A 72,089-nucleotide genomic window follows, 5' to 3' on the forward strand; every position below is an offset into this window, starting at 1 on the left:
TTTTTGTATGTCAAAATTCCCCCAGAGAGAGAGTCTTATTTCACACTTGGCCAGGAAATGGATACATACCTTCAACAGGGTTGCCAAGTCCATCTTCGCTGCTAGTGGGAGGTTTTGGGGGCAGAGCATGAGGAAGGCGTTGTTTGGGGAGGGGAGGGATTTCAGTGCCATAGAGTCCAATTGCCAAAGTGACCATGTTCTCCAGGTGAACTGATCTCTATCGGCTGGAGATCAGCTGTAATAGCAGGAGATCTCCAGCTAATACCTGGTTTGCAGCGCTAACCTTCAAGGAAGTGAAACAGGTTATTGTTTTCTTTTTCCTCAATGAGTTCCTCAGAATTGGTTTCATTCCCTTACTCATATAAAATTGTAAAGGTGAAGGTTATCTTCTAGATCAGAGCTGTGTGCATTTCATGAAAGCACATTTGGTACTGCATATGAAACTTGGCATCTCAAATTCCAGTTTTCGTATTTTGTACTTATGGCAAATAAAAGCTAGGAGGTATGAAACGTCTAGTGAGACCTCAGAAGCTAGAGGGGGAAGTAGCAGCAGATTTATACTCAGAGGAAGAGAAGACTATCACTACTTCTCCTCAGATGGGAGGAACAGGAGATGGCAGCAGGAAACCCTTATCTGTGAAGCAAGTTCTAAAGAAGTCGACCCGGCTGAAAGGTCATTAATCTTGCTGATCTTTCTGCTAAAAGCGTGTCGTCGATTGGCGGTTATGCCAATTGCCTACTGCAGTTCTATACTCTGTATCCTTAACAGATTCGCTCCAATGCCAATGTCAACAGAGATCAGCCAAGGATAACAATGATCTCAATTTTTAGTAAACCACAAGGGAAAATACTGCTGATAAGCTTTATGTAATCTTTCTCATTTCTCTCCTGTTACCAAATGGCTTTTCTTCTCCACCTTTATTTTATCCCTATTTTTCACTCCTGCATTATGGTCAATGTAACCAGCTAATAATACTATTTTATATTGGGTGGGCCTAATCCTCCAGACTCACCTGATTTATACAGTACTTTTGTTGCAGTCCTGGGATGGTTATGTCAGCATATAAATCTAGATATTAAACACCTGCCACATGTCTAGTCTTGCTACATTAAATACCGAAGGCAGGTTTATAAATCAAATTAGAAAGAACATTCTTTTCTGGGTGTGTGGTTATCCTATAGAGTTACAACCCATTCTGTTTAGATAAAAAGATTAAGGGTTTATCCATTTTATCACATAATTTGTTGTGATTAATTTGTATGATTAATTACAAATCCTAATTTATACATATTCCTAGCTACTATATTGGTGATATTTTCTAAGGAATGTCATTGAAATTGTATATTAAATATTTATCTACAGAAAAATGTCAACCACTCAGAAGTTTATCAATGTGCCCTCACTGCTAAGATATTCAAAAGTTGATATTCAAGTTTATTCATTCAGTTAGCTACCACCATTGTCCAAATGTCTTAACGAGTGAAATTGGATTATAGCATTCCATACAGGAGTGGTCTATCCAGCATTTCTGCCTTATTCTACATTTTAAGTATTATTCATATATGTTCCAGTGTTTACCAGGAGGTCCAATAGATTGTCTGAAAACACTTTATAAAATTCTGCTGGAAATCTATCTGAATCTGAGGATATTTTATGTTTTAAATTCTTTATCACTGATCTTACTTCCTCTCTTATAATATTAGTTCCTAAGAACATAAGAAAAGCCCTGCTGGATCAGACCAAGGCCCATCAAGGGCAGCAGTCTGCTCACACAGTGGCCACTAGGTGCCTCTAGGAAGCCCCCAAACAAGACAACTGCAGGAGCACCATCCTGCCTGTGTTCCACAGCACCCAAGATAATAGGCATGCTCTTCTGATCCTGGAGAGAATAGGTATGCATCATGACCAGTATCCATTTTAACTAGTAGCCATGGATCCATGAATGAATTCTAACCCACTAGGGTTAGAATTACTACTGAAATCTTTGTTTAGTTTCCTTTAAGGACCTAACCACCTACAGCTGTTAGGGGTGTATTGTTGTTAAAAATGAAAGAGCATAGATTGCATTACCAGCCTTCAGAGATAGAACGACGCCCTTTGGGACGGCTGGTCATTCATTGGTAAGTTGTGGTTACACTTGTTCTTTATTTTTCTGTTGCAAACTATGTATAATGATGTAACAGTTGGACTCCTCATGTAAAAAATCTTTTTCAGAGGTCTCTGCACCCGAAGAAAAAATTGCATCTTAAGACAAATTTAAAACTGATGAAGCTAATGCGAAACGAGCACAATATCCGGAAGTGTCGTTTTGTTTTGTTCAGTTTTGTTCTCTGTTTTTCTCTGCTTTTCCATTTGGATATATACGGCGCGGCCACTGGAGTCCTGGTGCATATTTATTTTGGACACGAAGGAGGCAGTAGGAAGTTACTGCCCTTATAAAAACTATATTTTGGAACTTTGGAACTTACCTTGATGGTGAAGCAACCGGTGTCTGTGGACCTTCTGTTTGTTAATTAGGCTGAGTACACAAGCCTTTATGCTTTTCTTTACAGAATTTGTATTTATTGTTTAATATATTGTTATTTGAAATACTATCTATCTGCATTGTTGTTTTAAGTGAGTTCTTGAATGAAAAGTGTTCGTTTATAATTTATATTTTTTGAGCTGTGGTGCTGTGGATTGATCTTAACCACCAGGTACTAGCTGGAGATCTCCTGCTATTACAACTGATCTCCAGCCGATAGAGATCAGTTCACCTAGAGAAAATGGCTGCTTTGGCAATTGGACTCTATGGCATCGAAGTTCCTCCCTTCCCCAAACCCCGCCCTCCTTATGCTCCGCCCCGAAAACCTCCCACCAGTGGTGAAGAGGAACCTGGCTGGCAACCCTATCTTTGCAGGCAATTTGAGAACACAGATGCACAAATGTATTGAATTCAAGATGACTTGGCTACCTTTCAAATGTGCTATGTGCCAAGAACACTGTGGTAAACAAGCCCTGAGACACAGGGTTTTTTTAATAGTAGAAAAGTTTGAGTAACAATTCTTTTGTGGGTGCCGGAGGGAACAACAATTCCCATGAGGCTGTGTGAGAGATGCACATGCAAAAATTTATCTTGAACCACACGACTTATAAATCATTAACAAACATCAAGCGACGCTGCCATGAGGGAAACCTAACTAGGAAATGTCATCTCAAAAAGTGAAACAATACTTTTTCCCCCTTTTTGCTTTTAACAATGTGCCCTGTATCAAGTGGCAGATATAGATACAGTGGCGGGGGGGGGGGGGAGGCAACTGCAGCAAAGCAGTATATAATCACGCACGCACATTCTCTTTTTTCCAGTTAAATACAGTTGAGCTGTTTGGTCACGGGTGGTGTGTTGGAGGTTTAATTCCAATGACAGTAACTTGTGAGCAGGCCACCTGATATCAGGCTATGTGCTGGGTTAATAATAATAATAATTTATTATTTACAGCTTTTGCCAGAACACTGCTTAGTGGGTTGTGGACATCCTCTGAAGTATGAATGAGTCATCAATGAGTCATCAATAGGGCTGCCAACCTCCAGGTGGTGGCTGGAGATCTCCCACTATTACAGCTGATCTCCAAGCAACAGAGATCACCTGGAGAAAATGGCCTCTTTGGAAGGTGGACTCTATGGCATTACACCCTACTGAAGCCCCTCCTCTCCTCAAATCCCTCCTTCCCCAGGCTCCACCCCCCAAATCTCCAAGTATTTCCCAACCAGGAGCTGGCAACCCTAGTCATCACGTGGGATATAATTTCATTCACTGCTATCCCGGACCTGTTACCAATCTTCTGCATTTGCTTCAGCAGTAGGCCTCTACAAAAATAAGCCATGACGCATAATGCTGGCATTGCTCCATGCTTTGGAGTAGTCGGTGCTTAAAATAACAAATTGTATATTTTGTTAGCACTCAGCACTTAACGCTGACGTTGGTTTTGTAAGATGCACTGTCAGATGAGGATGACAGAGAGTTCTTCTCCACTAGTAGGACCTTTTGTTCTTGAACTCCTTTAAAACGCCTGGAGAAATGCCACCCAGTGACTGTCAGAACATGTAAATTTATTTCAGGAGGGTATATCTCCACATCTCAGACAATGTGACCTTGGTCTTTAACACAAAAATGTTAACCTAAAGCAGAATGTTTTCTTCTAAAACTAGAGAACAGTGGCTATGAAATTTGGTCTCTTCATTTTGATTAAAAAAAACAGAGAGGAGTCTTTTGGTATTATAAAGACTGACAGATCACTGTCACGTAAGCTTCCTTGGACCAAAGCCCACTTCACGATTAGGTATCCTTGTGAAGTGGTATATGAAGTATATCCTCGGTTGGTTTAAAAATAGTGCAAAGAGTGGGATGCAATAGGCCAGGAAATGCAAGCGGTACAGGGCCAAACTAGAAAAGACACAAAGCTCCATGATTAGGCTTTTTAAATAGCTAATTAGCTGCCCCCATACAACAGCTTTGAAGGAAAAGGAAGGATGTGTGAGTTGGGGGAATAGAAATAACTATTTTCTTCCCATTCACCATGCACAAACCAAATACCCTACTGAAGCTGTATTTAGATCTGCAAGAAGGCAAATGCAGGCATTCGCACTTCCATGAACCAAATTAGGGTCTCAGGTAGGGTTGCCAGGTCCCTCTTCGCCACCGGTAGGAGATTTTTGGGGTGGAGCCTGAGGAGGGCAGGGTTTGGGGAGGGGAGGGACCTCAATGCTATAGAGTCCAATTGCCCAAGCTGTCATTTTCTCCAGGTGAACTGATCTCTGTTGCCTGGAGATCAGTTGTAATAGCAGGAGATCTCCAGCTAGTACCTGGTGTTTGGCAACCCTAGTCTCAGGGTCATAGCAGCAAACTAGATGAGATGCCAGAAGATCCATGATCAGCTCTTGCCATGCATTCTTTTGAATTAAATCGCACTGAGGCCCCGGCACTGCAAGAGGGAAGGGGTTAACACTTCCTTCCCATGCTTTCCCCAATGCAGCTCATTCCACCAGAGATGACAGTTTGTCCTGGCCACCAGGTAGCAGGCAAGTCCCAATAACCATAGAGTCTGACAGCGGGGGTTCTCAGGTCACAGCCCAAAAGTCACCATCCAGTGTTGGATAACACAATCAAAGGCAGAGTCACTCCAAGGTCTCATTCCAGGGTCAGGTTATGTAAGCAGTCCAAGAGCCAGGTTACAAAGCAGATCAGGTAACTGGTGGGGTAGTCAGCAAGAAGAGTCCGTTTTTTATATGCCGATTTCCTCTACCTTTTAAGGAGAATCAGACCGGCTTACAATCTCCTTCCCTTCCTCTCCCCACAACAGACACCTTGTGAGGTAGGTGAGGCTGAGAGAGCTCTAAGAGAACTTTAACTAGCCCAAGGTCACCCAGCTGGCTTTGTGTGTAGGAGTGGGGAAACCAACCTGGTTCACCAGACTGCACACAAGTTGGTCTCATACTGGCTGCAGCCTTATATAGGGCATTTCCCTTAATGTGCTGCTGGTTCCCACGTGAAGTTCTTCCTTACAAGCGGAGTCAGCTCCTGTACTCATGAGGAGTACTGGGGCCCAGATCCTGCAGTGACTTATTGGTATCTTCCAGTATTTCCTTAGCAGAGGGGAGACTGCAGCCTGCAAGGTACACACTCCTATGCCTGGTACATGCCTTAGCCCTAGCCCTTCGCCTCCTCTGCTCCTGGGGTGCTTCAGGAGACCATGGCAGTAGAGGTGTGATAAAAAAAAATCAGGAAAATTCAGATCTGGATATATTGGAGCTGAACATTTTTGGGATTCCCGAAAATTCCTGAATTCCCATACCCTTATACGATTTTTCGAGGGGCTTTTTATAACCTATGGGGAATCTTTCCAGGGATCTGAGGGGACTGTTTTTTTTTTTAAGGTAGAGGCACCAAATTTTCAGCATAGCTAATAGTGACTATCCTTAGAAGAACCCCCAAGTTTGGTAAAGATTGGGTCAGGGAGTCTAATTTTATAGGCCCCCAAAGGGGGTGCCCCATGCATCCTTCATTTTTTCCAATGGAGGAAAAATGGGGGCCTATACAATTGGACCCCCTGACTCAATATTTACCAGACTTGGGTTTTTTTTTAAGGAGAATCACCAGCAACTATGCTGAAAATTTAGAGTCTCTATCTTAAAAAACAGCCTACACAGAGCCCCAGAAATATTTGCTATAGGCTCAATGGAGCCATAAGGGGTTAAACTTTAAACCCCTGCAACCCAGTGTGAATGTGCCAATCAAAGTGGGTTTTTTCTTTGTAAAGGGATCTCTTCCCTTACTACTGCTGTGGCTGGGGATCCCAAAATGATCCTCCCAAAAACCATTTTTTTCAGCTTTTTCAGCAGCAGGATAGCCAGTTACAGCTTAAACCGCCATATATATTTTTTGGTTCAGCTTTACTGTATGCACCCTTACACAGCAAGTCTGGTTGTGGGCAGGTCCAGGCTGGGGCCTCCAGGTCTGAGGACCCTACTGGCTCAGGGGGCAGCATCAGGGCTGGCACAGGGTCCCTTCAGGATAGTGTCCAGCTCCGGGTTGGGAAATACCTGGAGATTTGGGGGGCAGAGTCTGGGAAGGGCAGGGTATTGGGAGAGTAAAGACTTCAGCAGGGTATAATACCATACAGTTCATCTTCCAAAGCAGCCATTTTCTCCAGGGGAACTGATCTCTGTTACCTGGATATCAGTTGTAATCCCAGGAGATCTATTGTAATCCCAGGAGCTACCAGCTGGAGGTTAGCAACCCTAGTTTGGGAAAAGCCTGAGACCCTCACCTCACAGGAAGGATCTGCCAAGGCAGGTAGGGTTGCCAGGTCCCTCTTCTCCTCTGGCGGGAGGCTTTTGTTTGTAAGTATGTGTGCCGCCTTGCAAGGGGCCTTATACCTCTTAGTTTGAGTGGTAAAGCGGCCCTTTACCACTCAAACTAAGAGGTATAAGGCCCCTCACAAGGAGGAACTTCCTGTTCTAAACAGGAAGTGATGTGTGCGGTATGCACGCGCGCGTGCACGTTTGCCCGCCGACCCTCAGGTGGTCGGTGGGCAGAGGGGTCAATTGCCGGGGGTTTGCCCGCCACCAGCGGGCACCTGGCAACCCTAAAGGCAGGGCTTGGGGGTGGGTTCACCTGCTCATCCTCTGATGAGGACCCATCCTCCCATGCTACACTGGGGCCGTCCATGATGTATTTGCCCTAGGAAGAAGAATTTACAGGTGCTCATAAGCGCTCACTGAAACTGTTCCAGGATGCATATTTTTTTCTTGTTCAGCTCTGAAGGAAGACAATTTTTTGAGGCATGTCTTTATAATAGTACCCGTTTGTTTACCCATGGTGAAAATAAGGGAAAGGTTTTCATTTGAGAAAATGATATGAAAGGAAAGGGTTGTTCCTTTCACCCTGAATGTATTACACCAATCTGTTTTGGGCATGGCTGCAACTACTTTTATCTTTACAAAAACCAGTAAAAACCAATCACAGGTTTCCCTAAATCTCAGGCCCAAAGAGAACCATTTTTGGTGCCTGACCTTCACTTCAGAACTCCCTTGCCTGAGTCTTGCCAAAGCTTAGAGTTAAATCACACATGTATATTCAGTATTTACTATCTCATAATTTGATGTTTACCACATTTTGATTCACAAGTGAACATTTATGTTGCCTCAGTTAAGCCTAGAGATGTTTGAACACTCGTGGGCTCTGCTCAGCTGCTGGCTCTTCTCAATTTCAAGTAGTGAATGAACCCCTTATGCCAGGTTACCTGGTCAGCTCCATCTGATGTGCTCAACAGAGTTTTTTCAGGACACTACTTGCATATAAGGAGCCCCATGGTGCAGAGTGGTAAGCTGCAGTACTGCAGTCCAAGCTCTGTTCACGACCTGAGTTCGATCCTGACGGAAGTTGGTTTCAGGTAGCCGGCTCAAGGTTGACTCAGCCTTCCATCCTTCCGAGGTTGGTAAAATGAGTACCCAGCTTGCTGGGGGTAAAGGGAAGATGACTGGGGAGGGCACTGGCAAACCACCCCGTAAACAAAGTATGCCTAGTAAATGTCGAGATGTGACGTTACCCCATGGGTCAGGAATGACCTGGTACATGCACAGGGGACCTTTACCTTTACTTGCATGTAACACGGTCAACCCATTTGCCCCACACTACATGCAAGGAATAACAAATAGGGTCAGGCCCCTCTTCAGTTCCCACCACCATGTTCACCCACACACACATCCTTGCCTCTCCGCTCCCTGGCAGACCTGATGCTACTCACCCTTCAGCAGCTGTTTGGGATGGTCAGGTATAAGGTGAGCACATCTAAGGCTGGGTCCACATATGGTTATGGCAGGCACGCACAGCCTGTTCACCCACCAAACTAGCCATCCACACCGTTGAACATGACTGGATATTGTGGGTTTTGTGTGATGACCATGAACTTACCCTGACCTGCATCTTCCAGAAGTGTGATACAAGCCTCTTTTATTTTAGCTTTCTTCTTCTTCTTTTTAGTACAGTGATGCTAGCATTGACTGATGCTTCAACATTAGTTAGATTTAATATTATTTCACTTTTAACCGGAGACTATGAGAGGGCAGATGCAAATAGATAAATGAAGATGGAACAGCAAGGAACTGCTGGGAGGTTGGGGGTCCTCTTTTAGGCCCTAGAGCTCCTGTGTAAATGTGTTCCACCAAGCTCAGAGGGCCCACCAAGCTGTGTGTGGAAATGTATTACTCACATACCCAAGTATTTGTAGGAATGATGCCATAAAGACACTCACTTCTTGTAAGTGTATTATTCAAACTCAAAGAGGCTGTTTGGGCTTATACTTATATTTCTTTGAAAATATTTGCATTTTAAAATGAAAAGAACAGCAAATACTTCAGATACTTCATGAACTTAATGATTGGTCCCTTTCATCTTAAAAAAAATTATTCAAAAGAAGTAGGGGAGTGCAGCCAGACTGCTTATTATCCAGTGTTCCTCCAGAAAAGAAGTGCTTTTTGGAGGTTACAAATTAGAAGTAAGGATTTATAATGGAAATAGTCTCTGATATTAAATTCCTACTGGACTACAGTGATACTGCTTTGTAGCTTTCCTTAGGCTCTGGTTGATGCATCAGGTTGCACTTCCATCGTGTTTTGCTTTAGGTAAGATGCTGGAGAGGCTGATTCTTTAAACCCCATAAATTCAGAGTCTCTGACTCACACACTTTTTATTGAGGTGTACTGCACTACCAGGGAGGGAAGGCAGCATGGTATAGCCCAACCTTGTCAGATCTCAGAAACTAAGCAGGTAAGGAGATTTCCAAGGGAGACTCTGCAGTGGAAGGCAATGGCAAACCACCTCTGCTTCTCATTTGCCACGAAAGCCCCTTGCTGGGGTTGCCATAAGTCGGCTGCAACTTGACTGCACTTTACACACACACACACACACACACACACACACACACACACACACTGCAGTACCAAGCACAAAAATGATTCTCCAACATGGAGGTTGGGCCAGATGCAGAAGTGCTGGCCTACACTTGTGACCCTGGTGCTTTTGTACGCTCAATAAATTTGTCTATGTTTTTCAACATGTTCTAGAGAAGGAATTCAGGCAAGTCAGCAAACCTATCTAGTAACTTCATGAGAGTGTTGCCAGGGATGGAACAAGGAATACCTGGATTTGTGTGCTTTTGGCCTGTGCATTGAGTCACCAGCCTAGCAGGACAGAATGTTATGTTGGTAATAAAGCAGGGGTGGGGAACCTTTTTTCTGCCAAGGGCCATTTGGATATTTATAACATCATTCGCAGGCCATACAAAATTATCAACTTAATAATTAGTCTGCTATATTTGGTCAAACATTTAGCCAAGAGGCACGACTGGAGACAGCTCCGAGTGTCTGCCACATACAGCTACTCGCTTTTGAGCTCTGCCATCCCCAGCTTGGCCCAAGAGATTTAGGCAGGGCAGCAAATAAAAGACAGAGTGAGCGACAAGCTGCTTGGGGCTTGTAGGTGAAGGAGCCCGGTCCAGTAACACCCCGATCTGGCACTTTCCCGCCCTACGCGTCTTTTGCAGGACTTAGAGGGGAAAGAACCAGAAGAGAGAGGGGGTACCGACCAAGCCCCAAGCTGGCAGCTGCCCAGATGACCCCCCCCCCGCCCGGCATGGGCAAGCAAACAGGCATCCAACCGGTAGCACACTTGCCTACCTGGTGGCACAGGATGGTCTGTTGCACCAGCTGGGTGTAGCTGTCCAGCTGCACGTCGGAGTTGCTCCTGCTCCATATGGTCCGGGCTAGATTCTACAGCTGGCTCCTGCTACCTCTGCCTGCAGGGATGAAATGAGGACACACTGGCTAAAAACTCGCCCCGTGCATTCTGCCCCTGCCCCCTTTAACCCCTCCATTGTCGCCACTTTGGCCCCCAGCCCTCTTGTAGTACAGAGGGAATACGTTTCTCCACGGCCCGGGTGGGAAAGGGTTAATACAGTTTCTTGGGCAGTCCTAGCAGCTCCAGAGCTCACGACTCTTCTGCAAGGGGAAAGAAGGTTCCTTTCCTCAGCAAAACAAACTCACATCCGCCTTGAATAGAGGCTATTCCTCTCCACGTGAGGGGGCGGATCTCCAGTCTTAGATCCTTCTGAGCTAGAGATCTGCCAGGACCCACGAAGGGCCAGACCAAATTATTTTGTGGGCCTTATATGCCCCCCGGGCCTGACATTCCCCACCCCTGCAGCAGATGATATGGATATGTGGCAAAGTTACTGTAGTGTTGGTTTATGGGGATTATCGTACAATTTCCAGGACTTGGGGAGTTACAAATTCAGCTTGTGTACAAAATGCTGTTTTGTCATGCTGAAATGTTAAAGTATGCAGACTTTGCCTTGTCAGCATCACGAGGACAGTTGTGGGAATCAGCCTCCAATTTTAATTATGTTATAGATCTATTTCTAACCTTTGTCTCTTTAGAAGCTGGGCAAGATCATCACTTTTATTTCCACACAGTCTCATTTCTTGCCGTAACAGTCAGAGCCAAAATGGCAAGTCTGGAAAATGAAGAGTGTGGAGGCTCAAAAATGCTCTGATGTTTTAGGAAAGATCACAGACTAAAGCCAGGGTGGCACTCGTGTGGATCGTCTTCCTGGTCCTGCCCCCATCAGCATCACTTTCTCTGCCCTCGTCCCTCACAGTAGCCATTCTCCTCCCCCACCATTGGAGGGCTTTTTCTGTTTGTTTTTAAGCAGCAGGAGGTGATTCAGAAGACTTCAGTAGCAGTTTCTTTTGACTTCCTTTGTGCCCCTTCGGAAATAGCTGCCTTCATCATAGGAGATCACTTGGCTTGGAATCTCCCAACGTTTTGTAATTTCCCCTATGACAGCCATTTTGTGATTGGTCCCCAGCTGCCATGGCTGCCATTTTGTGGTGGTGCCCACTAACAAATTCCAAACATGCCCATTGTTAAGGTAGGCTTAACAATGTTGGGACCTTCAATTTAGAGGATGATTTTAAGGATGCCAGGTGATGGGTTTGGGTAGCTTTTGTGGTTAACGGGTATACAGAGTTGATACCTACTTCAAGTACACCTGTGATTATGTTGACAAGATTGGCCTACCTAGAACTAAATATGTAATAAGGTAATGGCAGCATTCTTGAAGTATCAGTGAGGGGGTGCCTTTGTGTAGCCCTGTATATTAGGATACCCAAAGACTGAGCCTGAGGATGGCTCATTTTATTGTGCATTTTACCAAATATCTGTACCTCTGGCATGAGAAAAAAAAAGTCCTTACCATTTGGCAGGATGATACAACTGACCAAGCTGAGAAAGTTCGCCCAGGAGTTTTTTTGGCTGTGTGCAAAGGCTCTGAATGTGACACGGTTATTGACTCAGCTTGACACGTCTCTGTCCCTGCAACTGCCACTTTCCACTCACCTTCTTCTCTCATTAAATTCTCTTGTCATCATGTTGGCAGTATCAGCCTTCCTGATCCTGAATCCTGGTTCTGCTGTCTTGCCCAATTAAAGCCTCAATCGGCCGCCTAGTTTCTGCTGTAATTAGTGTTACAGTGAGCAAGACTGGAGGTGTGTTATTATGCACCATCTGATTCATCCCAGTGTAGATCTCTGGCACATGGAACCACTTGAATCCTTAATTCACCTTTTAGCAAGGCAAATAGTTCACATAGTCCTTGGTCCTGAGCGGGCGGGTTATCAGGTTTCCTTCACACACCTTGAAAAGCGGATCCTCTGAAACCACTTTTCAGAGCACACAGAGACTGGGGGTGGTGGTATTTTAAATCAAAAATTGAGCACAAGGGAGGATGATTGGGAAATGCAACCAGCCCTGGAAGAAGGCCAGATTCACTTCCTGTCTATAGCCCAGGTGGAAGATCAGGAGCAGCTGCTGTTCCCATGTCTGGACCACTCTCCTCATGAAGAGAACTACCTGGGGAGGTTGTTCTATAATTGTGGGCCTGCCACCGAAAAGGCCCTTTCTTGTGTGCTAACCAGATGAGCCTCTTTGATTTGTGAGACAGTCAAGAGGGCTTCTCCCTGTGATCTTAATTCCCAGGCAGGAATGTACGGAAGAAGATGATCCCTCAGATATCCCAGTCCCAAGCCATAAAGGACAAAACCAACACCTTGAATTGGGCTCAGGAGCAGATCAGTAGCCAGTGTGATTGCTGTAGTAATGGGGACAAATGCTCCTGGTAACTGGCCCCAACCAGTAGTCTAGCCACAGCATTCTGCGCTAGCTGTAGGTTCCGAACACTCTTCAAGGGTAGCCCCAAGTAGAGCACATTGCAATAGTCCAGTCTAGACATAACTAAGGCATGGATCACTGTAGATCTGACTGAACCAAGAATGGGTGCAGCTGAAGCACCAGATGAGCTGGGCAAATGCACTCTGAGTCACAGCAGCCACCTGGTTTTCGAAGGTGACCGCTGTGTCAAGCCGCACTCCCAAACTGCAAATCTGGCTTTTCAAGGGGAGTATAACCCCATCCAAGACAGGAGAGATCTGAAGTCCAACGTCTGCCTTTCTACTAACCCAGAAAACCTCTGTCTTGTCGGGATTAAGTTTCACCCTTTTCACCCTCATCCAGCCCATTAGTGACTCCAGGCACCTGTTCAGAACATCAACAGCATCCTTGAAATTAGGTGGAAAAGAAAGGCGGAGCTTGGTATCATCTGCATATTGGTGACATCGCAGCCCTAGCACAGACTCTCTCCCTCTCTCTCTCTGGATCTGGTGAACATAATGGAGTTGCTGCTTTAGGAGAGTATCTGCTTCCTTTCACTTGTAAATGTATAAATGAAGCCAATATTACAAGAGCACCCACAAGCTTCCAGTGTTCTTGCATCTAAAGACAAGAACTTCTCATCGCTCAGGGAAGCATTGAGTACATAACAACATCCTAGGATTTCATCAGCTTTTGTGTGGGTGGCCACACATTCCACTGGGAAGTTCACTTGTAGAGAAACTTGTGCAAGAGAATTTCCTGGAGGAACATGCCCTTTAAGCTTTACTGTAATTTGCATCATTTACAAGGTGGGAAGATTGCCCTTCTTACCTAATAGGTTTTTGGACACAAAGGGCATTTTTTTAAAGTGTAATTTTACTTCATATATGAGTAACTCTAATGTCAATGAAGTTCCTTAGTAGGATTCCTAGATTTGAGGCTGACAGCTGTCACAACCACACACCCAGAGGTATTATTGAAAGCTGAAATGTTTAAAATACAAACCTCTAGTGAAACATTATTTATTCATTTCATTCCTTATTTTCCTAGGTAAGGTTTGGCTACCCAAGATAATTAATAGCTTCATTTCTGGTTGATTATTTCATGAGATTTTCCTTTCTTCTCTAGTCTGAATAAAGCTTTTAAAAAGGATGAGGTGAGTTCTGCACCAGAGAAAGAAGGCCAGGTTAACCCTTTCTCAATTTTGAGGCATAGGTACTCTTCAGAATTTACAGTGCATCAACTTGTAGATAATATAATCCAATTTACTCCCACTGATGTAAGTCACAATATAACAACATAGTAATCTCAGTCAGTTGATGGATGACCTGCATACAGAAGCAGGTGTCTGAATTGGCTGTTTCTTCTTCATGAACAAGCTGCTGCCAAAGAGACTGAAACTTGAGAATCCCTTACATTGATATATGTGTAACATATGGTGATGCAGGCCACTCTCGGAGGCTCAAAGAAAAATGAAGTCAATAAAAAAAATCTGGCATTATAAAAACAGTAAATGTATAAATACAGAAAGATACATTTTAGGGCAGAATTTTAAAACAATTGAGTGTCTTTTGGATAAACCCAGAACGAGTATTTTGTGGCATAATTTTATAACAGTCCAGGGTCTGAAATTCTACTGCTTGTTGATGTCATCTATTAAACTAGAGTAAAACCAAAGCTTAGGAGTCTTCAGTGTTCAAATGAAGTCAAAGTCTGCAGGTGCTAAAATCCTCTCTTCTATGCTGGTAATGAAAGTGCAGGCAACCCCCATCTAACCTGGTTACCTTGTCTACCCAGGAGACCTACCTCTGCTGCTCTTTTGAATCAGCCTTCCTGTCTTCCTTTGCATCTGCTATCCCAAGCACAGGCAGTGCTGATTTCATCTTTGGTTACAGCCAGGATCTTTGCATCTCCACAGACATATAGAGGGCCTAACTGCAGTCTCATCCTCGGGTCATGGCCTGTGGTGTCCGGAGCACTTTCTATCAGGTGTGCACTATTAGTTTTCTGCTGGGAACTCAGTTGCCAGGTGTGCAGGAGCCTAATTTATTGGAGACCATGGCACATAGGGAGATGGGGCTTAGGCCTTCCCCCAAATGCTGTTTTTGCAAGCCTTGGGAGACTAATTTGCCCTACTAGGAAAACTTTGTGTAACCCATCAATACATATGGAGCACCCAACAGGGCCAATAGCAGCTCCCTGGGGGCATTTCAGGTTGTGAAAATAGTGCAGGGGAAACCATATGCTCTGTCTTCACATGCACCATGGTTAAGGTTGCCAGCTCCAAGTTGGGAAATAACTAGGGATTTTGGGGGTGGAGCCTGAGGAGGGCAGGGTTTGGGGAGGGGCTTCAATGGCATATAATGCCATAGAGTCCACCTTCCAAAGCTACCATTTTCTCCAGGTGAACTGATCTCTGTTCCCTGGAAAACAGTAGTAATATCATGAGATCTCCAGCCACTGCTTGGAAGTTGGCAATCCTAGCCATGGTCCAAATCGAAATCCTGCCCTCCCCCATGCTTGAAAAGTGAGTTCTCAGAGGAGAACTTGCTGTGCACATTTGACAGAAAATCTTTGTGACACACCCAGACACAACCTGAGGTCTGTGTAACACGTAGTTAGGACTTAGGGTCATTTAGCTTCAGAATTCCAATAAAAACACACAGAGGGAAATATCATGTAACTTGTGTGCAAGAACTGTGTCCTTTCATGTGTTACAAGAGCAAACCTACTTTTTTAAAAACTGCATGCATATTTGATACACACTGGAGGCAGCCAAATTCAACTTCCCAGGACAAAAAGCAAATTATTTCAGGGCTTGAGAAACCTACTCTGACAATGTCCGACAGCCCTTTAAGAAAAAAATTATAAGTGGTGCTTTGGGGTGATAGATTATAGAAGGGTTGGATGTCTTATTCTTCAGATCCTAAACACGAACGTAATTGTGCAAGTGCATGAGGATCTTCATCAGTGCCATACAACATGATCTGCCCCTGCAAGAACCTCATGCAAAGAGCTCTGCCTGCCTTCCTAAAAAACAGAAATTTGTCATCCTTGCTTTTGCATGTGGAGCGGCTGTGTGGAATCTGACAGCAAAATACAGTCAGAAATGCAAATATGGCTGATCGCTCTAATCCTTTATGACCAATGCTGGCAAATTATGTGAGAAATGGCTCCCTTTCAGAGAATTCAAAATCAAATCACACCTTTATTTGGCATAAACTTTCAGAGAATTATCAGGATCTAAGGGACAGTCTAAATGTGGGCTGGAACCTTAACCTAGCATTTTTATGGGCCCTGAAGTGCCACTGTTGTGCTGAGAAAGGAAGAGAGTGTGAGATATATTTATGAATGGGAAGATGGTTGTTTGGTGCCTTTGAAGTGCAGGTAGACTACTTTCCATTTGAAATGGCAACACAGTCTAAGACTACTCATTGACTAATGGCAAACTCTATCTATTTACCTATCAGGATGCAGAATGTTATCCTTGGTGAATGCAGGCTCTGATTCAGTATTCTCAAAACACCTGTACCAGTTGTGGTACCAGAGACTGTGAGACGTTTCTCAATCTATCTGTTTAAAAGCATCATTAAACTAACAAACAAGCTTGAGACGCGACATCTGCTATTTTAGCTATCAACATTCCATGCTGCACCACATGAGAAAAATGTTAAGTTTTTGTACTGTCAGGAAAAGGAAGCTGGGCTTTGTTTCTGTCTATGGTACACTTCAAAGTATTGGTCCTGCCCTAATGCCACCATGCTGTGTTTCTGCATGGAGGTGTTTTTCCACACACCATTGAGATATGTGAGGCTTAATTGTGACCTCTTAGCATAAATAAACAGGGAGGAAGAAAATAGTTCAGGAAGAATGCCCAATGTTTCCCGTTACATTTCCTGTGGACAAAATTAATAATGAGGATAACCTGTTCATATAAGGGAAAGAATTTGAGTTATTTTTATTCCAGCTGAATTTGTCTCTAATGTTGTTTCAGGCAAAGGTTCTGCATTTTGTGCAGTTTACCATTAATATGGAGTAGGCTGCCCAGCCTGGTTTTAGGAAACCAGTGAGCAAAGGTGGTACACACGCTTACCCAGAGTAAGGACACATGGACCTCAGTAATTCTTGTTTTAAAAAAGACATTCTTAATGTTCACACTTAGCAATGTCTCTCCCTCTAATCTGTTCCTATTCTAATGTAGGGTATTGCAATTAAAACAGGATTTGCAACATCCTTTCTTCATTGCATGGTTCAAGCATGCAAATTTAGCCTGGGTCTCCTGACCTAGTTGTGCACTCCATCTGACATCATCAATGGCATGTGATTGTGAACTATTCACTTCCTTCTTTTCCCATTTTCACGTCATAGAGGTCACCCATATGCTATTTTAGGGATGCAAATACTACTGATTTCAGATCAGTAGAACATAACAGAAAATTGAGCTGAACTCTAATTTCTTCCCACCATGAAAGAAACTTCAAGAATTTTTCATGTTTAGCTACAATAACTTATGCATACATTATCAGTATATCTAATTCTCAACATGGCCCCATGTATGGATACTTAAATCCAGCAATGGTAGCCATGTACAGATGGGACAGAACTTTCTACAAACCTGAAAAATCTGAAATCTTAAAAAATATATATATTAGGGGTTAACCCCCCAAATAATAGAAGAAGCGCCTGTAAGAAAGATCTCAGTGGCACCATCGGGGTTGCTAAGCAACCATAACAATATTCCCAGCCTTCTACATTTGGTTTCTTTCAGTAACAGGCAGCGGGAGGGCCTTTTCCAGGGCTACTTTGGCTTCCCAGTCCACCTCTCCTGCCCTGGAAGGAGGACTCATTGGGCCAGGCTTAGCAGCAACCATCAAACCACTTGCTACCGTGCAATTTGTGCTGTTCACCCACTTGGACCACTGTCTACTAGAAGACTTGAGGCCACACAATTCACCTGCCCAGGGGCAGCCTCCACATAACTTGCATGACTTCACCAGGCCCAGCAGTGGCCACTACACAACCTTTGTCACTTCGCCAGACTTTTCCCAGGGAGAGGCTATCAAGGTAGGGAAGGAGGAAAAGGAGGGAAGGAGCCAGAGTGGTATAGTGGTTAAAGTGTCAGACTAGGATCTGGAAGACCAAGGTTGAAATTCCCACTCTGCCATGGAAGCTTGCTGGATGACCTTGGGCCAGTCACTCTTTCTCATAAATAATAAATACAACTGGAGACTGAGGGGGCGGATAATAGAAAGGTTGTATGGTGAGTGGGAAGGGGAGAAAGAAGCAGGGAAAGGAGAGAGATTATGGGAGATGCCGGGATGAGAGAAAGAGAAAATAGTATGGGGAAAGGGACAGAGGGGGAGGAAAAAAGTGGCCCCTAAAAGTCTTTACAGGTTTCTCACCTGTAAAATTATAATTCTTGTCCAACCTCCATTTTCTTACATAGCAATAACAGACTAAAACAGAAACATAAATATATATCTTTATTTATTTGTTTAGAGAATGTATCTAAAATACAATATATTTCTTTAATTTAAATTATGACATTATTTTTTAAATGGAAAGATTTTCTGTATTATATCTATGGTATCCACAGCTTTTACACATAATAGTACTTAATTTAAATCTGCTGACATTTTGTAAATTTTAAAAAAATATACTAACATTGAGACACGATTCAAATGTATGGCTAAAAACAGGGGGGAAGGAAACTCAAAATCTGTACATTTCAAACTTTTTAAAAGCTAAGACATTTAATGTTCAATATGACGTTCACATTTTAATGCCTATGTTGATACAAGGTTGATCAGAAGGTAATGTCCCAAATCAGATATAAAATATCTGTATTAGACTGCATTCTTGTGCTTTTATGAAAGATTCAAGTTACTGAGTATAAGTCACCTCATATGCTCTACGAGGTTATTTTATTTTCAAAAAAATAAATGGCTTATTTTTTTTTCTGTTACTTTTCATCATGCCCCTTGACTAATGGTCGCAGGAAGAAATCCTATGATAGCATCAGCAGCAATCACGCAGTAATTCTTGCCAAGCGTCACACCATGTTTCTACGCTCCTTGCCCCATACCCTGCACACATACACCGCATACTAAATACATACCCACCCTGCAGCAAATAAGCTTTCCTTGAGGCCTGAGGCCTTTCACATTTCATTAGTTAGAACTACAGAGGATGACAGGAAGAAAAGAGAGCACTAGGGGGGGGAAAGAGATGTTGCCAGTGTACGTATGGCAGTAGTTGGATTTGTGCTCAGCAGAAAGAACTTATCCCGCAAGGGCACGGCAACGTTTAATGAGTACAGCTTATTGGAACGAGGCTCTAACTTCTCTGCCCTTCTGTGGCTGGCACGGGCGCCAGTTGTCAACCATGGGGCATGGTGGCTCATTCTCATCATAGAAGGAAAGGGAATGGAGTTTGTCAACCTAAAAGAGAGAAAAAAGAGCCGGGTACAAATCAGCATTAGTATCTAGACTGTGACCTTCAACTCTGGAGTATCCGCTTGAAAGTCCTTCCTCTTTTTATGTGTACATGGCAGATTTCCCAGATAAGATTTCTCTTTTTTTGCCTTTTGCTAGTTGATGTAGCAGCTTAATTTTTAATTATAATTCCCTCTGTCACCTTGTCATCGCAATTTTTTTCTCTTGTGAAGAGGTCAATGTGATGTGAGAAAAGCATCGAAGACGAATAGGACTAGAGCATATGCTTTGTATGCAGGAGGCCCCAGGTTCAGTCCTTGATATTGCCTGTTTAAAAAGATCTCAGGCGCCAGGTCTATCTGCCTAAGAGAATGAATGGCTGCTACAAGTCAGAGTTGAGATGTAACACTGGTCTGACTCAGTATAAAGCAGCTTCATATCTTCATAGGTTAAGTAAAAAATGTGTTGACTGTACTGTAGCTATTGATGTGCTTGTCACATAATCCAGAATATAGGCTGGTTAAAGCAGTTGTGTGCGTGATACTGTATGTTTAGAATAGCTTGGCAAGTGTCTAAGGTACTGGTAATGTGCTCTTTTCAAAATAGTTGGAGATTTTTTGCTAAACATCCATAAGCATGAGATTTATTCATATACAGCTGGGTTGTGTCTATGAGTCCTCTGAGATGCAGTCTTCAGGGTTCCCTCTGTATATATTCACTTACACATTTATTCAGATCTAACTCCAAATTTCAGAACAACAGATGGATTTTATTACGCAGAACTCATCCATACATGCAGCTCTCTTGTGTGTCACATGGTTAACGCACGTATAATTCAATGTGCATTATTTAGCTCAGGGGTAGAGCACCTGCTTGGCATGCAGAAGGTCCCAGGTTCAATCCCCAGCATCTCCAGTTAAAGGGACTAGGCAGGTAGGTGATGTGAAAGACCTCTGCCTGAGACACTGGAGAGCCACTGCTGGTCTGTACTGACTTTGATGGACCAAGGGTCTGATTCAGTATAAGGCATCTTCATGTGTACTGGTTAGAAATATCCTTCGATTCATTTAACTCGTTGAGGGCAGTCATGCCTATGAACTGACATAAGTGTACTGAAACCACGTACACAAAAACAAGAAGGGCTATGCTATACAAAAGCATGTTTCTCATGGCTGTCAAAATAAAAGGTAATTGGTCCAATAGTGTGCTTGTGTGTGTGAGAGAGAAGCGTGTGTATCTGAACTGACAGAAATGGTAGAGGGGATATTGGCTGTGCACTTTTTTATGCTAACTACATTTTCTACACACCTGATATTTTTCCCATAAATGTTTGCTTCAATATCCATCCCTTAGGGACATTAACTGTAGAAACCCTTCTAAGCACATTGACACCAATGGAGGTTAAAGGGTGTAACTCTGCTTAGGTTTGTACTGCCAAGCACTCAAGCACCCTGAGATCCCATGTGGTCATGCTCGCTTTTTTGTCTTCCTGTGCATGCAGCACCATGGAAAGCCAGTGTAGTTTAGTGGCTAGAGAGTCTGACAAGGACTAGAAAGACTTGGGCTCAGATCCCCACTCAGCCATGAAGCTCACTGGGTGACCCTGGACCATTCGCTCTCAGCCAAGGTACCTCACAGGGTTGTTGTGAGTATAAAATGGAAGGGGCAGGGAACTATGTATGCCAACCTAATCTCCTTGGAAGAGCAAGATAAAAATGTAATATAAATAAGTGATATATAGATATGCCTGGGATGAGACTGAAAGCATATTTTTGGCACCCACAATGAATAGGCTGGCCAAGCCTGACACCTTGCAGTGTTTTATAAGAAGCTGTAATGTTTGGAATCCACCTTCCATGTAATTTCAACCATTCATACATACGTTTCTTCTTAACAACACTGTACAGTGTTGGTGGCTGTTGAACATTGTCCATATGATTAAGCCAAACCACATAAATATTATCTTCAAATATTATGGCCCCCAATGCTAAAAGCACTGGTCATCGGAAAATGGAACACAAAGAAGCATGCTAAGATATTAACTGATCCTCAGAGCTACCAAAAAAAATACTAGACAGTTGTAGCTCAACTTATTTTAGTGGTTACTTTTTCAGGGAGGCAGAATGTGTGGGTTGGTTAGTACTAGTGTCCTGCTGGTTTGTTTGCCCACAGAAATATTTAACATATTGAGTTTTGCTTCATCCTTGTTTTTATCAGATTTATTTCTTCATTTAGACATCAATGGCAAAATTACATGTAGGGTTTGTGGCAGAAGTACTACATTCTGAGAAATGGAAAGTGGAACAAACAGTTATCAGATTGGAAGAGGACAGGAAAGTTTGTTTTTTCATAGGCCTCACAAGGAAGTTATGACTAAGTAAGGGATCTCTCTCAGGCTAGCAAGAGCCACCAATATAATGTACTTTGTATGTGAACAAAAGTAATTTTGGCCATATGAACTGATGTTTTACAAATATTTGGTGTGGCTATGATTTCTTCTGGTAAACTGCAGTTCCAGTACTGATATCTCTACCATGGTTAGAACAAATGAATTAACGTTCTGATGAATACAAAGTCTGGAGCAAAAAATATCTACCTGTTCCTTGCTGATGGTTACAGGCTGCTTGAGAACGATCCAGATGACACATTCAAGCAGAGGGGGTGTAGTCAGCGATCCAAGGTAAGTCCAGAAATCGTGGGAGGCAGGAAGTAGACCCGTGGGATCAAAGTTTGTGAAAGCAGCCTGTTTGCCCTAGAGCAGATACAACAATTCAATAAGACAACTGACTGGGTGATTAAATGATACATACATACCTTGCTAACAATTATGGAATTTGGAGGGGAGGCTCCTTAATTCTTGCCAAAATTAAAGTGTGCTGCTATTGGAGAAGAAGGTGGGGGAAGGAGGATAGGGAGGACAGTGTTTGAAACCAGCTCCTGTGCATTTAAGACCTGCATGGCAGAGGGAAAACTGGCAGATGCATATTCTATGGCCATTGTCATAGGGAAAACTGCAACTCCAAGTTTTTCCAGAAGCCTCAAGTGCACATGTGTATCTAGGAATTACTGCCAGTGACAGATTATAAAATGCTTAAAAAGATGGGCAGCCTAGTGAAGGCACAACCATTTTCCTGGAAACTGCTGGTGACTATGAGGGCCAACTAAAATCCTGTAAGCAGTGCCGGATTTACGTATAGGCTTGACAGGCTGAAGCCTAGGGCTTCAAAATTTAGGGGGCCTCTAGACAAGGTATATAATATTTTGTTTTCAATCACTATGGAATTTAACAAGAACATCTTATGTCCTTTAGAGGAGGAATTGTGAACTGTGGAATTTAAACACCTGTCATCATCCTTGGCTTCATTGAATTTTGTTTAAAACACTCTTCTATCTTCCTCTAGCCATAGGGTTGCCAACCTCCACATACTAGCTGGAGGTCTCCTGCTATTACAACATCTCCAGCCGATAAGAGTACAATTCACCTGGAGAAAATGGCCGCTTTGGCAACTGGACTCTATGGCATTGAAGCCCCTCCCCGAACGCCGCCCTCCTCAGGCTCCGCCCCAAAAACCTCCCGCTGCCGAAGAGGGACCTGGCAACCCTTTCTAGCCGTGAGGTGGGGGATTGGGATGGGCCTCACAAGCAGAATAGCCTAGGGCCTCTCTTCATCTAAACCCTTCAAAAGACAATATTCCTCAAGATGGCTGAAAAAACAGAAACACAGTTGAAAGCAATGTTACAATTTCCTGTTGCATGAATGTAGCAATAATCTAGCAAAGATTATAAAGGTGTCCTTATGCAGCTAAAATATAGAGAGTAGAAAGCTGAAAGCCTTGTAGTTTTGTACTTAGAGAGACAACAGAGTCCCACAATGCTATACTACCCAGCTACCTCACAGACAGAAGCATTACCTTGTGCTTAATGGAGCCCAGGACATCAATAACTTTCTGTATTCCAGGACAGGCACTTCCTACCTGTGACATGAAAGGCATGAAGATAAAGTTATATATGGGCCCATTTGTACTTATACTATGTCTGAAGACAAAGTTTAAACATTTCTTTTCCGTAACCATTTATCTCTGTTCTACAGGAGTTAATCTTTCAGTTGAGGTTTTAAAAACAAATTAAAACATTTCAGCCTGGTCATAAATCCATTTAATTGGAAGTACGTCTCATTGATTTTAGTGGAATGTCATTCCAAATACGCAACTTTTCCTAATCAGGCACAGAATAATTATGTATACATGAATTATGAAATATGTATGGACAATCTCAGTGGTATTTATGATATTTGTCATTGATCTCTTGAAATACTTGAAAGCCTTCCTGGGTATCACCTTTGTATATTATAAAAGGAACAGCAGCAGCTCAAACATGTGTGCAGCTTGTATAACTTATGCAATGTCCGTATATTTTGTACTCATCATGCCAGAACACTTGAGAACAAACCTTTGTACAGGAAGCTGCTCAAACATTGCAACCCTAAATAGATTTACACTCCCATAAGCCTATAGATTTCAATGAACTTAAAAGCATACAATGTAAGCATATTTAAGATCAGATCCTCCATAATTAGCATTTATGGGTGCAAAAGTGAAATTATATGTCTCTTCTGAAGTATGTAGTGTGGCTCAGTTGCATGAGTCATTGATCTATTTACTCTGCAGATATCTTTATAAAGTGCAGGGGCTTATATCCTGCTACTCTCCTCAGCAAAGCGTCACAACCTTCTCTGTCCTAAGGAGGCTTCCTTAGACAGTCACTACACAAAGAGTCACTTCCATTGGCGGAAAGCTCATTGGGATGCAGGAAGACTTTGCTGAGCAGAGTGATAAGATACAAGACACTGTGTCCTTGCTGAGTTTCAGAAGGTAGCCATGTTGGTCTGCAGTGGAACAGCTAGATGTGAGTCCAGTAGCTCCTTAGAGACCAACAAGACTTTCAGGGTATGAACTTTCAAGAGTCAAGTTCCCTTCGTCTGCTGTATATTTGCTTCTGGCACATGTATTGCGCTGACTGATTTGTGATGAGAGCTTACCTAGGTCATAGCAGCTGTGTCGTAGCAACCCAATGATTTCTGCCATTTTTTAAAAAAAGTTTGCCATGTTCAGTTCTCAGAAGAAGACAAAGGATTAAAATTAAATGAACACTATGTAGACACATTTAATGGCTGTGGAAGAGTAAAATCTCTTTGTGGACTCAGGATAAATCAACTTGGAGACAAAGTTCTGTGAACTAACCTTTAAAAACACACCCAAGACAGCCAAGCCATCAGGATGCTTCACAGCTTCTGCAAATTTACCATACTTGGTGTTCCAGTGAACCAAATGAAGCTGAGAATGAGAAGAAAGAAAGAAAGAAAGAAAGAAAGAAAGAAAGAAAGAAAGAAAGAAAGATGCTTTGTTAGAAAAGGCCTTAATTCACCTAATAAGTCAGACTGTAATACATACAAATAGAGAACTGCTCATCACTTGCTTGACCAGTGATTGGCTTTCGCATGCAGTAGACATTTGTGCTGTGCTCTCACACCATTTCAGGGGTGTCAAAATACACAAACTGATAAAAAGATAAAACATTTATTAAAAGCAGTAACCAAAATATCATTTGGACACTTCATGCCCAATCACATTCCTGCCAGATCGCGTTCATCTCCTATAGCAGATTAAAAAACAACAACACCTTCCTTAAAAATTAGAAGAAAATAAGAAGAGTCCTCCTGGATTAGAACATCAGTCCATCTAGTCTAGCATCCTGATTCACATGGAGGGCCAAATGTCGTAGTTTGTAGCCACAGGACAAGAAAAACTGGCGCCGTAAATGTATAGGTCCTGCTCCAAGTCATAGTTGATATTACTACAGTTGGGGGCAGGGTGGGGGCTGACACAGAGCATCACCTCCCCTAATTAACTTGATGTGTAAGAGGGTTCATATGCTACAATGCTTATCCCTACTATGTGTGTATGTTAGGGTCAGAAAAAAGGGGGCCCGCGAAAAAGCAAAACAAAAGCGAAGAACCAAATGATGCAAGCGAAATAATATTTTAATAAGTTCTGTAACCCCTTACAGACCTATTAAAATATTATTTCCCTTGCACCATTTGGTTCCTCACTTTCGTTCCTGTATGTTAGGGATTCCAACTTTGGGCTTGGAAATTCCTGGAGATTTGGTGGTACAGCCTGGGGAAGGCAGGGTTTAGGAAGGGGAGGGACCTCAGCAGGGTATAATGCCATATAGTCCATTCTCCAAAACAGCCTTTTTGTCCAAAGAAACTGATCTCTGTAGTCTGGAAATCACTTGTAATTCTGGGAGATTGCCAGGGACTGCCTGAAAGTTGGCAACTTCAGTGTGCGTGGTTTTAAAACCCAATTTTTGGACTATTTCAAAAGCATCTTTCTGAATATCTAATGTAGACATGGTCAAAAGGATACTCTCAGAAGATGAAAAACAGGTCTTACCTCTGCATCATATTTCACACCATCCACTGTGTGCTCAGATCCTTGACCTTCATGGGATCCCCAGTGAATGTGGAATTGAATCAGCCTGTAAGTTCCTTCAAGTGGGCCCCCTTTAAGCACTACAATTCAAATAAGCCACAATAAACCTTATTTCCTCTATAATAAAGCCAATATTTAAATCACAACTCAGGCTGTCCAACTAATATTTATGGTTGCTTGCATGCTTCCATCTTAACTAGAGTTGTGACTTATTCTTTCCTCCTCTGACAAAATCCTTTCCAAGACATGTTCATTATTTACTTGTCACCAATTTTGTCCACAATTAATATGCTATAATGATCATGACGGAAGAGTTCAGTTTTCAATTGTAAACTTTAACTTAAATTAATTTTAAACTTTAATTCGATATCCAGATATGCTACTCCTCCTCCTGTAATTATAATAATCTGCCCAAATAATACATTTTCTATTGTTTTCTACAAAAATTTGTTTTCTCACTTCAGCTTTTATTCTTTCCTGCCTGTCACATGGCAAAAACTGAAATACATGTACTAAAGTAGCATAAGATGCAGCAGTTTGCAGTTCTCTCAAGTATTCAGTATTTCACAATGTTGCTTGTAGAAAACTAAGGTATTTATATTTTAAATTCTATAGTATGCCAAATAGTACAATTTCAAATGCTAAGTAAGTTATAAATGATGAAGAACATAAGAGGAGCCCTGCCGGATCAGACCAGTGGTCCATCTAGTCCAGCATCCTGTCTCACCCAATGGCCAACCAATTACTCTGGAGTGTCAACAGGGCTCAGAGGCCAAGGCCTTCCCCTGATGTTGACTCCCAGCACTGGGTATTCTGAAGTTTACTGCCTCTGAATGTGGTGGTTAGGGCTCTTGTTCTCCCCCCAAAGTGCCTTTTGAAGTACAAAATAGCTGCATTTTAAATGCCCCAAGTACTGCTGTAAAATGGTGGTGGCCACAGGTGAGACCCATGGACACCATAACATCTAGTCATGTCCCAGATCAGTCTTTTCCAAGTCTGTGAGTCACAGCTGGCTACCCAAATGCACGTAAAGTCCCAATCCCGAGAAATGTAGTCACACTTAAATCCCATTGAAATTAATGGGGCTTAAGTGATTAACAACAATCATCCCATTGATTTCAATGAAATGCACCGAATTTTCTCTGGATCATAGCCAAAGAAGCTTACCTGTAGCTAGCTACATATGCAGTGTGAAGTTCAACAAACAGTGCAAACTACTGTTTTCAGCAGTATGTTGTAATATTTTAATGAAAAAAAGATTTAAAAACTGTGAATGTACATACGTTTATATATTTGCTTTTCTAACGTTACATTTGTGTAATACGGAACTAAAAAAAAATATATTGTATTCTAATCTTCAGGACTCATAAAGATGTCCCTGTACAATATTTTCTTTTTCTTAGTTACAGCAGTAATGAATATAGTTCTGATCAATGGCAAATTTCCACTTACTTAATTTGGCTCAGATTGTATATTAACCAGCCCTCATTCCTATAATTGTGTTTTGATGTATTGAACTGTCGCAACCAATCAGAGGGGAAGTATGCAAAGAAGCATATCTAAGTTGCCTTGCCAAATCTATATGCAGTTTTTGTTTCTTCAAGAATCTGGTGAAGATTTCATGTATACTGTGCACAAACCTAAAACACGTTCAGAAATTTTAAAAGGGCCTATTTGACAGAGTGTGTTGCCTCCAAAGAAAGCAATTAGATTAGTATTGATAAACACCAACTATATAGGATTAATTACTCCACAGCTCATATATAGCTAATATTAACTAGCTTCCGTTCCAACGCTAGTTCCAACATCTCCATAGTTGCCAAAGAAATAGATTTAAACTAAATCTAGCGTGAAGAAAAAATCTGTTATCTGCTTCTTTCTTAAACATTGATAGATATTGCTTTGCTGGCTACCATGTCTTAACAACCACACAGAAACCTCATTATATTTTATATGCAGTATTTTTTCATTGCCTGTGTCACACAGAGAAAGTATTAACCCCACATCAAAGAGTACAATTCCAACATTCTTATCTGTAAGCCTTAGTAGTTTTCACATGACTACCGAGGACTGGTCCACACACCCATGCACATCATGTCGCTCATTTGGGCAATGACATTAGCACATTCTTTGCATTCCAGAAGTCCTCAGTTTCACTCCCTAGTATCTCCAGTTAAAAACTCTCAGGTAGCAGATGCTGGTAAAGACCTTCCTCTGCTTTATATTTTGGAGAGCTGCTGCCATCTGAAGTAGATAATACTGAGCTAGGTTGGGATCCAGTACATAGCAGCTTGATATGATTATAAGGCTGCTTAGTATTACATGCCCCCATTAATAAACACAGTCTTATTTATTTATTTTGATATTTATACCCCGCTTTTATCACCAATGGGAACCCAAATAGGCTTACAACATTGTTTTCCCCTCCTCCAGTTTATACTGACAACCCTATAAGGGAAGTTAGGCTGAGAGAGTGACTGGCCCATTGCAAGGTGGGGATTAAAACCTGGGCTTCCCAGATTCTAGTCTGACACAACCACTACACCAACACTGGCTCTTTAACAGCTTCTCAGATATGCAAAATTGTTCGAAAGGGTTTCTACAGAAATGCAAATCATGAAGTGACGCACATGAAGAGTAATTTTGAAATAGGAGGGAACATGGAGAAATACCTTAAAATGCATCAGTTGATTTAAAAGTTCCAGCATCTCAATGTGAACATAGGGAATTTAGACTACTCAAATATCACTAGCCACATATTTGGTCTTTATGTGTTCATTGAAAGTATAAGAAATATTCTGAAGCTTGGTGAACTATTTTGACACTACAGTTTCATTTCAGTGTGAGGGATCATGTGTTTTCAGTAATTCAGAGGATTTCTGGTTGAGGAAGATCACTTGAGAGTGTATTCATTGATTACATCCTCTTCTCACCATTTGTATGAATAATCCAAATAATGCAAGTGGCCTTTTGTGCATGAATTGTACATGCAGGATTTGTCCTTCCTGTCTTTTCCTTTCCAGAAATGTAGATGGAAATAAAACCCCTAGAATTAATGGTTTTTAACCGAGCAAGAACCACAAAGATTTTTCATGCCACTTCACTGTTGTACAAAATTCTAGCCAGTGCGGGTCATTAGATCATCTGAAGAGTAACAATGTTAAACCAAGAGACGTGAGTAATACCAAGCTGAGAACAAACTCTGTTACCATCCTTCATCTTTATGAGAATGATGAAGAGTTATGCCCCAATACACACAACTGCTCTTGTGACTTCCCAGAACAGGCTGCGGAATAATAATCCAAGTCAGGCAACAATTTTGGTATCCAAGTGAGTTTTTCAATGATCAATGTTTTCCTTGCACAGCAGCCTTTGCAATCGATCTTGATCTGCATACTGATCAATTCCCTATAGGAGTTCCCACTACACAGCTGGGAGCTTTAAAAAGGCTTAGTAAAGATAATGCTTTCCTTGAGAAAAAAAATACCCCGGTAATTAAAATGGGCAGGTTGCTTTTTGACCTAGTTCAAACATTGGAATGAAGGCCTCTCCATTCCACGTACTATATACCAAGCAGAAATAGGAAAAAAAGACCTTTGATAATATAAAGTATCTTCGTCATTTTTTTGCTTTCGTTTATATGCACACTCATGATGTGCAATGTGCAGTGGTTTATTATATAAGCAAACAAGTTCTTTTACATGTGCAAAGACACACACACGCTCATCATATGTGTGTATGGCTAGAAAAATGTATATTTAGAGGACAGCAAAATAAATAATTTCCCCCCCAAATACCCCAGACTTGAGTGCATTGTTCTACTGATGAGATGAAACAGACTAATAAGGATATTAAAGGATTAGGCTGTGCTGTCCTTGGCTAACCCACAGGCCGTTATTGATGAGTTCAATCAGGGTGAGTTCTAATCACTATCCACCAGCCTATGTGCAGTGCAGAATATCATATTTTGGGGGACTTTTTTTTTTCTAAAAAAAATACACTATCTCCCACAGCCTATGTCCAGATAAACACTTGGCTCTGAATGATTACAGACAGGACCTCAGAGTCTGAATCGTTTAACCAGAGTCCCTGGCTCAGAACCGACAACAATTTAGGGTGCCAACAAGTTAGGGTGCCTTCTGATATACCATTTACCCTAAACAACATTTGAGTAGTTTCTTTTGATAAACAGCCATTTTCCCTGAGAGATGTCAGCTGGGGACTTCAAGACAGCAACAAGGGTTGTTCCACAGAGATAACATTTAAAAAAATATCCAGTTCTCCTCAAACGCCTTTTTACACATATGGCATTTTGGCAGTTTGCCAGGGATTATGACTTGCCTTGAATGAACTATTCAACGTAATCTGAGGAAATGAGGGAAAGCCTACTTTCACTTGGGTATCCTGAATCTTTATAGGATATAGGTATCTTAGGGCCACTTCTTATGCAATAGAGTCCTACTTTCGGTACCTTAACCCTCTCACTACCCCCCAAACCATGAGAAGAAACATATGCTGATTCTATGAACTTGGGCAGTTCATGGGAGGGGGGTATCTTGGCCAGCTTCTGGGCACTGGGGGTGTGGAGGGGGGAGGTAGTTGTGAGTTTCCTGCATTGTGCAGGGGGGTGAACTAGATGACCCTGGTACTCCCTTCCAACTCTATGATTCTATCTCTGTTTCATTTGATGTACATATGCTAAAGATTCTTGTTTAGCTGTGGTTTGCTGATTGTGTACACCAGTTATATACACAACAAAACTGATACATTTGCTTATCATATGCCATGGTGTACATGTGATCTATGTGCAGTCAGCTTACACAGAAGTGGTATCTGTGTAGAAATGTGTCAGATGTGAAGCAACTCTAATAAACTGAAAGGCTGCAAACATTTCTTCAAGTGCATACATACAAGCACACATACACACATTCAATATTTACTTTTTTATCGTGTCCCCAAGAAGGGGGAATTGGGTTCTCCTCTGAAATGCATATATTCTGATTCCAGTGGGGCTTACTTCCAAGAAAGTATGTTTACAATTTGGACTTATTTTAGTATTGAATGTTTCTTTAATAAGAAAATATATTTATGTGATTGTTCAATTCAACAAACATTTACATTCAAGAAAGTTTGAATAAAATAATATATATAGGAGTAATCTGTTTAGTGAGAGAAAATTGGGACTAAGAAACTGCTGGGGAAAACATCATGGATGAATCTTGCTTTTTAAAGGCTGGGACCTTATCTCCCTTTCCCTCTCCTGCCCCCTCATAAGATACCTGCTTATATTCATAGATGCTTATATATATATCTGCCCACTCTTTTTAGCAGGATGAGGAGAAATTTCAAAAACATACTGAAGTACAGAAGGGTAGGTTCTCCTTGGTTGACACCCAAATGCTATATCAAAGAGTTCAGACAGGGTGAGGCTTAATAACTGGCAAACTGTCAATATCTAGTGGGTTCTAGCACTGAATGTTCCATAATTTTTGAGTTATCGTCCAGAAACATGTATTCTGCCTTATCAAGGTTTCCACTGACAACTTTAGAGCCAGAAGAAGTGTCTAGAAGTGATAATTGTTATTCCACCCCCACAATATCTAACCCTTTGAATATTAATAAACCCATCAAATGTTAATAAATAATTTACTATGGACCATTAATGAAAATGTGAACGAAGTGCATCTGTTTTCAGTGCATCTTGTAATCTTCTGCAGAATTCTCTACCTGTTTCCCTCCTCCCCCAACTTCCACCAGTGGTGGGGAACTGCAGAGGTGGGAATTGGGGGAAACAGGTGGAGTGCCCTGCAAAAGATTACAAGAAAGCTTGTGGGACGCATTTTCCCAAACAGCACACTGACAAACATAATGACAAAGGGGGTGGGGAGGAGGAATGCAATCCTTTCAATGCTGTGTATGACTTTGCAAAGTTATGTGTTGTATTGATTTTCTACCGTTTGAAGGTTCTATGGCATTTCTGACGCTGTACTAGAAATCATTAAATGTTAAGGGTGTGCTTGAAAATGAAAAGTGCCAAATCCTACCCACCATGGTGCTAGGAAGAACAGAGCTGAACAGATGAGTTCACGCATCAAGGTTCCAGTAATAACATTTTAATTTTCTTAAGTTTCATCTTCTCAGCATTCTCTCAGCAAAGGGCAGACCATTTTCTAAAGCAAGTGCTAAACTATTTTTTTTTAGAATGAGGATCAATGTTTACCAGAACATCCATAAGAATTGTTCTGATGGACTAGAATGTTCAAGGGATTCTGTAATAATGAAAGCCGAGCCCACATCAGTAGTTAACAAACACACCACTATAGAGCCAGTGTGGTATAAGGGTTAAGAGTGGCGGACTCTAATGTGGAGAATCAGGTTTGATTCCCCGCTCCTTCGTATGCACAGTGGACTCTAATCTAGTGAACCAGGTTTCTCCACTGCTACACATGAAGCCTGCTGGGTGACCTTGGGCTAGTCACAGTTCTCTCAAAACTCTCTCAGTCTCCCCTACCTCATAAGCTGTCTGTTGTGGGGAGGGGAAGGGAAGGCAATTGTAAGCTGCTTTGAGACTCCTTAAAGGTAGAGAAAAGTGTGGTATGAAAACCAGCTTCTATCACAAGAGAATATGTTTTCTAAAATCTTAAAATGTCATTAGGATAAAATAGCCATAGAACTTCGCTTATATCAAAGAGAACTGCTACTGTGGTGTAATTTTATTATGCTGTGAAACACTTTGGCGTTTTAATAAGAAAGTGCCTGGATTTTTAAATGACATGCAATGAAAATGTAAAAAGCTTGCTTTTACAAGAGTATTGATGAGACTATGTTTTTAAAAATAACTCATGCTAAGCTTTCAAGGAAATGAAATCTGCCATATATGCAGGTATTGGAGGACTATAAATAAGCAGCCTAGGAAATTCAATGGGGACAGCAGCATTTTGGCATCTTATAACAAGAGAAATAGCTACTTTTTTCACAGCAACTTCTGAACATATGAAACTGCATTAGACTGAGTCCGTCTATTGAGTCCACTATGGCCTTCTCCATCTGGCAGCAGCTGCAGGGTCTCAAGTAGAGATCTCCCCACGTTCTGCTACCTGAAACTCTTTACCTCCAAGGAACAGCAACTGAATCTGGGCTGTGCAAAGCATATGCTCTCCCAATGAGCTATAAGGCCTCCCGCTTTGATACAATTACTAGCGCATGCTGGTAAAAATTTCCTACATTGTGGTTTTTGAAAGCCTGTGAAAAATAGAAGTAGCTACTGCTGGGTCTAAGTGGCTTTGGCTTCCCCCCTCCCTCAGTCCACACACGAGCTGCCGAGCTACCCTGCCTGCTTTCGCTCCAGCCCTGTCCTCCAACGCTCTTTCCTCCCACTCTCTGCATACTGAGAGACGCTTACCGCTCAGAATGAAAATGATCCATGCCTGTGCTGCAGTTTCTGACTGAGCCACTTTGCCATGTCTGAAAACTTCTACCCATCCCTCCCATCCGCTGTTTCAGAACAGTACTGTATGGAACAAAGTCACACGACAAATCTTGAAGCAGCTAGACATGTTGCTCTCGACATTCAGAGGTGCTGTGCATATATTCACAGTGCTCTCATCAGATGAAGACAGAAAGAGAGAGAGAGAGAGACTCAGAGAGACTCCCAATCCTCAGCAAACAGCAACAGAACCTAAAGAGCTAGAACTGCGGCACGGTCACAGTCACTATGTATTGCGTATCTGCTTAATGCAGAATCTAGTAATCCCTACAGAATTTTGATTTGGGGGGGAAACAGTAAAGTAACTCTCAGTTAAAGCCAGAGAAGTTTAGAATACTGGGCTGGATCCATCCAGCTTTTCCGCTCAATCTCACCTGATTCCCCTCCTTACACATCCCCCCCCCACATAACTTTTGTCCATTCAGATTCCATGACCCCCTGCCTTAATCTTAAACACTGGCTGGATTGCACCTGTATGGAGCACAGCTCTAAGTGCCTGTCCATGGCCCTCATGCCTTAACAATCAACACACAAAACCCCTAGGGCTGCCTTAGCCTCCTCTTCTCTATACCCCACCCGCATACAAATAACCAAAATAAAGGATTCTGCATTCTGAATAATCTCCTATCTGGAAATCTGACCAAAGAATGCAAACAGTATGTGTATTTCAGAATTCTGAAGACAAATTCAACTCATGAGTGTGCAAGTGCACAAATTCAGTATAGGAAAAATGGAAAGTCTCATTCCTGCAAAAAATGTCATTTTCAAAACTTCATCTCTACGAATAATGCTTTGTAGTTATATCGCAGTGGGTAGCCGTGTTAGTTTTTCTGTAACAATAGAAAAAAACAGGAGTCCAGTAGCACCTTAAAGACCAACAAAACTTCTGGTAGGGTATGAGCTTTCGTGAGTCATAGCTCACTATATCTGAAGAAGTAAGCTATGACTCATAAAAGCTCATACCCTGCCAGAAATTTTGTTAGTCTTTAAGGTGCTACTGGACTCCTGCTCTTTTCTACTGCTTTGTAGTGATGTGTGTCTTAAGGACAGAGTTCAGCTTCACTAAAGAACCAGACTGCAGAGTACTGGGTGCCTTTTGTGGCTTCATCTCCTGAGTATTGCAGGCAACTGGTTACTCAAGAAGCTGCGAGTGATGGAATACTTCAATAGTTAGCCCAGCTGAAAAAATCATTCTGCATTTAGCTCCACACTCACTATTGCTGTATTTTCCCAGCAAATACTGACAGCAAAATGGGGTATTGCTGTTTAAGTATACTTTGCCTACAGTCCACCAAACCCTTTTACCCCAGAATGCCAAAAGACGCCAGCTTTGGACTGCAGCCTTTGACACGGTTGTGATACTGTTTGAAAAACTTGCAAGACAAAGCTGTTCCAGGCTCTTTGAATTTGTTTTCAGAACCATTCCCTCAATGACACTGCCAACATGGGAAAAAATAGGGCACTTGCTCAAGCAAGTCAAATCAGGCAGCTTTTCGAGGTTGTTGTTGGGTGGGGGGGGTTGTGTTGTTGTTTTTTACAATAGCACCATGTCCTACATTAAAAGCTGATTCACATTCATCGTAGCTGAGAGCTGTGGCACATGCAGCCAGCTGAAAAACGGCAATGATTAAAGAGCACGTCTAACTCGTACTCACAAGAGTAGCCACAAACATCAGCTTTGCTAACAGTGTTCCACTGGACAGCTGATTGAAATGGGGGAGGCTAACAAAACGAGTTTGTTTTTTAATTTGGCACGGCTCTGCACAGCGCATGCCACAGAAAAGCATGACTAACCAGCCCTCGATGAACTGTGTAGGAATGGGGGAAGAACGCACTGCTGCCTGTATTGAAAAGCTCAGAGACTGCTCAAAGGAAAGACTCTCAACCTGCTTATAGCTCCCCTCCTCTAGGATAACCTTGGCATGACACATGCTCTTGACTGCCAAAGGCTCCTTGTCTTTAAGGACTTCTCCTTATTCCAGTCTGAAAGAATATTGTACAACTGTTCTCCCTTTTTAAAAAAAGCTCTCTGTACCCTACCACAACGAATTTAAATGATGTGGCATGTATCAGATACTGCTGTGTATTTTCCAGGGGGAAGAATATAAAAACATAGAGCTAGAAAGGCTGGGAAGCTCACACCCTTGAATCCTTTGCATCATGATTGCTGAAACAACATCAGTCAAATTAATTTATGTTTGGCTATGAAGAAAAAAAAGTGGGGCTGGATCTGTACACCCTATTGAAAGGGGCAAGGGAAGGTTTCATCGGATATATCTAGACTAGTATTTGAGAAGCTGGTTTCTATAACATACCGTAAGGCCTATCCAGAGCCTTCCGTATAGGCTAAAGGAAACCTCCAAATCAATAAAATTGGGGTTCCCACTTCTTTGTACTGTGTTCAGATTGTACTAATTTCTGGCTAAAACGAGGCAATACAAGAAAGTTAATACCCATTTGCAAAGTTCAGTCAACTTCCACTAAAGTTCTTTTCCCATTGCTTTTGCTTCCCATCTCTCCCCCCAAAGTATTAAACTCTCACATTTAAGGAAGGCACAAGTGCCCGAAGGCTTACCACATTTATCAGTCGAGTCATCAAACTCCACATTGAAAGAGTGGCCATTGTTGATGATGTTTTTGGCTGAAGATGGATCATAAGTGATGCTCAACGGCTTCAGTGAGGAATCATACTTGGCAGACTTGGTGTGAATGTCAATCGGTGACTGCCGGTTTCCACTGGCAATGGGGAAAACCTCATGCCAGGTAGAAGGTCCTAGAGAAAGGGAGAGGGGAAAGAAAAGAAACCACAAGTGAAGCCCCAGCACAGACTGGAGAAAGAGGGTGCTTGATAACAAACTCAAAGGAGGCCTTTAATTCCTTAAGTGCAGCTTTAACGTTCATCTCATCAATATTGAATGCAAGGATGAAGCGATCTTGGCCAGCTGGAATTAGACACTCTAACTGCCAGGCAGAGAGGGAAGTAGGCAGAGGCAAAGGTATGTTACTGGGAAATGAGGATCTGTAAGCAGAGATCCACATTTTTATGGATTTAGAATTGGGGGGGGGGGGGCTCCTAAGAACCAAGCAAAGGATGCTTAAGAAAATGTCCACAGAGACATAATAGGAAACCCTTCTGAGATGCACGGGTGCATTTAGCTATGGAAGGAAAGGCCATGGGAAGAATACAGGATAGCAAGATTTCACACACCTCCATCACAATTAATATCTCCGTTGCCTTGCCGCCCAGCACTGAGCTAGACCAAAGGACAGTAGATTCCTGCCTGCTTTCCACAAGTGTTCTAGTGGCAGAGAGAGGACCCCACACGGGGAAAATAGTTTCCCATCTCCCATGGATGGGGAAAATGGGAAGGCAAGTGCCTTCCCTCTCTCTCCCTCACCAATCACCCTCTCAAACTAAACAGGCAGCTTTCCTCTTCAAATTCAAGTGGACCCAGCTATGGTTTGGAGATGGGAAAGGAACATTGCGGGTGGTTTCAGGATAGGGTGACAGGAACTTTCACCCTAGAATACTCTTAGGAGTGATTTGAAAAAGTCACAAGATGAAACATTGTATTTTTTTTTGTTTCAGGCTCTCTAGTGGAGAATTCAGAGGGAATTCTCAAAGTTAAGGCTTATGGTGAATAAAAAGACTTGAAAGATGGCTTGGAAATATAAAGCCTAGTAAGGGAGAGCCACCCTACCCTGACGTGGATGGCCCAAGCTAGAAGCTAAGCAGGGCCGGCCCTGGTTAGTACTTGGATGGGAGACCACCAAGGAATACCAGGATCGCTATGCAAAGCACCTGTTGCCTTGAAAACCCTACTGGGTTGCTATAAGTCTGTTGTGACCTGATGGCCCTTTACACACACAAGGGAGAGCCAGGTCATGTCCTGGGCAGGCGGGTCTCCGAGTTTGTCTCTCAGACCCCCGGCTCAGGGATATGGCGACCGGTTCCCTTTTCTGGTACCCCAGACCCTCTCCGACCAGGGGTGGACCAAGAGGTGAAAGCAGCCCTGGAGAAAGCAGTGCCAAATGGCTCCTGTGGTGCTGGCAGAACCCCCGGGGCAGTGGGCTCCAAGCCGGGCAGGAGCAACGTTGGCAATGGGTACATCCATTGGTGGATTCCTATCGGTGAAGGAAGATGATAGGAAGAAAATAGATTCCTCTGAAATGTGGTGTTGGAGGAGAGTGTTACGGATTCTGTGGACTGCCAAAAGAACAAATCAGTGGGTTCTAGATCCAATCAAGCCTGAACTGACCCTAGAAGCTAAAATGACTAAACTGCGGCTATCGTATTTTGGTCATGTCATGAGACGACAAGAGTCACTGGAAAAGACAGTCATGCTAGGAAAAGTGGAGGGCAGCAGGAAAAGAGGAAGACCCAACAACTGCTGAATTACAGTTGATATTCAAAATAAAGTCAATGCATTTACCTGGGCTGAATAAAGACCTTGCATTCATGGCCCATTACCAATGCTGATTTCTCCACACCCATCTCTCCCCTGGACATCACAGACTCTTCTGCATATCACACCTAATCCCATCAAGCCTGCTATTCACATTTACATACTGTTCCTCTACTTAAAGACCGATGGGTTCACATTCTAGCTGTATCTGAAGAAGTGAGCTGTGGCTCACGAAAGCTCCCACCCTACCAGAAAATATTTCTGTTAGTCTTTAAGGTGCTCCTGGACTCTTGCCCTTTTTGACTACTGCAAACAGACTAACACGGCGACCCACTGCGAATTACCAACAAGAGATGGGCGGACTCAACCAAGGAAGCCCCGGCCTTCAATCGGCAAGATCTGAGCAAGGCTGTCCAAGACAGGCCATTTGGGAGGGCTTTCGTTCCTAGGGTCGCCAGGAGTCGGAAGCGACTTGGCGGCACTTCACACACACACACACACATCCATTGGTCCCCGCTGCCGCCGCGCCGGTTCCAAGCCGAAGCCCCGCTGCTGGAGCAGCACGCCCGGGCCAGCTCGCTCCCAGGCCCCGGGGAACTTTCCCCGGAAGGGCCGTCCAGCGGCCGAGCAACCTGCCGCCCCTGCCCAGCTCGGCCGGGCAGGCAGCGAGGCGGAGGAGCCAGCGGGCGGGCGGGACTCACCGTTGTCCTTGCCGTAGCCCCAGTGTTGGGCCATGGTGAGGGCTGGCTGGGCTGGCTGGCTGGCGCGCGCGCTCTCTCGGGCCGCTCTCGCCCGGCGGTGGCGCGTTCAGGGGCTTTTATAGGCTCCGGCCAACTCCATGCCCCCCGCGCGGACACCGCCGGCGGGAGGGGGGGAGGAGATGGAGGAGGAGGAGGAGGAGGAGGAGGCTGCCGGCGGAGCGCCGCGCTCCGGGGCGGAGGGCGCGGCGCGGGGAGGCAGCGGCGCGCGGTCTCCTCCTTGCGCTCCCCGCCGCCGCCGCCGCTGCTCTGCGTCGCCGGGGCTCCGTCTCCGTCACAGGCGCTGCTGCCGCCGCCGCAACAGTCGCCGGAGCCTGGCACCGGGAGCCTCGCCTCGCCTCCGGCCGGCCCGCCGCGAAGCCGTGCAGGGCCGGGCCCACGCGCCGCAGCCCGGAGGCGGGAAAAGCCCTCCCGGGCGGGAGTGACCTTGGGACGCCCCGGCGCGCGCGCGAGGAGGCTCGGCCGGCGCTGCTCCCTGCTGGGCAGGGGGGCGGAGAGGGGCAGCCCGGCTGGGCTGCCCCTCTCCGCCCCCCCGCCCAGCAGGGAGCAGCGCCGGCCGAGCCTCCTCGCGCGCGGGCCCAGGAGCTCCTCGGAGCCCCCCCTCCGGCGCGCGCCGCCAGGGCGCCGCCGTCTCCCTCCTTCGCCAGCCGCCGGGCCTCCGAGGCTTCTTCGCAGGTGACATTGGGAGGCTTCGCATCCGGGGGTCTCCCCTCGCAGGACAGAAGACGGGCGGCGGATGGGGGAGAGATGGCTTCCTTTGCTTACGGCCGCGGATGCGCGGGAGGTTTTGCCTTGGGTTGGCCGCACTCTAGAGGCGCGTTTTTGCCCTGACCTGGGTGGCCCAGGCGAGCCGGATCTGGTCAGATCTCAGAAGCGAAGCAGCGTCGGCCCTGGTTAGTATTTGGATGGGAGACCACCGAGGAAGACCAGGGTTGCTGTGCGGAGGAAGGCACTGGCAAGCCACCTCTGTGAGTCTCTGGCCTTGAAAACCCCCCAAAAGGGGTCGCCATAAGTCGGCCGCGACTTGACGGCGCTTTACACACAGCGATGCACATTTTCCCACCCGAATTCTCTGCACGGGGCTTATTGTTGTGTTTTGAGAATTCGGATGGGGGAAATGCGCATCTAGAGAGCGGCAACTCCAAGGCAAAGCCTCCCCTATGGCACTTTCACACATGCTGAATAATGCACTTTCAATCCACTTTCAATGCACTTGAAGGATCGTTTGCAAGTGGGTTTTGCCATTTCAACACAGTACAATCCAGCTTCAAAGTGTATTGAAAGTGAATGGAAAGTGCATTATTCGGCATGTGTGAAAGTGACCATACATAAATGGCCTATGTGTGTGCTGCTTAGGAAAGTGCTGCTTACATCCCAGCTTTCGGACTCCTTCTGCGTCCAGCAAGTCTCGGTGTCACTGGACAACCTGCAGTGGTTAGTTGGGTCTCCTGAGCTTTCCGTTTTGTTTTAAGGACATTCGCGCAAATGTTGCAGAAGGTCACAGGTGACCTGTTTCAAGTGTGTCCAGATGCACTTGAGAGCATGATGTTGCCTGCGAGGCGCGACCGGTATTTGCGATCTCTGTGGTCCTTTTGTTTTCAAGGGGGCCCTTGAAAATCCTCAGTGCAACCTTGCTGTTTACAAAGGACATCATTCCGCTTCACTACAAAATGGAGAGCAACATTCACATTGGTTTTTAATGGAGAAGGTTAGTATCCAGGAGCTTTATTAGGCTACATACACAATTGCCAGCGTCTTGCAGCCTTCGGTCTCTTCCACGGTTACTTTTCAGTTGCTAATTACCCTCTGCAAGAGCATACAGATGTGGCAGTTGGAATAATATGGCATGTCTGGTAAAGTACAGTTGTGTTGGCCAACAGAGAGGGCCCAGTTATTTTGGGCTGGAGATGCTCATTAGCAGTAAGTTTCGTGATTATTTGAGTGTGGGAACAACAGTAATTTGGAAGGAGAAATGCTTTCCTCTTCCCTATATTGTGTAAAGATTGCTCTGCTGCTCCAGAGTGGTGATGCCCCGTGCTGGGGCTTATTCCACTCCTTACAGAGATGGTAATTTCTTCAACCATATCTCTGCAACTTCCTATTGTATCTGCTAATCTCCTTTCATTCTGCAATAGGTTTTACTTTTTGTTTATCTAAGTTGTTATGTAATACCCTTGGGAGAGTCTTACACCCATTTTTACTTTTTCAAAAGGTCTGTCTTGGTAATATGCCCCACCACCTTTTTGTTGTGCATCCAGATTGTTCTGATGGACTTGCACTGCACTACATCTGATGAAGTGAGCTTTGACTCACAAAAGTGTATGCTGACATAATTTCTTTCAGTCGTCAAGTGTTATTGGACTCCTGCTTTATTCTGTACATTCAGGCTGTAAGGTTTACAGCCTGAACGTACAGAATAAGGCAGGAGAATCAGGAGTAAGGTCTAGCAGAGCTTTCTACATGAATCCTTGTGATTGGTGGGGAGAGTTTCCTTACTGCTTCCAGGAATGTCTGGTGCTGAAATGGAAACACAGCATTCATTCTGGAGGATTCACACAGTAATCCTCATTACAGCAGGCATTTGAGAAATAGGGGTGTCAGGTCAATTTTTTCTCTTCTGTGTCATGTTGGTGCCAAACATTATCTAGTAAACTCCCACAGAAGGGAATATCTAATCTGAAAATAACAGATGGCTGCATATGCCACCATTAGCTTTAAAAGGGTGTTATTGCATTTTTGTGCAAATTGCTTTTTACTTTATCCTTAGATTTGTGTGCCCGTCTTAATAGCCCCTCTGCTCAAACAATCTGAAGCTGCAGTCTTTCATTAAAAGCCATCGGCTATACATGCATTTGCACATAGTTTGCCCCTTTAATCTTAAACAGAAAAACTTTCCAATGCTGAGAGGTCTGCTGAAGAGATTAAAGTAAAATGCTGGTAGAATGAAAAAAGATGGGATTCACTCTTCACCTTTGGACTTAATTGCTGTGAAGAATAATAAAAATGCATGAATAACAGGTTCTGCAAACTCAGTTGGAAGGAAATTTACTCTGGGAGCAGTGTAAATTGTACCATGAGTGACTGGATGACTGAGTAAAACAGCTTATGAGCATGTGAGATTTCATGACTGGTTGATAGGGGCAGCAGATTGTAAATTATATGTTGTGGCTATTTTGGCTGTGGAAGGTATTTGACAATAAATTGTGCTGTTGTGTGTGTAAAGTGCCATCAAGTTGCAGCCGATTTATGGCAACCCATTAGGGTTTTCAAGGCAGGAAACTAACAGGTGCCATTGCCTTCCTCTGCATAACAACCCTGGTATTCCTTGGTGGTCCCCCGTCCAATTACTAACCAGGGCCAACCCGGCTTAGCTTCTGAGTTCTGAAGAGATCAGGCTAGCCTGGACCATCCAGGTTAGGGCAAATTGTGTTGTTACATGTGATATATAATGCAGAAATACACAGGCAATTTAAAGACTATGTTGCTATACGGCCCAAGTGAGCTACACACTCATACAACTTGAAGAACATTGGCATAATGCTATGATGTATAGCCATCTTGCAGAGTAGAATAAGGAGCCATTAGGCCTCTGTCTATGACTAAAAGTGTGATTATGTAATTTATTTATTGTTCCTAATAGGGGGGGAAATGAGCCAACTGAAAATAATTGGAAGGAAGGCATTTCTCAAAGCTCTTTGAAGATTATCAGAAATGCTTCACAGATTGTTACTGATTAACCACATTGCCCTGTTCTTTCCCACTTGCCTGGTTCCATTCAGATTGTAGCAGTGACCTTAAATGTACAAATCAAAGAATGCAGATATGCCCATGGAAAACTCAGGGCCGTAGCTGGGGGAGGGGAAGGAGGGCAGCCGCAGCCCCTGTGACGTAACTGGGGGGTGGGGTGGGTGAGGAGGGCAGAGAGGGCGGCAGAACTTCCTCTCCTACAGGAGGAGCGGGCTGGGTAGGAGTGGCAGTTCTGCCGCCCTCTCTGCCCTCCTCACCCACCCCACCCCCCAGTTACGTCCCTGGGAAAGCCAACACACATCTTTATGAAGCATAGCTGGCTACAGGCAGGTCATACATCAATTTTGAATTATTGCTTATCACAGCCCTCTGTAGAACAAGCAGCTGTTGTATGGAAGAGCCAGTAGATGATGTTTAGTGTTCCAGTCAAAATGTAGCCATAAAGCTCATGGAGCACTCAACAAATCACATTCTTTCTTGCCTGACCTTCAAAGGGTTTGTTGTAAATACATTTATTGTTATAAAGTATGTCAAAACAACATTGCTGGGTTGGTTATTCGAAGAGAAAAAAGGATAGACCTGTGCATGCTGCTCTGAGCCTCTTGGAAGAAGGACAGGATAGAAATGAAATAGTCCCCTTTTACAAATACAAATTGACTCCTTCTCGTGCATTCACTTGTCGCTGTCTGAAACACCAACATAGAGACAGAAAATCTGGATATAGCACTGGAATCACTTAATGCGGACTTCTTAACCAGGCTTTATATTGGCCATCCAACAAGGACAGATTTCTAACCTTAATAAGTTCAGTTACATATTCAGTTTAATTTGTATCCCACCTCTCTTCCATCATAAAACTCAGGGGTTTGCATAAAATTCCTAGTAGGTTGCTTATCCACGCATTAAAGGACCTAAACCTGCTTAGTTACAGCTGAGGTGCTTAGATACAGCTAAGGTGTCCTACAACCCTGTCCTTGCGGGTTTTTTGTTTGTTTAGATACAATTTGGTGGGCAGACAGGGAACAGGCAGCTTTCTTCTCCCCATTTCTAGTGGATAACCCATGCTAGCCTAGTCGCATCAGATCTCAGAAGCTAAGCAGGGTTGACCCTGAATACCAGAGTCATGATGTGGAGGCAGGCAATGGCAAACCAACTCCAAACATCTCTTGCCTTGAAAACCATACTTGGTCACCATAAATCAGCTGTGACTTGACCGCAGAAAAAAAGGAGGATTCCATACAGAGAGGGAGTTTAGGCTAGAGTAAGGCTGGCATGTCCTGAGGCTAAAAGGGAGGCAAGGAACTCAATATATGCCATCCTGAGTTCCTTGACAAAAGGGTAGGATTTAATCATGTACTAAACAAATAAATGAATAATGGCAGTATTCAAACACAATCTTGTACTAAAACAATGGACAGGAATATTTTGTTATCCTACATATATCAAGTCAGTTCTTTCATCTGACTGGATGTGTGTTCTACCAGACTATATAATGGATATGTAAACAAACACAACACAATTATATACGTGTACACATATAAAAGAGGCAACCCCTTTAAAATCTAATATGTGCTGGATTGAAGTGTGATGTTTAGCCTGTGACAGTATTGAGCCATGCTAACGACAGGCAATAGTTTCTTTTAGAGGATCTCAACATGCACTGGAGTTAGCCTCATTACTTAACTCCGTTCTCAAGCAGATTCCTTAGCCATTCTTCATGATTCTGATTCAATTAAACCTGAAAATTTGGTGAATTTCATTCTCCGATGGCTTGGCTGCCTCATTGAGGTGATTTATAGGCCTAATTGCCTTTCTGAAGTACTGGGCTAAAGTCTCCAGCTATGAATGTTCTGATTCAACAGAGAGAGAGAGAGAGAGAGATGCAGAAGAGATCTGATCAAAGAGTCTGTGATTGATAATTCATTATCTATTGCTAGCAAAAGAAACTGATCAGCACAAGGTCTCAATGAGTCTTAATATCTCCGTCATTATTTCAGAGGGACATTAACCTCCAAGTGGATGTAATTAGGGTTTGGATTGCTAGGCTAAGCTGAACAGCCTTTTCCAGTTTGTTTCTCACTATCTCTGGCATACAGTATTTCATGTTGTATATATTGCCTATGTAATACAGCTGCTTTATATATTATTGTGTCAATATATAAATACTATGATATTTTAATAAATATTATTCACAAGCTTTTCTGTCCTAAATATATTTATTATGAAAACATGTAGTTATAAATGTAATCTCATAGACTTTACAGGAATAAATTATCGTGCCAACTCTTGCAGTGGGGAATCTAACTTGTAATCAATAAATGCTGCTACATTCTTAGAAAAGTAAACCAAAATCCGAACATTGTATTTCCACAAGCAGAAACCACTGGGCACTGCTATCTCACAGCCTGTTCATTGGAATGAAATTTACGGGTTGGACCTTGCCAGCTTTTCAACTCAAACTTCTAATTTCTCTCTTTATTCCAGCCCACATTGCACATGGTCTCTGTCCATACAGGCCCCATGATCCCCAGCATAGCTTTTTGGTGGTCCAAGGGGACCCTCTCCTCCCTTTTTCACTAGGAGCAAAGGTGGCTGGATACAATCTCCTAGGACAGGGGTGGGGAACCTTTTTCCTGCCAAGGACCATTTGCACATTTATAACATCATTCGGGGGCCATACCAGGTGTAGATCTCCGAATGTGTGGGGGGGAGAGGCTAGGGTTGCCAGGTCTCCAGCCTCCACCTGGAGGTTGGTAACCCCAGGGGAGGCCTGGAGGGCGTCCCCGCTCCCCCGGTCCTCCCCCCTCCCAGGCTGGAGGGCAGCCAGCGGTGGACCCGAGCAAACGAGGCGCCAGGGGGGCGCAGTCCGTGGTCGATCGGCAAGGGAGGAAGGAAGGAAAACAGAGAAAGAAGAAAAGGGAGAGAGGGAGAAAGAAATGGAAAGAGGGGGAAAAAGAAAATGACCGAGGGAGACAGACGAAGAAAGAGACAGAAAGAGAGGGAGAGAGAAAAGCCTCCCCCAACACACACACACAATCTGGCCCCACACAACCTGGCCCAGGCTCCATGCCCTCCCCCCCCCAGAGTCCACAAAAGGCCCCCCGAAACCCGATTGGCTCCTGCGTGCATGCTGTGCTGCCGGGAGCCGTGGGCCTCTTTCCCCCCTCCCTCTCGCTGCTCAACATCCGACAGGCAGCGAGAGGGGCTTACAGTGTGCCCTGGCAGCTATAGGGAGCAGCCTTGGGGAAAGCATCCCTCCTCCTCCTCTCGCCGACCAACAGCCGTCAGTTGGTGAGACGAGGTCCAAAGGGCGCCGGAGCCCACCTGCAAGCCATGGCCCCAGGAACACCCTCAGGGAGGGCTGCCCTGCCTTGCCCCTCCGCGGCAGGGCCCTGAAACTCCCGAGGGCCACAAAAAATGTCCTTGAGGGCCGCATACAGCCCCCGGGTCTGAGGTTCCCCATCCCTGTCCTAGGAAGACCCACACAAATACTCTTGCTCTGAATGAACTGGACTGTGTTCTGCCAAGGCAGAGGTTCTTTAAGATTTGGAGGCAATGAGCACTCTGGTAATTGAAGGAAAATCAACAGTTTAATTACCAAACCACACATTCAGCAGGCAAAAGAATACAAAGTAACTCAGTACAAATACCACTGTACATGAGTGTATCTCTCTCCTTCTTGGGTGCAGGGGGCTCCGTGTGCAGCATCCAGAGAGATCCCAGGGTCAACAGTCCAGTCACACAGCATGCAGCCTGATCTGTGTAGAAGCCCATTGTTCATCTCCTTTCTTGGGCTTTTCACTCCGGCCAGGTACTTTGGGTTGACTTAGGACACCTGGCCCACAGCCCTGCCTTCCTAATCATGCACACCAGCTGCTGCATGAGCCAGCATAGACTGCCTAATCAACCAGTAAGCACACCTGGCGACCCAACACACTACAGAAACAAACTAAACTAACATTCATTAATATGGAGGAATATGTGACATGTCACCCTAAAACTCCTCGTACAATATTCTTCCGCATATTGCCACTACATTCCACCCCTTGACATGTCACATTTCATTCTCCATGTTCATCTTTTCCATAACATAACAAAAGAACAATAGGTGTCTTTGAGACGTTCAGTTTTGCCTGTAAAAACAATAAACATTGGCATTTACTATTCTCAACGTTTTAGTTTAGCAACATCTAGACAGATGGGAGAAGTAGCATTTGCTAATAATACCCAATAGGTTGCTCCAGGCCCTTTACTAATTATTTCTCCTGTTTGGTTGATTAGGATATACAACCCATACTTTCTGTCCAGATGTAAGGATAGTGTCCGGGGGTCCAAATCCTGATGGACCTGATATTTCCTGGACACTTGGCAAACTTATCCTTTCACAAATGAGCTGTGCTACCCTCTGTCCTGTTACAAGAAGTACATCCTCAACACCAGTATTGTGCAGGAGCACTTTTATCTCGCCTTGGTAATTAGCATCCACCACCCCTCCTAACACTTGTATGCCTCTTAGGGCTAAGCCCGATCTCGGAGCAATTCGCCCATAGGTACCATGGGGGACTGTGATCCCTATACCTAAGGGTATGGCTACCTGCCCTCCAGCTGGTACCGTTACTTCCTCAGGAATTATGAGATCTGCCCCAGCGCTATCTGGTGTCGCCCGGAGGGGTAGCTTACCATACTGTTGGATTTTCCACACCTTAAGGTGCTCTACTGGTGTTGAAATTGGCAGATTAATCATCCGCTGTAAAGGAGTTTGATTAGCGCACACAGGACGAGTATTCAGTTCGAACTCTGCTTGCTCTAACACATTTCCCCATCCTTTTAAGGAATGGTTGGGAGTTAACTGTTTGAGCTTTTGCTTCAGCATCCCATTTAAGCGTTCTATAAGACCGGACGCTTGTGGATGATGAAGGATGTGATAAATCCATTGAATATTCCATTCATTTGCCCAATCTTTTACCTCTCCCCCCAGGAAATTACCACCATTGTCACTCTGGATTTGAAGAGGGATCCCATATCGTCTAATTAACATATCTAATCCCTTTATAGTGCTCTGATGTTGCTCTAGCACACGGATAGGTGAAAAGATAGCCAGAGTAGGTATCTACCATAGTTAACACATACTGCCATCTTCCACTTTTAGGTAGAGGTCCAATGTAATCTATCTGCCAGATCTCCCCGGGCCCATTTCCTCGTAACTTCCCCAGGGGTGCCTTGGATAAAGGCATGTGCTTCACCTGTGCACATAACTGACAGTTGGCAACTACTGTAGCAGCTGCACCAACTGAACATGGGATACCTCGCCTTATTGCCCATTCCCTTGTGGCTTTGGCACCCAAATGTCCAGCTTTCTCATGAGCCCATTGAGCTAAAATTAGTAGCTCTTCTTCTTGATTAGGTACAGCCACCCGTACCTTAGCTAATTGATCTGCAACTTGATTGTACAGGGCTTCAGGTGTTCCTGATATGTGCCCATCTACATGTCCGGCATACACACTTATTTTTTGGAGCATTTGGTCCAATTGTATCCATAGTCCCTGTCCCCATAATGGTCGACCATGGATACAAAACTCATCTTTTTTCCATTTGGGGAACCACACTGTCAATCCTTTATAAACAGCCCATGAGTCAGTGTAAATATACACGGTATCTGCTTTCTGATCTACAGTATGCTCGATAACCATTAGTACTGCCATCAATTCAGCATACTGGCTAGACTTGCCTCTTCCCCCACGAGTCAATGTAATCTGCTTCCTCGGATTAATAGCAGCTGCACGCCACATTCTCTCATTTCCCCGGTATCGAGCAGACCCATCTGTAAACCAGACTTCATCATGGGATACTTGTCCATATGGAGGGGCCTCTTGCACTGGGGATTTCCCAAGCTCAGCAATAGAACTTTCTTGTATTTCTTCTCCAGTGGGTGTTACAGCTAAAACTTGCTCTTGCAATGCATTGACCCCTTGGGGTCCAACTTTGGCTCTCTCTGCAATGTACCATTTCCATTTAACAATAGAGGATTGCTGGGCTCTCCCCACCCTGGGGCTTGCAGACTCATCTTTTACCCTTGTCATGATTGGTATAGCAGGTCTTAACACCACAGGATCCTGTCCTGTTAGTCTTTCTGTATCAACCAAAGCCCAATAACATGCTAGAAGCTGCTTCTCAAAAGGCGTATAATTAACATTGGGTAACTTACGGGGCCAGAACCCTAAAGGAACTCGCCTTCCCCTGGGTTCTTTTTGCCACAGGCTCCAAACAGCTATCTCCTCATTCGTAGAAACCTGCAACTCAAAAGGTAAACCTTTAATATAAGGTCCCAAAGGCATTGCAGCAGCCACTGCTGCTTTGGCTTCAGACAACGCTTTTTCTTGGAATTCTCCCCATTCAAAATGAGCCTTCTTACGTGTCACATTATAAACAGGTCTTAGTATTTGAGCTAAATGGGGTATATGTTGCCGCCAGTACCCCATCAACCCCACCAGACGTTGAGCCTCAGTTTTCGAGGCAGGGGCTTTCAAGGTAGCAATAACATTTAAGACCTTGTCAGGTATATGTCGTACCGGTCCAGCCCAAACCACCCCTAGGAACTGCACTTGCTGAGCAGGTCCTTGAATCTTCTTTGGATTAATTTCCCATCCCCGAGACCGCATGTGGTCAATTACCATGGTCAACCCCTGCTGCACGTCGTCCTCTGTTGGTCCAGACAATAAAACATCATCAATATAGTGAGCCATGAATAGAGCAGGGCTTAACGTAATCAGACCTATGTCTCTTGCCACTATTCCATGACACAGGGTGGCGCTATGCACATAGCCCTGGGGCAGGACCTGGAATCTATATTGTCTCCCCTCCCAGGTAAAAGCAAATTGATCTTGGGAGTCCTGATCAATCAAAATTGAAAAGAAGGCATTGGCCAAATCAATTACAGCATGCCATGTCCCAGCGTTCTTCTCAATACTCTCCAGAAGGGTTACCATGTCTGGTATGGCTGCTACTAGAGGGGGAGCATGTTTATTTAGCTGACGATAATCTACTGTCATTCTCCACGTCCCATCAGGCTTTTTTACTGGCCATACAGGGGAATTGAAAGGAGAAACAGCTGTTCTTAAAACTCCTACCTCCAACAACCCCTGTATTGTCTGAGAGATCTCTTCATGACCCCCTGGTAGCCTGTATTGTTTTACATTCACAGGCTTTGCAGGAGGGAGTATCTTTAAAGGTGTCCATTTTGCTCTGCCTACTAGGATAGCCCTAACCCCAAAGGCAAACCTCCCTTTTGGAGTTTGAAATTCTTTTCCTTGCAACAAGTCAATCCCAATTATGTATTCAGGTACACGAGATATTAACACTTCTGCCCAGAAAGGAGCTGAATTCCCTAGAGCCACACACAATCTCACTCGAGTAGTAGGCTCTTCCCCATCACCATATGCATTGATATATACAGTCTCCCCTTTATGTTTATTTGGCATTCCATGTATTAATGTTACCTCTGCTCCTGTATCCATAAGAGCCATCACACGCTGTACATTTGCTTTAGACCAGTGGACAGTTAAAGGGATGTGAGGGCGGGGGTCCCCAGGGATAGCCATCTTTATTAGCCTTACCTCTGGAGCCCTACCGCACCCCTACCCATGAGGTTGAGGTATCTCCCACCCCATGTGCTCAGTTAAGGAGGGGTATAGCCGCTCCTCGGGCGGGGCTGTCGGTGTAACCGTTTCCCTTACCCGTGGACTATCATTCTCTCTCTTTGCCTCCTGTTTCCCTTTAGCCGCACATTTTTGTTTCCACACTTTATACATTTCCCCCGTTGGAATGCCATCTATTTCATCTCTAGGTACTCCTATTCCTAGAAGCTCCAGGAACATTTGCTTTCGTGTCACTCTAGTGTTAAAGGGCTGCCTATCCACTGTGGGTTTTTCCTTTTCCCTGGTTACACGTGCACGAGGTTTAGGAGCACTGTCCTTCTGAACTTCCTCTAATTGCCCAATTAACATCACAATGTCACCAACATTTCCTCCCTGAGCAGGCCCCAACAGTGCCAGCAGAGGACCACGCATGTATGAAGGAGCTCCCTTCAGCAATCGTGCTCTCATCCCTGCAGTAAGATGCTGAGCATCAGGTCCTGCAAATCCTTGCTGATAAATTCCAGCTTGTAAAGCCATTCCTCTTAATTGCTCTATTGTTTCCTCAATAGTATGCCATAAAGGCATATGCTCCTCCCAATCCATTGCAGCTGGGTATCTGGTTTTCACAGCCTGCACACACCAATCAAACATAGAGCCTGCTGCAGCTGTATTAGGCATTCGTAAATACTGGTTAATCAGCATATCTCTGGTCAATGCTCCCAGCTTTATCAATTCTTCCCCTGTTAGATAGAGGCTAGTAGTCCCTTGGTCCCACAACCTGACCAACCATTGAGACAGCCGTTCCCCCGGCTTCTGTTTGTTTGCTTTTGCTATCTCAGTCAATTCTTGCTGAGTATAATCCCTTACTGTCCGGGTTGCCTGGGCAGCTTGTGGATTACCAGGGGGCCCCTTGGTTTTATTGGTAATCAGGGGATGAGCCTCAGCCGTCCATATAGCTTCATTGCCTTCATCCTCTCCTTCTGTCCATTCGGACTCCTCCTCATTAGAATCCCCTGTTTCCCCACTCCAAGTTTCTGGGTCCCAATGCCTTGAGGCAACAAGGGCTCTAACCTCCCTAGAGTTGGGAATGTACCTCTTTTTCGCCTGCTTATCATGTTTTATCTTAGCAAAGCGAATTGCCATAGTGGCAGCTCGTTCTTCAGCCACATCCCCCCTCCCTTGGGCACTTTTCAATGCCTCTCTCCAAATAGCCTGCTGATCCTCAAAGGCAGCGATCTTCTCAGTTTGCTGCCATACCTTTCTTTGAGAGGCTTCCAACTGCTCCCACACATTCTGGAGCGCTGTGAGCAGAATCCATCCATATCCTATCACAGCCTTCTGCTCCTTTCCCTCCCCCACTCTCATTAATTGTAAACACTTAAGCACAACCGTGGGGGTGTGCTCTCCGAGCTCTGCCATCTCAGACTCCCATGATACCAGTGGAGTCAGCGGTTCAAAATTTGAGCTACTGGCCCCCAAGCACTTGTGCTGGGCCAACCAGGGATGTAGCTCTGACCCTCCTCTTGCTCAGTTGCTTTCCTTCTCCACCAAAACATTGTCTCCAAATCCTGCCGACTACGCCAATTGTTCTGCCAAGGCAGAGGTTCTTTAAGATTTGGAGGCAATGAGCACTCTGGTATTGAAGGAAAATCAACAGTTTAATTACCAAACCACACATTCAGCAGGCAAAAGAATACAAAGTAACTCAGTACAAATACCACTGTACATGAGTGTATCTCTCTCCTTCTTGGGTGCAGGGGGCTCCGTGTGCAGCATCCAGAGAGATCCCAGGGTCAACAGTCCAGTCACACAGCATCCAGCCTGATCTGTGTAGAAGCCCATTGTTCATCTCCTTTCTTGGGCTTTTCACTCCGGCCAGGTACTTTGGGTTGACTTAGGACACCTGGCCCACAGCCCTGCCTTCCTAATCATGCACACCAGCTTCTGCATGAGCCAGCATAGACTGCCTAATCAACCAGTAAGCACACCTGGCGACCCAACACACTACAGAAACAAACTAAACTAACATTCATTAATATGGAGGAATATGTGACATGTCACCCTAAAACTCATTGTACAATATTCTTCCGCATATTGCCACTACAGACTGGAGGTTATGCAATAGCTGTGTTTGGCTGATTGAACTCTGCACCTGCACCACAGTGGACTTGACTGAAAATACTGTTACCCTCAATAATGTTTATTGCATTCACTTGAAAGCAGGAAATAGTTGCCCAGGGGGGTAATGATGTTATACAAAGAAGGGTTTAAGAACCTGAATGGGGGGAGGGAGGGTCCTCTATGCCAGCCTTTCCAGCATTTCTTTGCATACCTGATCTAAGGACTTTACCAGTAAACATTCTTAGTTCTGATAGCATCTTTATGCAATGTTATCTTAGTAAATATTTATGAACACAAATACAGCCAGAGGCTCCCTCATGCATTGTACACAGTTTTAGTAAGTACATAGTGTTGTGAGTTGTACGCAGAAGCAAGAAACACATTGCTGCTTTCATAGGTCTGCTGAGTTTTGTAATCGGTATATAACTACATGATCCCCTAACTCAGTAACAATCCCTTCATTTGGCACTACTTTAGATTCCACATTAGATGGCCACAACATGCTCCTCTCCAGTTAGTTAATTCCTTTAGAGCTCCCCAGTCTAGTCACCTGCTTTATAGCAATCTTATCGATTTGACTTTACCTCAACAGCAACACAATTATTGGTCTTTGGAATGTTGAGATTTATTTCAGTCTTTCCTTTTGCTCCTTGACAGCTTTATCATACTCAACAAATCATGCAAGAGCTTAGTATCAGAAGAAAGATCATATCGACAACAGCATGCGACAATAAATACTGCAATCCTGGTTCTTGAGGGACTCATCTGCCTTGGTCAATCTCTCTCCCCTTGCCCACTTGATGGATTTTCTTTCATTCCCAGGAAATAAATTACTGTTGCTGCTCATCTAGTGACAGCATAGAATTTGAAGATTTACACATGAAAAGAGACAGGGATGTGAGCACATGCATGTAGAAAGGGCCCAAGCACCAGTTCTTTGTACTGGGTAGAAACTCCACCACCATGGGGACAATTAAGAAGGAAGGAAGGAAGTAGTCAGGATGCAGAAATAGCAGCATATAGGTCAGGCTACTAGGCCCCTGGTGTATCATTTGCCTCCCTTTCCTACAAGTTCTTTAAAACTGCTGTAGCAACACTGAGGGCTGTCACTCTGAGCCTAACCTTTCCCCCAGGAATTTCCATAGTTACTTTCAAAAACCTAAACAGAAAATGGAATACATCAGTGCCTTCTTCAAATGCATTCCGTTGGGCTGGAACCAGTGATGACCAAACAGAAAAAGAAATCTGCTTTAGTGTAGTTTTGCTTGTGGGAGGGATGGCACAAGATCTGGTGCACATCCCACTCGCATCCAAGTTTGCTCATGTACATAGTGACATATACACACGAACTTGTGCTACAATCACCTCCCTCTTCCCATGCTGAACCTTGGGGGGCGATTTTGAGAATGAAGGGGCTGCTAAGTCTATTCCCTGAAACCCCTGGATTGGCTGCACAATATCTTGCGTAAGTGGAAATACAGCTAGGGACACAATCCCTAGCGCAAGCAGCTGTGTGTGTGTGTAAAGCGCCGTCAAGTCGCAGCCGACTTATGGCGACCCCTTTTGGGGTTTTCATGGCAAGAGACTAACAGAGGTGGTTTTGCCAGTGCCTTCCTCTGCACAACAACCCTGGTATTCCTTGGTGGTCTCCCATCCAAATACTAACCAGGGCTGACCCTGCTTAGCTTAGTGTGGCCTTTTTCTTACATTTTTGCTTGTACAAGAGCTCTAGTGCACTGGATCCAAGCCAGTGACTGAATTGTAGAAGAACTCCCCCCTGGCTCCACTCTCAGGCTCAGTCTGCATTGAACTCCTGTACACATACAAGTATATGCATGCAGGCTGTTCCATTCAGATGGAACCCATTATTACCCACTGTGTGGAGAACTCTGTGCACACACACGTGTATTCGTTTACGTGCTTGTTGCTGTTATTTGGCTGAACCTGTGGGTGTTGGGGGTGGGCCAGCATGCACAATGCCACTTCCTTCCGAGTACATAATAGTGTTTCAGGAAGCACCACAGAAAATGTTCGCGTCCATGCTCTTCTGTCTGCAGTTTTACACAGCACTGAGTCAATCAGTCTCGGATCTACAGAAGTTCAATTAAGAATAATGAAATAAATACCATTTATTTTTCACAGCCAGCTCATTATTTCAATGCCCCTAATTAAGATGCAATACCTAATCAAGAGGCAGACACAAGAAGGCGAGAGGATCATTTAACTCCTGCGTAATTGAAGCCCAAGCGCAAAAAGAAGCGAAACATTTTGCTTGATAATCGTGGGGCCATGATTGAATAGAAAGAGCTTTCCCCATTACTTTTGTATGGGAAACGATTTCTGTTACTTTGGATTCAGAGAAGGACTGCTTGTGATCAATATAAAAGTGATAATTAGTATGACTACAAATATTTGGAGGTTCTAGCAGGGGAGGGTAGCTATCGTATACTCTTAACTGAAGAACGGTATGCTCCTTCTATCTGGGATGCTCATCCTCTTCCACCGAGCACGCAGCTTTGGGAGGGATGCACACGGAGCTGTGAGGGAGGCAGGGGATACCCACCTAGCCAGCCAGATCAGCCAAATCAACCCTGGCGATCAATGGGGTGGCAGATGCCGCAGCCAGATCGCCCTCAGTGATGGATATATGGATTTTTATTAGTTCTTGTAACAAACAGCCTTTGGCCAAACACAATAAACTTGAACCTGAACCTAGTACGTCTAATGGGGAAGTTTTGTTTTATTGTGTACTTTTTCACTCTAGTTCTTGTAGGTTATCCGGGTTGTGTGACCGTGGTCTTGGTCACACAACCAGGATAACCTACAAGAACCAATGAACTCTGACCGTGAAAGCCTTCGACAATATTTTTTTCACTCTAGGTTTACCAATTTAATTAATACAGTTGATTCTTCTTTCCAAAATGCTGCTGGGTGACGCAACATGTTGGTTCAATCCCATGCACCAACTTTCTCACCTCGCCCTTCCCACTTCAGCCCAATATGCCCCTGAGGGGTAGAGGGGAGGCAAGAAAGCCGCACTCCACTGACAGAAATCCTTCAGTGAAAATACTCTGTGGATCTGGGCCATCCTTTTGTGGCTGGGGTGGCAGCCTTTTACAGGATCAGTCCCCTTGTGATGGAACAGTGCTAGAGACTCTAGGCTATTATTTATAATAATTGTTTATTTACAGATATACAAGCTGATCACAGGGAATCAGGGAAGCATGCAGACAGGCCCGATCTTTAAATCAGCATCAGTTTTACCTCCAAGCAAACATTTGCACAACATGGGAGCCTCCAAGCCAGCTGCCCAAATGCCAGCTACTGTCGTCTTTTCTAGAAACATTCCAATGGCCAAACATTTCTCTCCAAACCCACCAAAGCAGATGGGTGTGGGGTAACTAGTAGAACTGAGAGCCAGCATCGTGTAGTGGTGACAGTGTCAGACTAGAACCTGGGAGGCCCAGGTTTGAATCCCCACTCTGCCAGGGACACATACATGCCAGGTGACCTTGAGCCAGTCACACACTCTCAGCCTAATGTACTTCACAGGGTAGTTGTCAGGATAAAATATAAGCTGCTTTGGGTCGCCATTCGGGAGAAAGGCAGGGTATACATGAAATAAATAAATAGATAGACACCATACAGCTAAAGCCATTGGTGCATCTTCTTGCCATCTAGGAACATCTTTAGTTATTAACCAAACCTTAAAGATGGCTATTTCTTGATGCAACACAAATAGTGTTCCTGAAACAGTATGGTCATTTTTGCACCCTTGTGGGCATTCTCTGTGGGCCTTCTGCATTGATCATACTTGCAGTTATATGGTAGGTATTTTTTGCTTCTAGGTTACATCTGCCAGATCTATAATGCATGATTACCGGTAGGCACATTCACGTAGAACGGGTCTGACTCTTAGCCATGCTAACCAAATAGAACCTCTGTGTTCAAAGGTAGTATACCATAGTACACCATGTAAACAAGGTATAAAGCTCTAGAGACTTCTAATTGGTTGCTGTGGGAAGCAAAATACAGGACCAGGTGGGACTTCGTTCAACAAAGCAATTCTTACAGTTACAATTATGTTTTAGAGAGGATTGGGTCATTCACGGGATTGGTTTGGGTGTAGTGCTATGGACCAGACATAATTCAGGATAGGATGAACTTCAGTTACCTGACATGGATAGCCCAGGCTAGCCTGATCTTATCAGATCTCAGCTGCTAAGCAGTATCAACTCTGGTTAATACTTGGATGAGGGACCACCAAGGAAGTTCAGGGTCGCTATGCAGAGGCAGCCAGTGGCAAACCACCTCTGAACATTTCTTTCCTTGAAAACCCCACTGGGTTGCCATAAGTCAGCTATGACTTGAGAGCAAAAAACCCCTGCATTTAACTCTTTCACAAAATGAAGACACAAATTATCTTGCACGGCACTGGCAGATTATATTTGATGTCATATTGCCACTCTACACAACTTGATCTGATGTCATTCTGTCTCCCACCACTCCTCCTATCTTTGAAACAGGGAATGTCAAGAATCTGCATTCTTTATGCTTCCAATGCTATCTGCATTCTTTATTCTTTGCTTTTGCGTCCTTCTCATTTCCAAGCATTGCAATACTTTTTATTACAATTCATGCAAATGAGGAAGCAGACTCTGGATCACAAAAGCTTACATCACAATACATTTGTTAATCAAGGGCCATAAGACTGTTATTTTGGCTGCAGATAACACAGCCAACCTGTATTATTCACATTTCATCCCCAAAGCTGAGGATGGTATACATAGTTCCCCCCATCTGCCCCCTTATTGTATTTACACAACAACTCTACAACAAAGTAAACTGAGAAGGAGTGACTGGCAGGCTCAGGGCAGAGAAGGGATTCAAATTTAGGTCTCCCTAGTCCTAGTCTAACCACTAAACCACACTGCTGTTTAGGGTTGCCAGGTCCCTCTTTGCCACCGGTGGGAGGTTTTTGGGGTGGAGCCTGAGGAGGGCAGGGTTTGGGGAGGGACTTCATTGCCATAGAGTCCAATTACCAAAGCGGCCTTTTTCTCCAGGAGAACTGATCTCTATTGGCTGGAGATCAGTTGTAATAGCAGGAGATCTCCAGCTAGTACCTGGAGGTTGGCAACCCTACTGCTGTTTAGGGTTGCCAACTGGATGGAAGGGGGGGAATGTCCCATCCCACAAATAGAGGTTTAAGGTAATGCTAATCGCCTCTGTGCCATGAAACATTTCAGCTACTCATTTCCACATTTTAAACCTCTATTAAAAGGACAGAACAATTTTCCCCAGGCTTGTTGGCAACCATGTTTCCACTGCCCACGAGGTTCTGTCCTAAGTAGTTCCACCATGAACTACCTCTGCCTATCGGAAATGCCTTTACTCCCGTTGTAATGAGATACTGTTCGCATATTACATTCAAGGTATCCTTGTTGCCATAACTGTGCATCATCAACAACCTAGGGCAGGGGTCTCAAAACTGCGGCTCCAGAGCCACATGCGGCTCTTTGGCCCGTTGAGTGCGGCTCTCCGAACTTGGTTCGGAGCCCCTGCTCTTGCGCCCGTTCGCGCCGGCAGCCAGGCTGCGGAGCCGGTGCGCCTGAGAGAGAGAGCGGGCGAGCGGGTGCGCTGTCTCTCCCCCCACCCCGCCATGGAAAATGGCTGGGTTCCCCTTTCCCTTGCCCTCAATGGTTAGGAGGCTAAAGCCTCCCCTTCCCTCTAGCCGCGCAATTGCTGGGCAGGCGGCTCGGCAGTTCCTGGCCCCCCCGCCGCCTATCAGCTGTTGGGCGGGGCGGGCTTCCTTTGGTAGACCTGGCCTCCGGCTGAGTCCCATTGGGAGGCCATGTCTACCCACTGGCTTTCTTGGCAGTAGACCTGGACTCTGAGGAGGGGAAAAAGTCCCCCTTCAGAGGCTAGGTCTACCAATTGGCTTCTATGGGCCTCCGGAGGCCAGGTCTACTGCCAAGAAAGCCAATGGGTAGACCTGGCCTCCCAATGGGACTCAGCCGGAGGCCAGGTCCACCAATAGGCTTTTATGGCGGTAGACCAGGCCTCCAGACGAGGACTCCGGACGGGGAGGGGGAAATGGCAGGGACTTACAATTTAATTTTTATCGATAAATAAGATCACTATTAAGTATATCAAGTTTTATTCAGTGTACCTATAGTTTAATTAAGACTTAAAACTTTAATTAAAGTTTATTAAGTTAATAAACAGTGTACCTACCTATATAGTTTAAGTTTAAGAAATTTGGCTCTCAAAAGAAATCTCAATCGTTGTACTGTTGATATTTGGCTCTTTTGACTAATGAGTTTGCCGACCCCTGACCTAGGGAGTCTTTGCTGTTCGAAATAAGCAGGAACCCTGGTGCATCTGAAGCTCTTAACACATTTTCATGGAAGCATAAACTTCCCAGCACAAGAGCCTCTGTCTTCGCCCGCCTTTGTAAATGCCTGTAGTTTTGCTGCCATCTACCGGCCCTCAAACGAAGCACAACAAGAGTCTTCTATCATACATTTTAATTCTTTCTCCTTTTATCGCTTTTTTACTTGCGCTGCCGGGAGGGAAGGCGGCATGGCAGCTAAGCAGGGTCGGTGCTTGGAAGGGAGACCACTAACAAAGACTCTTCCGAGGAAGGCAACGGCAAACCACCTCTGCTTAAGCACTTGCCTTGAAAGCCCCTTGCTTGGGTCGCAGTAACTCAGCTGCAACTTGACAGTACTTCCCCACACGCAATTGTGCTGCTGCTTTGGTTCCAGGCACCATTTGTATAACCAGTTCTGATCCTTCATACTGCCACATATGGAAACAGTGCTAAAAGATTTACCAGGACCTCCCCCTTCCCAACCTAGGGTCTAGGAAAGCAGAGTCCCTGAAGTTGTACCAAAAAGTCATGTTTCATGGTAAAGCCAAGATTAAAATGATTTAGTTCAGTACTGGAACAATGGACACTGAAACTGTACCTCTGAAAGTATAGCTCATTTGTCTATTAAAATAATGTTTACAAACACAGAAACCCAGGCTCCAATCACAGGCTACATTCCTAAACACACTGACTTTGGAATAAAACTATTTAGGAATGATGCACAAGTCCCTGGTAGCTCTATCTACGGCCTTCATGAAATAAAATGGGGAGTTGCTTTGTTGCAGAGAAGACAGCCTCGATCCTGGAGGTAGCTATGCTGCAGTGCACCTTAAGTTTTCGCAAGTCTTGTTTTTCTTCTGGGGAGTCCAGCTGAAGCATTGAGGCAAAGTCTTGAGGAACATGTAATGGGACCTACTCTGGAGGGTGAGACAAGAAAAACTTTCTCAGTTTCCTTTGTCCAACTCACCTCAGTAATGCTGCAGGAACACACAGCTTGTAAATGATTAAAAATCTGGTTTAACAGAAAGGGAGTCACAATGTAGAAAGGGAGTCACAATGTAGTGCAGACGGAAGAAATTGTGTGTTAATTGCTCTGTCCCTGAATAGGCACTGTCCATAGATGCTTATTTTACTTAGGTAGTAGATGATCTAGTTTCTATGTCACTCTGACATAACATGTTTATTCATTGATTGATTGATTGGCCACCTTTGTGGCCGAGGCTCAAGAATAAACAACAATGCAATCATACTATATAAGACATCCAAAGACCGATATAATGAAAAAGTAAGTAAACAAGAAAAAAAATAGCAATTATATAAAAAACATACATGTGGTTGCTTATACCTGGTGGATGCCAGCTGGAATAGGAAAATACTACAGTGCTTCTTGAAGGCATTTCGTCTGATAATCTGCTAGAGGCACTTAGTGTACAAGCTGAAGATAATAATGATAACAACAAAGAGAGAAGACAATCTCAGAGAAACTTCATGACGGGCAGCCCATTCCTGAAGGGGGGAGGCAGTCAGGGTTAGCTACCAAAACTGCCATTTCCTCCTAGGGAACTGATCTCTGTAGTCCAGATATCCATTGCAATTCCAAGAGAATTCCAGACCCGCCCCACAGAAGTTGGTAACCCAAGTGTTGGTGACTGTCATTTTCCCATCCAGAGCCAAGGTGTGTGCGATTTTGTGCCTTCCTTCTCACAAACGACAAGAAGAGAGAAGCTGCTGCAGTCGCTTGAAAGGGATTGATAAGAAAGTGGTTATAGCAGCTCTGGAGGTGTGGAGAGTTGTCTCTAATTGCTTGGAGAGGGCATAGTCATTCCTGAGCAACCCTAGTCTGCACGACCCTGAATTAGAATAATAGGTAGACATTTATTATATTAAATATCATCTTGTTTCCAAGCTATTGGGGGTTTACTATGTCTATCCAGAACCCAAGAATTGTAGAGGCCATGAAGCCTAAAAAGGAAGTCAAGAAGTCATAAATAGATCATTTTTTGTAATGTTAGAAGTAATGCTAAAAGTGGGTAATAAAACTCTGAATATGTGCAGGGTACCTTTCCCCTACCATTAATTACCACAGTGTGTCCATCATATTCTAGTGAGGTGGTGGGATGTGCCCTCAAGTTGCAGCCAGTTTATGAGGAACCTGTAAGGTTTTCAAGGCCAGACATGAACAGAGGAGGTTGCCATTGCCAGGCACTCCTTAGTGACCCTGGACTTCCTTGGGGGTCTCCCAGACAAGTACTAACCAGGGCTGACTCTGCTTAGCTTCTGAGAAGTTATGAGATTTGGGTAGCCTGGGCCATCCAGGACATGGCATATCTAGTTCCCAAATGTCATGGCATATTCAAGTGATGGGGAAGGGTTTTCAGGTCAAAAATAAGTCTTCTAAGCAATTTTACATTTGTGCCTGTCGTGACTTTTTGCAAATTCACTCAGGAAACAATTAGATTCAAGCCTTCCTTCCAAATCCGTTGTGTATGGAAATCTGTTTGCTGAGATTTGTTCAAGAAAGGAGCCTACCTATGGATTTTCATGGGCTTACATTTTTTTTCTGTTACACACAATGCACAAAATTTAAGGCCACTGTTTACTGATTTGTTCTAAAAGGGAAGGTAATTTTATCATACATTTACTAGGAAAAACACAAGTGTCAAATATGATTCTTTTAAAAGAAAATCAGATTAAGAGAACACACAGCTACTAATTTTATAATCTCATTTTGATGAAATGGCCCATTGTCCCTGGATGTAGGATCTTTTTCTTTCCATTCTGTGTTTGAAAAAAAAAAGTAATCTTCATTTGATTACCCATTATCAAGCCTCTGTAGATTGGAATTCTCTGTGCTTCTCGTATGTTGCTTTCTTTGTGTGTGCAATAGGATGCCTGCTTGATGTGATTATCCCACTATGCTTCGATTGTCCCCGAGGGCATTAAGACAAATGTGATTGGGCTTTGTGCTGTTCAGTATAAGATATGCTGATGTCACTCACCAAATCCAAAAGGTATTCTGTTGTTGCTGACAGACATGTTGTCGAAGATTTATAATATGAAAAGGTCACAATGGATAAAGTGTATTTTGTTCTTTGCAACACCCGTACCACAGTCATATTGTCATTTGTATAATTGACATTGTACACTGGGGATTTGTGACTAAATTTAAGTGTGGCCAGCAAGGCAATAAATGCGCTTCATCGTGTAAAATTCCAAACACTTTTGCAAGCAACTTGGTATGTTTTCAAACATGGATGAAAAAATTGGACATTAAGAGAACAGAGTGAAAAATATTGCGAGGAAATAAAGGTTATTGTCAGTAAAGAAAGAGATCCTTGAAAGCAAAGTCAGATATCTTATCCTAACTTTTGAGTGAAGAAATTCTGTGAAATCAGGATGATTTATTGCCAAGAAAACACAGGATTGAACTGGAGGGAGCTTTATCAATAGAGGAACGATTGCACCTTTCACTGGCATTGAACAATGGGGTTTTGATTCAAACAAGAATCTATGTTTTACTGGGGCAAGAGAAATGGATTTCAAGTTTAAAAGACCCTTATCAATCCAGTACAATTATAGAGCCTAGAGGCAGTTGACGGCAGCAGGAAAAGAGGAAGACCCAACAAGAGATGGATTGACCCTATAAAGGAAGCCATGACCCTCAATTTGCAAGATCTGAGCAAGGCTGTTAAGGGGATAGGTCACTTTGGAGGACTTTCATTCATAGGGTCACCATGAGTCGGAAGCGACTTGACGGCACCTAACGCACACATAGAGGCAGCAATCCTCTGAACAGCAGCGCTGGGTGGGCAGCAACAGGAAGAGATTTTGGCCTCCCTTCCAGGCTTACAGGCCTTCTCGGGGCATCTGGTTGGCCCACTGGTTAGATCCAGTATGCCTACTCTTGCATTCTCAATGCTACACTTTATGAGGTAGTTGTGATGTTAATTAGCACATGCTTCATTACTAAAGGGAGATGTGTTGAAGTTTGAAGTAAAATGCATGTTAAATCATCTAATACTGAAGCAAAGATCCTGCCTCGTACTGGGTTCCAAATCTGTTGGCATTCTGTTCAAATGGCTGTGTTAATGGTCTCAATGACTTTACTCTAAGGGATGAAGTATGTTTGGGATACCATGACTGGAAAATTCCATTATGATTCAGACTTCCCACTCAGCCTGAAAGCCTTGCTCCTCGGTACCAGCTGTTATTTAGCAGACTTTAGTTTCCCAGGCCCTGACCTGGATGGCCCAGGCTAGCCTGATCTCATCAGATCTCAGAAGCTAAGCAGGGTCAGCCCTGGTTAGTATTTGGATGGGAGACCACCAAGGAATGTCAGGGTTGCTGTGCAGAGGAAGGCACTGGCAAACCACCTCTGTTAGTCTCTTGCCATGAAAACCCCAAAAGGGGTCGCCATAAGTCAGCTGCGACTTGAAGGCACTTTACACACACACGGTTTCCCAGTTATGAGAAAAAAGTGTTCTTATTTTTAAAATGTCTTTTAAATCTTATTTTACTTCACGCAGGGCTGCCCTACACCATTGATTATTTACAGGGGAAATATGGGCTGCCAAGGATGCTCTATAAATCCTGGGGGGCATTCTGAACTTTGAAGGTAAATTGGGGGGGGTCTTTGGGGAATTTAGGCTGTTTCTGACATCCAGCACAATTGGTTTTATAGTGTTCACTCCACCTCCAGGATAAAATCTCAGATACTAGAATTCTCCCCAAAACCCTTTAAAAAGTGGCATGTGGCAAACAGAAATCCAACTGAATATTAAGGGGATGGCTGATAGCCATCAGGCGCATGGAGGGTTGACAACAGGCCCGGAGAAAAATTTCCTGTCCCTTTAATAGAGACTTAATGAGATGTTATCTACCTCCACGCTATGAAAAGCTTCAGCTGCCTGTTTCTATTCAGTAATTATCTCTTAAAGTGACAGGACATTTTTCTCTAGTCTTATTGGCAAGTCCTTGGCACAAGGGTCTCATTGAATGTATACCTGACATCTGTGTATCATATGATGTGTATATCAGAAATCTTCCAATAGAAATAAAGTTGTCTTGCATACAGAGCTGTTTCTTTGTCCTAATTTTTGTTGTGGCTGGTGTGTGAGAGAGAGAGAGTTATTCTTTGATAATGCTGCCTGCTTGGTAGGCAGTAGTGAATTAAAGGTGAAGAGCCACTGGGCTAAATGTGATGGTCTCTAGATCATATTATTAAGCTCTGCATGTACTGTAATTGAGGCTGGTATGTGAGAGGGCCTATGGGACAGTGCAGAATAGGGGCACCAACATGCCTGGAGAAAAACATCCTGTCCCTTTCACAGAGGCTTAATGTGTGGAAATGGACAGCTGAAGATTATCATGACATGCAGCAGAGGTAAATAAGATCACCTGGTATCTGCTGCAGATCGGACTGATACTAAAAAAAACAGGATATTTTCTTTCTCTGGGCAACAGAATGAGCCCAGAGAACTTGAAGGCAGAGTCTAGAAATGGAAACCGGTATTTTTGGTACGCTCAGAGGTATTTATTTATTAAAATACATATATCCTGCCTTTCCTCATAGCTCAAGGCAGTTTACAGGTTGTACATTTATACGTTTCCTTTCTTCCAAGGCAGTGTACATGAGGTTTTTAGGAGGTCTTCTACTAAAGAACTTACCAGATCCACACCTGCATAGATTTAGAAAGACTACTGCAGTATGTGCTTTCTGGACATACCCTTGAGGTGATTGTACCAGGACCCCCAAATCCCTTTCCCCGCACTTTCCCATGTAATGCTTGAACGGCCCTGTAATACAGTGAAGCTTGGCAGGGCGGGGGGAAACAGCACTTTAAAGGGCTAAAGGGGAAAGGGGTTCCATTTTGAAACTGGAGCCTAGCTCCGCTCCCCCCCACTTTTCGGTGGTGGAGACAGAAGGCATGTCCAGGTGGACACTCCTCTGCAGAAGATTCCCCTTTTCTTTTTCTCTGGATTAAAGAGGAAGGTCCCGGAAATGCAAGAATAAGCACGACTTCATTACAATGTCTTCTTTAATCTGGTGGCCTCTTGCTTTCCATATTGAAAGCTGTTAATTTTGTGTAGATGGGTAAACTAGCTAACATGATCTGATTTGGAAAAAGAAATTTTGTTTCTTATCCCCCTTCAGAAATCATTGTTATTGATTACTGGAATATTTACCATAATAATTTTAAAACTGAAACCTTTTGTTTCCGAAAATAAAGATGACCCTTCCCTCCCCACCCCAAAAAAATTATCTGTTCTCTTTTTCATTGCTTGAACTTTGCGCTTCACATTGTAACTATTTTTCTTTATACTATTTCTCAAGTATGGCCCCCATCTGCCAATATCTAAATGCACAAATTGCGGCCACACCGATTCTAAACAGATGTTTCTGCAAATTTGGGGGGGGGGCAACTCCGGTTTGCAGAAAAATATGGCATCCTTAAAAATGGGGGGGGGTAAATTCCCCTCAAAATAAAAAAGTGTTGTCTGCACACTTACCTTTTTCTTCCTAGCTGGCACCGCTGGCCTCTCCAGGCTTGGCCAGGGCAGCAGCATCGTCTGAAAGCTGCTTCTGGCCCAGAGAGGCTTCCAGATGCCTCTGCCAGGACCGGAACCACACCTGGCTCAGCAACAGGAGAGCCGCTCTGGGCCTGGAGCAGCTTCCCAATGCTGCCACGGCCTGTAAATTAAGAAGGGGGAAGAAAGAGAGATGGGGGGAATATTGACAAGAAGGGGGGTGGGAGAAATAGGGAGTAGGTTGACAGAGAAAGATGGGGGTAGTGTTGCCAGATCCCTCTTCGCAACCGGCGGGAGGTTTTGGGGGCAGAGCCTGAGGAGGGAGGTGTTTGGAGAGGGGAGGGACTTCAATGCCTAACATAACCAGCTCTCTTCAGTTTATGACAGAGATTTAAAATTCTTATCTATTTCAAAATGGTTTCAAGTACAGAAAGATCTTTCTTGTTGTCGTTCTTCAATCAACTAATATAAATGATAGTTTTGCATTTGAAAAATTTCTGGAAAATGCTGTGTCTCAGTGAAATAGATTTATTCATATTTATTCTTTTACAAAAGCCAAGGTGTTGCCATCACGCCATGCTGTCTCAGTTCTGCTACAAAACATAAGATCAATGCAAAAAGAAAAACAGTCACTAGAAAATACCTTGGTAAATATTAACAACTTCAGGTGGTAAAAAACTGTTATTTATTTTCATTAAAATTTTTGGAAATGCTTGTCATGTTTTGAAATAAAAATTACATTTTCAGATTTAAAGTCTACAATTTTAGTACTACACAGATCCCAGTTCTTGGTTTTTATTGTTTTTTTGAAATTTGAAAACAATACAAACATCATGTTAAAGTTGGAACAGGGTATATTCTATCATCTGTAAATTATTGATTGAAACATACTGAAAAAAGATACAAAAGGCCTATTTCAAAAATCTTAATGCTGGCATTTAAAAGTATAAATTTATGGGGGGGGATTCCCATTTCAAAATTTATCCAAGTATATAAAAAGTGAAATGGGTTTCCCATCAAAAATTTCATTCTGTTATGAAATGTCAGCCCATCCCTATTAGCAGCCTTGGACAAATAAATGCACAGTCTTCACTGACACAATACAAATTGCCTTAATGTGAATAAGATCATAAAATAACTTTTTCATGTTCGAGAAATTATCCAGTAAAAGTGTAAAATACTCAGCATGTAACATTAAGGAATTTCTCTTAATGAACAGTCTGCTTTGATGCATTATTTTGTATAATTTACTGCATTATATAGATAATCTTGACTAATTATTAGCTACATATACAGTAAAAAAAATATATCCTGGATGTTTGAAAGAGTCTTATAATTTCAAATCACACAACATGAAATTGTATGTGAAAGCATTCGATATTCTATTTGAATAAAATTCTCACTATAATAAAACAGGGTTAGTTATTCGGGTGTTTTGTTTTTAAGTCGCAATTCGGTTATTGAAATGGTACATTTCAGTGATTCCTATGGATGCCATCATAGTACATGAATACTATAAAGAAACACACTCAATTCAATTTCTGCTATGTTCCTAGAATATCCCTCATTTACACTGATATAAAAATACTGTTGAATAAGCTGAGAACAACTAATTGGTGTGTGTGTGTGAGAGAGAGAGAAGGAGGGAGAGGGAGAAAGAGGGAGAAAGAAAGAATTCCTTAATCCTTGAAGAAGTAAATGATGGATGATCCTTTTTCTTCATAGAATTACTCATACGAATGCTAGTATAAACAAAGATTACATACACAGATCCTTTATTTTAATATAATTTGCCCCACTTTTTTTCTCCTCTAGAGATTAGATTTATATAATAACCTGTCCTGTTTCATCGCCCAGTTTCTGGCTCAGCAGCACAGATCCAGATGGAGAACAGCAGACAGTATTCAACATGAGTGTGGATTTGAAGACCATGGACTTCAACAAAGATTCTATTGGCACGGAGTTCTCACCATCCTGTTATTGAGAGGCTGAAGAGGCCGCCAGTTGTCCAGCAAAGGGCAGTGGGGTTCATCTGCAGTCTTGCTAGAAAGGCAACGAAGCTTTTCCATCTGCAGAGGAGTAAAAGGAATGTATTGTCAAGGTCAAGTCCATAGCCTGGTGAAAACTGGCAATCAGCTGAGTGGATACTGAGCAGCCACAAGAGACCGATCTCCTCAGAAAACTGTCATAGGTTTTCCGGTATTATTCCCAACAACATCGATTCGGGATCTAGAGGAAAGTTAATTTTTAAAATCTTCTGAATTTCTGGTGAACTTGTATCCAAAATTTCTTCACTTTTTTACATGTCTACCACATATGAAAATAAGTCCCATCTAAAAACCACAGGGACTTGTTCAGTTAAACAATTACAGCAGCAAGAACAGTCTTGGCATCAACTTGGAAACAAAAAAACTTCCAGAACTGGGAAAATGGCAAGCAAAAATGGCAGAATACACAGTGATGGCTATCTTATCTGGTGAAAGGTAGATCAATGGATGAATTCCGGAAGAACTGCGTACCTTATTTTGATTATGTAAAGCTAAAACTATAATCTAAGAAAGAAGGGTGGAGGTATATTCGCGCTTACCAGAATATTAGAATAGCAATATAAAGATGAAAAAATTAACAGATATATGTAATAGTGCTTTACGAAATAGTAAATGGAAACTATAAACTAAGCATAGATCAAAAGAAACAATAGAAATGGTCATTAATATGCCACAAACTAGAGACTAAGCAATGTATTGATAGATAGCTGATCAGGCTCTTTTTTTTTGTAAGTAATGAATTGACAAGCACAAAATGAACCTGGAAGATTGATTATATTGTATGTATGGGCATGGCTGAGTGTGTAATATGGAAATCTTTAATAAATATCTTTTTTTAAAAGAAAATTGTAATAAGTCACTGTGTGGAAATGCTGCAGGCCTTCCTCGGTTCTTTCTTACAATCGCACTGTATTGAGTGTGTTTGCTAACAACCATCTCACCCACTCAGAAATTATTGGTGATTTATTCACAACCCTGCCCCAGAAGCATAGCAGGCTTCCACAGGAAGGTACAGGATAGGATCTCCTTCTAAGGTTCCTAAAACTACTTACCAGGAATAAATCCCATTGTCTCAGAAGTGAGCTGGAAATACTGACAGGACCACACAGCAATAACTGATTATCTTTCTATGCTGAATCCCTTAATCAGCTTATGGAAGATAATACTTTCTATTATTTTGCACTTTTTTTGCCATCAAGTCACAGATGACTTATGGCAACCCTGTAAGGTTTTCAAGGCAAGAGGCATTCAGAAGTGGTTTGCCATTGCCTGACTATATGTCATGACCCTGGTATTCCTTGGAGGCGTCCCATCTAAGTAATTACCAGGGCTGGCTCTGTTTAGCTTACAAGATCTGACAAGCCTGGACTATCCAGGTCGGGGCATTACTTGCTCTACAAATGTTAAATATTTTCTTAGTCCTTTTCACTACAGCCAATACATTTTTAAATACAAGATAGGCTTTTGATGGAAAACATTTTAGAGAAAAATTAAGCTGTGATTACCATTTGGTCTTTGAACACATGAACACATTAAGCTGCCTTATACTGAATCAGACCTGTGGTCCATCAAAGTCAATATTGTCTACTCAGACCGGCAGCAGCTCTCCAGGGTCTCAGGCAGAGGTCTTTCACATAACCTACTAATATGAGTTTCTGACATGTATCACATAGGGCAGTAGAATGAAAATTCAAAGGTTCCCTATTTTAGTTCTGGTCAGGACCAAAGTGGATCATTTGCAGATCAGGGTCACAATCAAGACTTAAGAGAACCCAAGGAATTCAACATGATCAGACCACTGCATTATAGCCATGTGTTTTGTTGAACAACAGTTATTCCTCATTTACGGTTTTGCAAGCTGCTTTTTAAACTGTTCTAAGTTTGAAAAGAGATTTGTTGTGATGTGCAAGTGTGTATGTGTAAGTAAGGAGACTGCCTTAAAAAAATCAGTCAGGGGTGTCATAAGCCTTTTGAACAAATTGCATGGATGTTTGGATTATGAGCTATAAACCACAACTGAGCTGGATCCCAATGAAGCCCAAGACAGAGTTTTTATAGCTCGGTCAGGTCAGGAGAAAACCAAATGGCCTGGTGTGTTGGGGGCTCACTTTACTTTATCCCCTATCACTTTACTGCAGCTCAAACCACTTATTCAATTTCTCTGATACATGTTATCATACATATTAAGAAAACTGCATCTGTTTCTCTGGTTGGGTATGGACATGCAGGATTGAACTGAAACCTGAGATGTTCTTCAGTCCTTGTTTGTAATTCTGTTTCTTCGATAAAGATGTCCCAGATTTAATCAACATTGAATCGCACATGAAAATTCTGATGAGCAGAGAAAGGCTGTCAACAAAATGTAGATCGTTCATTTGATACAGATACATAAAACAAGATGATTGTGTTAATTTCTAGTATTTACCTGGTCCTCGCTGACAACAATAGGTTCTTTCAGAAGAATCCAGGTAACACACTCTTCACAAGGAGGTGTGGTAAAAGAACCTTGGTAGGTCCAGTAGCTCCGGTTTTTAGGGAAAAGAATTGAGGGATCAAAGTTTGGAAAAGGAGCTTCTTTTCCCTTAAGTAAATACAAGAAAAATACAATTGTTACAGCCAATTGAAGACAGAAGATAATGTTGGGTATAATCAATACCACCATCACCTCTGGCAGCTGTTTTAAATCAGAGCTCGCTCACTCACTCTCAAACACACACATCACACACATATATTTGTGATAATGGTTGTCTATAAAGATGAGAGTACAAAACCAATCCTATCCAGGGTTGCCTGTAGAGTCTATGGGCATACAAAGTTTACACACACAAAATCAGTGATCCTGTGTTTGTCAGATTCCTAATCTCATAAAGTTTATAACCTGTGGCCTCTGCTCACAAGTTATCACAAACACACAGGTAGGGATGGGGCCAGGCCCAGCAGTACATATGATACACACACACACACACACACACCTGTTCACTCTCCTTTCCTCTTACATAACTTGTGAACAGTTTTCCAGTCTCTAATAATAAACACTCCCCTCATTTTTTTGTCTTCTTCAGAGCCACTTTTCACGCACAGACCCGACATATTTGTATGTCAATGCCCTATCCTATAGTTTGTTCCTCTTACTAGTTAGACAAACCCCTGACTTTCTCCCTCCCCACTTTGCCTGTTATGCATGTCTAAACAGCTTTTGGAAGCACAAAGTGCTTCTCCTTAGTGATCTGTACAGCACTTGACTCAATAAGGGTGAAGCCAAGCCATCGTTTAATAGGACATAATGCCCAGTGCTTTATTAAACTGTAGAGTCTTGAGAATGCCTGTACCTGAGCTGCAGTAAGTTTTATTCTGTTTACTCTCCAAAAGGATATACAAATGAAAGAATCTGTCACTCATCACTGGTGATATCACAGCAACTATTCATATGTGAATAGATGACATAGCCTGATACTAAGTCAGACCACCACTCCCTCTAGTTTAACTGGCAGTAGATCTCCTCATTATGAGAAGTCAAGAGTCACTTGAAAAGACAGTCGTGCTAGGAAAAGTTGAGGGCAGCAGGAAAAGAGGAAGACCCAACAAGAGATGGATTGACTCAATAAAGGAAGCCACAGCCCTCAGTTTGCAAGATCTGAGCAAGGCTGTCAAAGACAGGACATTTTTGAGGACTTTGATTCATAGGGTCACCATGAGTTGGAAGCGACTTGATAGCACTTAACACAGAGATCTCCAGGCAGAGAAAGGTCTTTCTCAACACATGCTGCCTGAAATTATGTGACTGGAGATGCCAGGGACTGAACTTGAGACTTGCTGGCATGCAAAGCAGCAATCGTTTAACCAGATCCTTCCCCAAAAGATACTGCTGTCAGCTCTCTTCCCACAACAGGGTCAGAAACCTTCTGTTCCACAAGAAATGGCCCATGCTAAGCCAACAGAAAGTCACCCTGGACATGACAATTCAAAACTTATCTACAGTAACTGTACACACTGAATGCAGGGGGAATTACATTTCCCAGTAACACCATATTGCAGTTAGGAAAATACAATTTCATTACAGTGTAAACAAGCCACCTAAATCCCTCATAATAATTAACAAATGTGCACTTTGAGGAAAGATACTTGAATCTTTCACAAGTGCAAATAACTGTGTGTTTTTGCAATAAAATTATCACATATGTCATTTCAAGAGTGCCTCTGCATGGCAAAAGAATTGGACTGTCTCATCTGCTAGATCTAGCAGGCTTCTTTCAAACTAACTTGGAACTAGGGTTGCCAGGTCCCTCTTCGTCAGCGGTGGGTTTTTGGGGCAGAGCCTGAGGAGGGAAGGGTTTGGGAGGGGAGGGACTTCAATGCCATAGAGTCCAATTGCCAAAGCGGCCACTTTCTCCTGGAGAACTCATCTCTATTGGCTGGAGATCAGTTATAATAGCAGGAGATCTCCTGCCACCACCTGGAGGTTAAACTAAAGATAATGGTTGGAACTTAGACTCAACAATTTCTGGTATAGAACTTAACAACTACTTAATTTCCTCTATATTGTTTTTAATTGTCAACCATCATAAAGTAATATTCAGTTGTAATAGCAGATCTTCTGCTACCACCTGGAGGTTGGCAACCCTACTTGGAACACAGCAGTGTTATCATCATCTTCTCAACAGGGTTTCTATGAACACATACTCAGTAAAGCCAACATGTCTAGCAAGTAGGCCAATTTCACTTTAACTATGGTCTTATGAATTGCACTTGAGGTCCTGAGGGGTATTTCACATTGATCTGAGTATTTAGATCAATCTAAATTTCTTCACAATAGATGTACCAATGATAGCCCAGGCTAGCCCAATCTCAACAGATCTTGAAAGATGAGCAGGGTTGGCCCAGGTCATTATTTAGATGGGAGACCACCAAGAGAGTCCAGGGACACTACACAGAGGCAAGCAATAGCAAATCACCTCTGAATGTCTCTTGCCCTGAAAATCCTATGGGGGGCATCATAAGTCAACTGTCACTTGATGGTAAAAAAACCACACCTGGTATCAAGTGTGAAAAATTGGGAATTTTTTTTTAAAAACCACCCTTGTTACTTTAAGGTCTTTTTCAACAACAACAAAACTGATAAATTGGGGGGAGCGCTAAAAAAAACTCCTACCACTTTTCTTTCACTGGGTTAAACGCTTTTTAAGGCAGCATTTACCATGACTTCAGCATTTTTGGAAATTATACATTTGTACTCATTTGTTGAACTAAATCTAACCTCAGATAAGCCTTATTCTCACTGGCCTTCACAATCCCTTCTGTGGCCTTCAGAAAGAAA

At 43.5% G+C, this 72,089-nt stretch overlaps 3 protein-coding genes across 3 annotated transcripts in view; all 3 read right to left on the reverse strand.

The window, feature by feature from the left end:
• Positions 1 to 18,869: 18,869 nt before the first annotated feature.
• Positions 18,870 to 38,305, reverse strand: CA2 (carbonic anhydrase 2). Its single transcript, XM_056854047.1, has 7 exons — positions 38,268 to 38,305; positions 35,736 to 35,933; positions 25,636 to 25,754; positions 24,421 to 24,513; positions 23,092 to 23,154; positions 21,777 to 21,932; positions 18,870 to 19,186 (listed from the first exon to the last, which is right to left on the reverse strand). The coding sequence occupies exons 1-7, from the start codon at positions 38,299 to 38,301 to the stop codon at positions 19,067 to 19,069; spliced, it is 783 nt and encodes a 260-aa protein (XP_056710025.1). The 5' UTR covers positions 38,302 to 38,305; the 3' UTR covers positions 18,870 to 19,066.
• An 8,793-nt stretch (positions 38,306 to 47,098) lies between these two features.
• On the reverse strand, positions 47,099 to 49,669 carry LOC130482081 (uncharacterized). Its single transcript, XM_056854896.1, has one exon. It carries the CDS (start codon positions 49,667 to 49,669, stop codon positions 47,099 to 47,101), a length of 2,571 nt encoding a protein of 856 aa, XP_056710874.1.
• A 16,976-nt stretch (positions 49,670 to 66,645) lies between these two features.
• LOC130481689 (carbonic anhydrase 3-like) overlaps positions 66,646 to 72,089 on the reverse strand; it is a 23,893-nt gene continuing 18,449 nt past the window's right edge. Inside the window, exons 6-7 of the mRNA XM_056854458.1 lie at positions 69,201 to 69,356; positions 66,646 to 66,796 (exon numbers count right to left, since the gene is read on the reverse strand). Of these exons, the coding sequence (XP_056710436.1) occupies positions 66,677 to 66,796; positions 69,201 to 69,356 (276 nt within the window). The 3' untranslated portion in view covers positions 66,646 to 66,676. The remainder of the gene's footprint in view (positions 66,797 to 69,200; positions 69,357 to 72,089) is intronic.

Source organism: Euleptes europaea, chromosome 8 (assembly GCF_029931775.1).
Source record: "Euleptes europaea isolate rEulEur1 chromosome 8, rEulEur1.hap1, whole genome shotgun sequence".
In the NCBI taxonomy this organism is placed as follows: Eukaryota; Metazoa; Chordata; class Lepidosauria; order Squamata; family Sphaerodactylidae; genus Euleptes; species Euleptes europaea.

What these genes read in the sequence shown, in the direction of transcription:
- CA2 (XM_056854047.1), bottom strand. Translation starts at nt 38,301, where the DNA reads ATGGCCCAACACTGGGGCTACGGCAAGGACAACG. An exon ending in TGGGCTCCATTAAGCACAAG is followed by an intron (nt 21,933 to 23,091) that starts GTAATGCTTCTG and finishes TATCTGCTCTAG; the next exon opens with GGCAAACAGGCTGCTTTCAC. An exon ending in TAACCATCAGCAAGGAACAG is followed by an intron (nt 19,187 to 21,776) that starts GTAGATATTTTT and finishes TCTCTCTTTTAG; the next exon opens with GTTGACAAACTCCATTCCCT.
- LOC130482081 (XM_056854896.1), bottom strand. Translation starts at nt 49,669, where the DNA reads ATGGCTATCCCTGGGGACCCCCGCCCTCACATCCCTTTAACTGTCCAC.